The sequence below is a fragment of the Dryobates pubescens genome, chromosome 2, assembly GCF_014839835.1.
Source record: "Dryobates pubescens isolate bDryPub1 chromosome 2, bDryPub1.pri, whole genome shotgun sequence".
Classification (NCBI taxonomy): Eukaryota; Metazoa; Chordata; class Aves; order Piciformes; family Picidae; genus Dryobates; species Dryobates pubescens.
In genome coordinates, this window is record NC_071613.1 from 40,808,073 (window position 1) to 40,880,161 (window position 72,089).

The following is a 72,089-nucleotide window of genomic DNA, read 5'->3' on the forward strand; positions in this document are numbered from 1 at the left end:
TACAGTATTCAGTAACTCCCACCTCTTCCCATGTATGCATAATATGCATTCCAGTTCCTCAGTCCTTCTTAGCTTATTCTAATATAGGTCTGCATCAATGGTAAACATAGAAACAGCATTTGTCACCTCATTTCTGAGGGGTTATAAAACCCAGACATTTTGCACAGACAAAGAAGATTGGAAATACAATTTGTTTATGAAGGTTGTAAAGGACCTGGAGAGCTGGAAGACACTCAAAAGGCAGTTAGTCAGCCATCTAAGAAGTTAAGCTAAAACTAGTGACTAATACTAGTCACTAGTGACAGAGAAACCTCCCACTCTCTGAGAACATAATGATGAGTAGATTTCAAGTCACTCTGGGAAGCAGAGTCCTGTCATTATCTCTATTTTCAGAAATGAAAATTGAACCATGAAAAGGAAAGGTGCCTCCTCAAGGTCATGCAGGATGAAAATGGCTACAACACAAAAAGAATTTTGCTTAACTTCATCTCTGTGCTTGCTCTGACACTAATGGGTGTCAAAGCTTTGCCTGGAAATAGTGGTGGATGAATCAGGCTTTCCATTCCCTTCTAGTAAAGGTGCCTGAAATGTATGTGATGAGTGCTTGTTAATTGCATAGTCAATACAGACAGGTTTCAGACGAAGTAGAAGACAGGAAAAAGACTTTATTATTTCAATTAGAAAAGTAGGCCATCTATAATGAACTCAGGCACAAGGACTCCAGTCAGAGTCACCTTTGGTTCAGAAGAGGGTCAATTGGAAGTCTTCTTGAGGACTACTCTGGAGAAGAGATAAAAAAATAACACATCTTAGGTAAAACAACAGCGCAGATGGTGAAGGACTGTTACTTATTAGCTATTTCAGTTGCTTTAGTTAGAATCATAAAAATCAGAGAATAGTTTGAGTTGGAAGGGACCACCAAATATCATCTAGTCCAAACCCCCCACAGCAAGCCAAGATATCCTCCAGTAGGTCAGGTTGCTCAGAACTTTGTTGAGCCTAACTTTAGGGATGGAGCCTCAAATACCTCTATGGACAACCTGTTCCAGTGTTCCACTACCCTCATGGTAAAGAACCTCTTCCTAGCATCCAATCTAAATCTACACTTCTCTAATTTCAAACCATTCCTCCTTTTTCTGTCACTGCAGGCCTTTGTAAACAGTCCCTCTCTGGCCTCCTTGCAGGCCCTTTTCAGGTACTGGAAGGCCACTATTAGGTCTCCCCAGAGCCTTCTCTTCTCCAAGATGAACCCCAGCTCCCTCAGCCTGTCCTTGTAGGAGAGGTGTTCCAGCCCTCTGATCATTTTCATGGCCCTCCTCTGGACCCACTCCTTCAGGTCCATGTCCTCCCTGTCTTGAGGGCTCCAGAGCTAGATGCACCAGGTGAGGTCTTACCAGAGTAAAGTGACAGAATCACCTCTATTGATCTGCTGGCCATGCTTCTTTCAGTGTAGCCCAGGATGTGAAGAATCCTCTGGCCAGAAAGTGCATACTGTTGGCTGATGTCCACCTTCTCATTCACCAGCACCCTCAAGTTTTTTTCTGCAGGACTGCTCTCAATTTCATTATCCCCTAGCCTGTATTAATATCTAAGATTGCCCTGACCCAGCTGCAAGACCTTACACTTTGTCTTATTGAATCTGATGAGATTCTCCTTAGCCCATCTCTCCAGCCTGTCCAGGTCCCTATGGATGGCATCCCATCCTTCAGGCTTATCAACTGCACCACTCATCTTGTATCATCTGCAAATTTGCTGAGGGTGCACTCAATCTCACTGTCAATATTATTGATGAAGATATTGAACAGTTCTGATCTCAATATAGACCCTTAAGGGACAGCACTTGTCACCTGTCTCCATCTAGACATCATGCTGTTGACCACTGTATTTTGAATGTGATCATCCAACCAATTCCTTATCCACTGGACAGTCCATCTATCAAATCCATATGTCTCCAGATTAGAGAGAAGGATGTTGTGGGGGACTTTACAAAAGCCCAGATAGAGAAATTGTTGGTCTTCCCTTGTCTATTGATGTAGTTACACCATCATAGAAAGGTTGGTCAGGCAGGACTTGCCATTGGTAAAGCCATGCTGTTTGTCTCAAATAACCTCCCTGTCCTCCATGTGTTCCAGTATACCTTCCAGGAGGATCTGTTCCATGACCTTCCCAAGGAAAGAGGTGAGGCTGATGGGTCAGTAGTTTCCAAGGTCCTCTTTTTTACCCTATTTATAGCTGGGTGCAGTGTTTCCCTTTTCCCAGTCTCCAGGGACTTCAGCTGACTGCCAGGACTTTTCAAATATTACAGAGAGTGGCCTTGCAACTACCTCAGCAAATTCCTTGAGAACTCTGGGATGCACCTCATTGAGTCCCACAGATTTATGTATGTTGAGGTTCCTCAGATGGTTCTGAACTTGATCCTCCCTTGTGGTGGTGGGCGACTTTATCCCGCTGGTCGACACCTAGTGGTCTATCAACTTGACAGAGAGAGATGGAGCAAGTAAAGACTGAGGCAAAAAAAGTTGAGTACTTTGTCCTTTGCCTTGTCTGTGGACACTGGCTCTCCGCTGTCACTCCTCAGAGGGGGTACACTTTCTTTACTCTTTCATTGCCAGTTAATGTACCTGACTAAGCCCTTTTTGTTATTCTTTGCATCCCTTGCCGGGTTCAATTCTAGCTGTGTCTTCACCTTCCTGATCTCACCTCTACATAACCAGGCAGTGTTCCTACAGTCCTTCAAGGTTACCTGTCCCTGCTTTCACTGTCTGTGAAGTTACCTCTTGCCCTTTCTTTTGACTAGATGCTCTGTTTTCAGCTATGCCGGGCTCTCCCCATCCTTGCTTGATTTTTTACACATGGAGATCATGATTTCTTGTGCTCTAAGGATACTGTCCTTAAAGATCTGCCAGCTCTGCTCTGGTCTGTCCTCCCTGAGGATCCTTTCCCATGGCTAACTCCCTAAAGAGTTTTTTTGATGGCGTGAGTCATGAGCTAACATTTATCCCAAGACAGTTAAACTGAAGTAGAACTAAAGGATACTGAGGAGTATACTAGATGTCCATCTTCTATGAGCTTTATTCCTAACTGAGGGAAATCTGTTCTGGCACTAGAGCATATTTTGATCTAGCAGGTCATGTTAAAGTAACTGAAAGCTGGAGATTAAAAAAAAAGAAAAAGAAAAAAAAAGAAAATTGAAAATCAAATAATATGAAATGAAGTGGATCACTTCTTTTTTTACTCATGACAGTCCAAGTAAGGTAACAGTAGAGTAGAGGTAAGTCTCAGAGGGATATCGAGGGGTGCAAGTTATCAGAAGCCTTTCTAAAAACTACAACTGGGGAGCTTTATATAGGTTTTTTGACAAAGCAGGATAAGTTGCAACTGTGACTTGAGTTCATGTTGCTGAGGTCATGCACAGATTTATGACTCTATGGAGCAAATGCATTTTTCTGAGTTTATAATAGATTTAGAAGGCAGAACTGATGAAAATAAGCATTAGTTGATTAGATGGTGTTGGGTGATAGGTTGGACTCAGTAATCTAAAAGGTCTTTTACAACCTGGTTAATTCTGTATTCTGTATTCTGTGTACTGACAACCCATTTTCTGTGCTATTTTGCCCCTGTATTTATTGTGTGTGTGTGCATTTAGGCACGTTTTTGTGCAACATTTTCCTTCCCACATCTTTTACTGAGGTGGTCTGCTTGGATTACAAGCATCTCTGAAGTCTTGTTTGATCATGTTCTTACTGGCAGGTGTTGAATAACTTGAGCTGTTTTGGCTTCTCTTGGGTGTAGCCAAACAGATCTCTTAGGGACAACTGATCCATTCTCCACACTGGAGCCGGATCATGTCTGAGCAGGAGGAGAATATGTAGAGTGGCCAGATGTGTCTGTCCTGTCAGAGCAGTCTGTCCTCTTGTTATGTAGGTGTTGATACAGTGTTTTGCATAAATATGTTTTTCTTTATTTTATTTTAAAATAATGCTAAACTGATGACAGTCCTTGTGGGGACAGCTGCTTTACTCTAGCACACATCAGTCACCACTGTACTGTATAAGTATTTCCCTTAAAATATGTGAAAATATTCCAGAAGAAGTTTCTCAACATCATGCCAGTTTTATCTTGCCCTATTTTCTTTTCCCTGTTTGGTAGTTTTTAAACCATACAACAATTACATAACAAACATGAGGTTCTGAAAGCTGCAAATCAGACCCGTATTTCCAAAGAGAGATCCAATGTTTAAGTTGTCTTTTCATTCTGACACCTCTTTAGTTAAAACCTCTACCTTTCAACACCTTAATGCCTAGATACTCACAAAGACATTCGAAGCTGGCAAGTCTACATGCATAAAAAATATTTAAACTATCTTAAAGTATAAAAACACTAGAGGTTTCCAAGCATCTATCTGTATTCCTTTACAAGTGAATCAAGAAGATGAATGAAATTCAGACTTATCACAGCATTCCAGAATATGCAGTTTTAAAGCAAGTGAACTTTGAGAGTCATAGTGGAAACCTGGACTGGCATAATTTATTATTTTCAGACTAGCTAAGGGGTTGGTTTGCAGACTGCATTCAGGGGATTATTTTGAGTGTTGTCCTCTCTTGTGTGCTCTTTCCTTCTGAGGGAGGCATATAATTAAATCTATGTTTAACAAGCAGATATTTTGTTCCTCATCTAGGCATCAGGTAATTTTACCATTAACGGAATAAAAAATGTTGAATGTAATATCTTTTCTACCCACTCCATTGTTACTCACCCATTATGGCTATGGGTTCTCAGTTCTTCAGCCTCTCATGCTTTGCTCAGCCCTGGGGCTGAGGTTTGGATGTTCCCTGCTAACCCAGCCTGTTTTCCCTGACTCTGCCAGGCAACCAGAACAAGAGTTTGTCGTGCTCCATCCCTCATTAGCAAACAGCAATTTAGCTGCTTCAAGCCTTCACACTAATCACTGTGGTTGTCCTTTAAAGCTTCCTGTAATGTTGTTTCAGTTTGTCAGCTTTCAGCCGGTCACACATTAAGGACAGCTGGCTGGCAATCCATCAAGTTGCTTTCCGTGCCGCAACACAGTTTGATTGACACAAACTGACATGATCCTACTCTTGGTAGCACAACATGACAGCTTAAAATATGGGTGTGGGTCATATCAGCCCTCTTAGTACTCGTTACTTACTTTAGACCCAAATCTGCCTCTTTTCCTCTATAAAACAAAATCACCCCCACTAAAAAAAAAAAAAAAGGTAAAGAAAACAAAAAAGAAAATAAGAAGGTAGCAAAACCAACAACTGAACCCTTGAAGCAATGTAATTCTGAATTTGGCTATTTACATGAAAACTTGGTGTTACTACTCCTTTAAAAAAAATTACTTTGTTCAATATTGGAGCTTTCAAAGGCTGAAAGCTTACAGGGATAAGGCAGGTGGGAAATGCTCTGACAACAAAACAGATGACTGAATCCTGGCTGAAGATTCTGTCCTGCTACAGTTGCTGTATGACCCAAGGCTAATCACTTAAGTAAGATTTTTAAAGGCACCTGGATTTCGAGCCTCATTTGAATAAATAAATGCTTAGTCCTTAATACCTTTTAATTTTGACCTACAAGTAAGCCAGTTTTTGTCTGAATTTTCTATTTGGAAAAATGACTCTATTCTCCTCACAGTCTAGAAAAATAAATAGGAAGTTTGGAAATATTACAGACACAGCTGAGGAAGATGGATGGAAAGTACAAGTTTTCTCTATTCCAGTAAATATTTCAGACTTACAGTGTAATGGGAACATTGGTTAAAAAAACCTTCAAAGCTTCCATATTTGTCTTTGTGAATCATTTAGCATTCTGATACCACTGTTTTGGTGTCTAGCATTTACTCTGTGGAGATGCCGTTATTCATAGTGTATCATACAGCTACAAGCCATCTGTGTTTTAACTTAATTTCAGGCATGGTCTATTTGTTAAAACTTGAATTGTTTCACAGTCTCATTCTATTATGGATAGTCATTCCATTTCTCTTCTTGAGTTTTAGCCACAATAAAGTTATTTTTTTTTAAGTATCATCTTCTCTTTCAAAGCTAAGAAAGGTTGTTCTATTTCTCTGCACAGTTTTCCCTCATTCTTGGTATTCCCTATAGGTATAGCTGTGGATATTTAAGATAAGAGAAAAATAGCTCTGTTGACAGTTGTTACAAATCCTCATCCTTTTCTTTCATGCACAATCAAATTATTTTTCTTAATTTTTAAAGTCTTTTAAATTCAAATTAAGACACTTGCAATAAGAGTAGTCTTTCAGAACCATGAAAGAACGAAAACACATTTCTCATGTTTCTTATTGAAACTTACAGGTAAAGTTCAGAAGGATATAGAATCATAGAATCAGTCAGGGTTGGAAGGGACCACAAGGATCATCTAGTTCCAACCCCCCTGCCATGGGCAGGGACACCTCACACTAGATCAGGCTGGCCAGAGCCACAGGCTGGCCAGAGCCAGCCTGTAAAGCAACGGTAAAACCATAAGGAAAAAGGTAAAACCATAAGGAAAATATTCTTTGGTATTCAAAGCTCACTTACAGCCTAACTCCTACCACTTTTAAAATGTATGTATAAATAGAGAGCTCAGTTACTGAGTAGTATAAATCATATTTAAAATGTGAATACCTCTTTCATGTGTCTAAAATTTGGGTTCACATCTGCCTGCCTTACCACATCTGGCAGAGTGTAATAATTAGGCTCTCCCCTAACAATGAGATTCACAAAACCAGGTCTTTGCAAAGATTATTATCTCGTCAAGAAATTTCAGATCCACTTTTCAATTGATATAAACAAAGTCAGCTCTGTTGAACCCTGATACATGCCTGCAGAGAATCTGTCCTTCCATTCCCAAGTCAAGTCTAACAAAAGTTGTGCAACTCACTGTTTGCTCTATGTCCAAAACATTTGGTATAATTTTGTCTTGCTGGGAAGGTTTCTTGAGTCTATTTTGATTTCAATAGCTTTAAAATAAATAATAATTTTTAAAGATAATATTTGAAGCAGAAAGAAAATCTAAACCACATTTTATTATGTAGACAATGAAATGTCTTACCTGAAAACATCAAACTGATTTAGTTTTGATATGAAGCACTTCCCTACAATTAACACTGTCTAGTTCTGTTCAAAAGCAGAGGAGTCCTGTCTACACCTGATACATTTATGCAGGAGGAAAATGAGTGCTTTCACCTCGGAGGAAGTAGAATTTCTTCACTTTGGGTAAGTCAAATATAAACAGAAGAACTGTTTAATATATCTTATTATGGCCTTTTGGGTAGAGTTGTATTTCATCTTGAAAAGTTAAATGCAGCATAGCTGCTGTTTGTCCCTTACCCTTCTGCACCCTGTGAGACTTTGTCAGGTGACTTGATGATATGTGCAGGAGCCAGCACAGATTGAATTAGAGAAAGATTTGGCCCTCATTCATCTTTTTTAATGGTGTCCAGGATGGAGATTAAGTGTATACTAATACAGGGGAGAAGATCAAGAAAAGGTTCCTGTTTGTTTTAGGCCAGAGATGTTTTAGCACAAATCTCTTGCACCAAATCTAGTCCTGTAATGCTAGGACTGATCGGGGAAAAGAAAAAATCCTGATGGAAACCAACTTTGCAATGAGAAGAAAAATGCCTTCTTGACCCCAAGTTCCTGTCCTGAAGAATAAAACCTGATAGAAGCTGCCAGTTTTATCTTAAGCTGCAGAGCTATAAGGATTATTTCAGCTGAGGATCTTAATATCGGTCTCTGCCTTCACACAAGAAATGACACTTATGTAAGGAGACAGCGAGAGCTTTAAGAATTAAAATGAGCTAAAACTGCAGGCTTTTAGGGTACAGATGCACTTTCTGCATTCATACAGACATGGCTAAATTTTCCATTGCTTCTTTAACTTTTGGCAAAAAATAAGCAAAAGGTCAAAGGCCTGATTGGAATGCAGCCATTAGATTGTCTGCTGCAGTCCCTGGTGGGAGAGAGTCGTGGATGTGGCACAATTGTGACTTTTAAATAAAACTCCCTGTGCCCCTTAGGAGGAACGCCTCTGCTGACTCTGAGGTGGCTGTGCTTTTCCAAGGCTCTGGAGCAGATAAAGAATGTGACAGGGCTGTGAAAATTTCCATTCCAGAAGTCTCCCTCCTGTGCACAGCCATAGGCTAATCTCCAGGGTTCTACATCAGATCCGTGTGCTCTTTCATTTGGTGGAAGGGGACCAGGGGGTAGACCAGGATTAGTGTGAGTGGAGCTGTAATTTGAGTCAACTTTCTTCACTGCAGAACTCAAACTGACCAGTGGGTTTGTGAATTATTGGTGAGATAGCTGTATAGGAGTGGCAAGTATGCAGTTTTTTTTCTGGTGGTGATGATGGCTAAAACAAAATCCAAAGCCAATGAAGACAGAAAACTATGACTTCCCATTTCTTTCCAGGTAATAAAATGTCTTTGTGCCATTTTATGTAAATGGGATGTGGATATGAATATGGATATGAGACTGATAGAGACTAGATGAAGGAAGCCCGACTGCCACTCATGTCAGATTGCAGCTAATGTCATCCACATACTTTCTCCCCACAGTGAATGAGACAAATAAGGATGGGGGAAGAGGGGTGTCATTTAGCTAAGAATTATATTGTTTAATGTTAGTAGTCCACTCTGATCTTTCAAGTCACCTGGGAGCAATTCTCCCACTTTCCATCCAGGCAGAGTGCACCATTATTTGCTAGGTACTTGTGGGACTGAGGGTGTCTCAGTTGTGAGGAAATGTTCTGCTATCTTTTGTGCCAAATGATTTGGATAGCAAGATGGAGACAGAAGGAAGACAAAGCTTTCATGACTCCAAAAGACTTGGGGAATAGAAGGTGGTGGTGTGGTCCAATACAAGGAATCAAGATTGTTTTGTCCAGAAGGATTGTAGGAAAATCCATTTTTTTAATTGAAACTTGGGTGTTAGGTAGGGATATGCACATAGTGTGCAGACAGAGATGCTAGAAAACTTCCCAAAATCTGGGTGGCCAGGGGAGGCACAGGAAAAATGTCAGATGAGAGGGTGAATCCTTCAGATCAGTTGCATATGCAGCTGATATGGCCTGTACTTTTTTCTCTTTGACTGATTCTTGAAAGGGCATTGGTGGAAGAGTGTTGAAGATATCTCTTGGAAGACAAAACCACGTATCATGTTTCCTCAGCTTCAAAACCCAGGAATGCATGAGACTTTTTTTCACAGGAAAAGCTGCACAGCAAGAGGCTTGAAGAATTTCTTGCTATTTCCCTGTCTTTACCAAAGGTAAATATGGGCTGCCACAGAGAAGAGAGGTAAAAGGTGTAGAGAAACTAGTTGTAAAAAGGTATAGAGAAACTACTTGTAAAAGAATGCCTATGCAGCTAACGTTTGAGCCACTGAGGAACATAAAACAATCAGTAAGTGGATCAGGCTGCTGAAGTGTTGCAAAGAGACATAGACTGGAAATGTAAAGATGAACTATTTTTACCTTGGTGGGCCCACTCTTCAGGACATCAGAGAAGAGATGCAACGTATAAATGGGTGGATTTAACTATGGACACTACTGTACAGGTTATCCACAATTGTGAAATGTGCATTGCAATCAAGCAAACTAAATTGTTAGAACTTTTGTGGTGTGATAGATAATGGTCAAAATGTAGGTATGGGGAGGCCTGGCAGATTGGTTATATTGCACTCTCTCAAACTCACCAGGATAAGTGTTACGTGCTTTCAGTGGTGGAATAAACCACCATACGGCTGGAAACATATCTTGTACCTCATGCCGCTGTCTGCAATAGTATCTTGGGCCTTGGAAAGCAGGTCTTGTGATGATGTGGTATTCCAGAAAGAAAGGAATCAGATAATGCAACAATTATATCCCCTGATCTGTACTCATTCAGTGTCCAGCCAAGCCCTGACCCTTGACATGTCCTTTCAGAGAAAACAAAACCAATATTTTGCCTTCCACAGCTTGCCAAGTATGAAAAGTAGGGGCTGCAATCTGCAGCACAGTGCAGATCAGATTTATTGATGCAGAATGTTGTTACCTTGGGAAACAGGTCAGAGCCTGAGGAGTGGCAGTACGTCTCTATCTCATCATGACTCAGAAAGAATCATCCAGGAGAGGGCAAACTGCAACAAACTGCAGATAGAGATTAACGGGGCAAAGCAAACCTAGGAGGACATTTCACTGTAGCTCACTGTTGAAGACCCAGGCAATGGCTCTTAGTTTACAGAAGAGATTTTGAGGGATGTTGAAAATTGTCCTGGATAGGAGGTAAACAGGAGAAAATCATGGACTGATTAAAGAGCTCTCAGTCTTTCACATGTTCTTGTATATTTTACAGGGAAATGGGGGGGAGTTGTGGGGGAAAGGTTGAAAGACCTAAAAACCAGGGGGGGGTGGGAGGGGAAGAAAAAAGCAGGGGGAAAATGTTGGCATCATAGATTACTCTAGGCATTTCTGGGTACCTGCAATGAAATACTTCATTACAGTCACAGCTACTTCCTTGACCAGATGGAACTTTTTTATCAGTCTAGAAAAACAGCATTTTTGACATATTTTTAGCAGCCTTAGAAATTCCTCTCTGTCCAAAACTAGGCTTTTCAAATGAAATAAGTGATCTCTCTTGAGTTCTGAGGAGCCATCCATAAGATATCCAGTGTAAAATTTTCTACAGTGGTCTGTTGTTCACTAATTCTGTCCCTTTAAAACTTCCTAATGAAGGGTCTCAGCAGGCCCTCAATAGTTAACCTGTGATCCCCTCATGGTAACATAAAGTACATGTGCAGGTCAAACAGCAGCGCTCACAGTTCCTTAATTCTACTATCAAGATCTGTAAACCTCAGTCCAAGAGATTCTAGGTAGCTCAGAATGTTGCCTTTGCAATCAGTAGAAGCTCAGCATTTAATACCGGCCTAAATTACTTAACCTTTCCATTTAATTACAAATTAGTGGGATTCACCCTTACAATGATTTAAACTGTATCTACTGAGAAATGTATTTTGTGATACTAAAATGCCAGCTAAATAAGTAGAATTACATTTTGGGGGGATTGTCTTGTGATAATGTAGGAATCACTTAATAGTAGTTGTAGTATAATTAATTTAAAATTATGTAAGCAGTTCATGCTTAATTATGTTTTTCTTTTAAATAAATTAATTTTCTATGGAATATTAAAGTACTGAGCTGTCATTCACTGTAAGAAAATAACATGGCTAGACACACAGTGAAGCAGAGTTCTTAGTAAGCATTCATTAGAATGTGTTTTAACGATCCAATATTTAAAAAGCTTAGTTACAGGAATACTCACAAGTCATGAATTATAAACAAACATATTTATTAAGCTGTTGACACCTTAGATACAAAAATTCCCATTGACTGCTGTTCTTGTAATAATGGCAGAATTTTACACAGGCTGTAGTATCTAAATAGAATCTTAGAAAGGGAAGACTATAAAAACACTCCAGTGTTTTTATAAGAGAATTCAAAGAGAAATACATATTGTAAAATTAAAATAAATAAAATAAATAAATATATGCTTTTTGTACATTTTAAGGAAGCATGTCAATTTGTCATTTATGGATCACAGAGAAGCCACAAAAAATAGCTTTCATCTTTAAATAATATTTCTCCTCTACCAAAAAAATCCTCCAGAGCAAACTCCACAAAAAGGCACCCCAGTAGAAAGAAAGAAAATTATGTATGTAAGGAGTTTTGGGTTTTTATCCAGGTTGAACTTTGCTTATTGAGCCAAGTTTAAATAATAAACTCTTTGGAATTACAAATAAATGAAGAAGTGTTTTGAAATATGTCTTATCTCTAAATAGTCATGTAATACTTAGAACAAAGTCCAAATTTCTTCAAAGTTCCTATCTTTCCCTTTCATGCAAAACAAAACATTTTCTGGGTACACTGGTTCAAATATTATTGGATTTATAATTGGATATTTTTTTTCCTTCCCATACCCCTATGTCAAATCATAAATAAACCATGGAGATATTTCTGGGTTTTACCAGCTGTGTAGCAAAATTGTTGCATTAATCTAGATTTCCTATTTTGAGGTCATAGTCACCCCAAGTGCCATATTTTATTTAAAGGAAATGGAACTGCTGGTGGGCAGCTATATGAAAGCAGTTTTGGTGTCCGTGTGCATCCAAATAGACATATAATAAGAGTTCTGCCTGCTTCTGAACTTGCATCTATGAAAAGGAGACTATGGGAGCTAACAGAAATTCTCCTGTTGTCAGGGGTGAAGGAGGAATGTTCCCATCTTACTTCTCTGCTGCCATCTTGTCTGTCCATGGAATTGTTTTTTCCCAGACTTCATTTAACATAGTATGCAGTCTCTTTGTTCCCAATAGAAGTGGCTGATTTTCAGTCTGAATGGTAGCTGAGGAGCTCCATCAGGTTATTGTGGGTAGTCAGCTCAGCAACTGAGTTGCAATGGCCATTCTTTAAAGTGTTGTTACATGTGCCAAATAAAATTTAAGAAAACTTTCAAACTTCAGTGAGGGTAAATTAAAGTGAATGAATTTTTTTCTAGACTAAGCATACAGTCAGCCTTGGGTTATCAAATTATCTCATGTAGCTTCATTACAATTCTAACATCACAGGTCTTGGTTAAAAGACAACAATCCCTCCATCTTTTATAACGTGAGAGTATATTTATCAAAGAGTTTGTGACGCTTCAGGCATATGAATGCAAGATTGCAAACGGAGCAGGTTATGCTTTATTACTACAACAACATGTGCAGAAATAATTTTTTAAGAATATTCCAAGACAATAGAATTGAGCTAGAAATTAGGACCTACGTAGCAGTCTTAGCTGAACAGAGAATGCCTTATATTTTGTATTATTTGCCCATATTTTATCAGCATGTAATGTGCTGTCTGGTGTACAATATCAGAGAGCTTCCTCAGATGATGCAAAATGCTACTATGAGCTTTTTTTAATGTAAATCTCTCCTCCAGTGTCTGCTCTGCTATAAAATCAGGAAACAAATGAGACCTTGATTAATAGCAGATTACATTTATTGGCAGTTACATTTATTTTTCTATCATTTATATAAAACATGAAGTATCAATATATCAGCCTTTATGTATATGACTGTAACCATATTTTTCCATCCTGTGCACAGTGCTCATAATCTGTGTGGGAAAAGGCCCTCTGAGTGTTTGAATAACTCTTAGCACAGCACAGCCTGAAGGATGATTTGTGCCTTTGGGCACTACAATCATGTAAATATGGAACATCTGAAATACATTCTGGAATATGAAATTGAAAATTAGATGGCAAATACTTGTTATATTGTGCATGTAATTTGTAAGTACTAAAGTAGTTTGTCTTCAGAGGGACATTGGGAAATTTCTGCCCAAACTCACAATAGCTTTGGCTCAGTGTTATTGAAACACCTACCTTCCACTGATTTCCAAAGGCAAGTGGGGACAGACTGACAAGACTGTAGGGGGCTGCTTTGGAGGAGATAGCTCTCAAAATATCTGCCTGCTCAAATGACAACCAATTGTAAAAGTGTTCCACTTCGTGACAATGTGCCTAGGGAAACAATTATTTCTTATCATGAACAAACACCAAACTAAAAGAGGTTTGAACAGTTGAAATGGGTACCTGGCCACTGGTTGCAGATTTGAGCATGGAGTAACTGTTGACATTCTTCCTAACTCAACTGAAATCTTTAGATTTAGGTATTAATACAAGGGAAATTGTTCTTGAGTGGATGGAGCAGCATATGGAGGTTATGTGTGGATTAAGAACTGTGAGTTTGAACCTAGCAGCTAGGGATGCAGCTAATTTAGGTGAATACCCCAAGTAGAGGGAGACATGGACATAGGCAGCAGTAGTACTTTATGGAGCTTATTTGAGACATTTTCAATAGCCTAGTTTAAAAATGTAATTGAACTGCCAGAATATACCTAAGTATATAATTCATTATGTGGATCTTCTGCATATCTTTTGAACACTAAAAATGTCTTTGCATGCTATAAATAATTATTGATATTTCATATAAGACACACTAAACACACTCCAGGACTAAGGAGTTATTGATTTAGCAATTACTTTTCACAGTTCTTCATTACCATTAGAAGATTTGCTGCTCACTTCATTTTATAATTATTGCATTCTTGAATTTTAAATACTCCCAGAATCACCCCTGCTTTTCAGCTAATAAAACAAGAAAGACTCCTACTTTGGTTTTGGCTTTTATTCTCAGGATTATGTTTTACATTATAATATCTGGATAGATAACAAGATTAATTGTGAGATGTAAATAGTCTCCCTGGCCATATATCTATGAGGAGGAAGACCCTAGCATGATCAGTACCTTATGCTAAGTTCTATTTTACAATAATAACCTGAGAAGTTTTATATAAGTTGGGCAGCATCAGATGTGATAAGTGAAATCACCGCCTTTACCCTGTCATGCTCCAACACAGATTGAATGTCAGTATTATCTCTTTACCAGGGTACACATCCTGTCTGCAGCTGCACGCAACACACTGAATGTCCAAAAAAGTGTAACAGCAATCACTTAATACAAACAGTACCTTTGACCATTGAAAAATAATTAAGTAGGGTTTGTGAAGAATGTGTAGTGGCTCTTTGCTTCTTTAGGAAATAAATATTTACATTTTTTCATGTGTGCAAATGCAATAATATATAGTTTGCTCCATATACAAGTACTACATATGTTTACTCTGAAGATGGAGAAAGAGTGAACATTAGATTGATACTTTCTTACTTTGGCTGACAGATCTACATTATTTTCCTTCCTAAACAATTTCTTTTCACTTTGACCCCATTTTTACACCTATAAACTGGGAATACTAATATCTACCAGTCTGGTGTTTATTTGGAGATATGTGTAGTCAGTAGAAAATCATCTGGAAACTACATAACTAGGACATTGTATGGGAAATGTGAATGCTGATTTTTGCTTGTTGATTGTCCATGTCTATGAACAGTGCTCACTGTTTTGAACAATTGCCCTCCTGAATGGCAAAGCTGTAGAGAGAAAACACAAATGTCAAGTCAAGAGTGTTGTGTGACCTTGGTCTCATCTGTACCTCAATATCTTTGCTTTTCAAAACAAGGTACTGACATTTCTCCCAAATTTTAACCAAGTTTTCAGATTCTAGAAGAGAGACACAGTATCACACAAACAAACAAAACCACACACACAAAAGAATCCAACCAAGAAAACCTACCAATCAAAAAAATAAAAAAACCCCAAAACCTCCACCAAAAAAAACCCTGAAAAATAAAAATAAAACAAAATAAATAAACCAAAAAACCCCACAACTTGGTTAAAATATATACCCTGAAGTTCATTTTGAGGACAGTTAAAGTCAGCGTCCATTGTGTTCTTTTATTGAATAAAACCCCTGGAGCTATAAATTGTCATAGACCTCATGGCTTTTTACAAGTTCATATTTGTGACTTGAGAAAATGCTGTATCTAAGAGCAGCACAGGACAACAATGTGTCCTGGCCAGAAAAGAATGTATCTACCATGTGTAACAATGAATAGTTGATAGGCAGACAATAGTATTGCTCCTATGCTTTATTTTCTCCCAGTTTGGTCTTTTTTTTTCTTTCCTTTTGTGTTCAATCTTGAGCAACTTGTGTGACCTCTGATTTGATGCAGGCACAAACAAACAAACAAAACAAAAAAATTGGAGGCTTTTTTCCCCACTAGTCACCAAGATAGGGGTTCAGGTGCTGCAAAGAAACATAAAAATATCAATCTCATTTAAAAACAAGCATTGTTATCTCCTCCCTACCTGCATGGTGGCACTTCAGAGCAAGTCTGCTTCTGAAGAATGCACAGTGCTGGTTTAACTGGCTCACAATATGACATGTCCTGTACAGATGTTACCTGTTAGTGGCTTGCAGGGCTCCAGACATTAACTACCATAACTGGGAGGAGGACAGTAGGAAGCGTGTAAGAAGTAACTTCTAGATTATTTGTATGAATAGGGTCTTTTAAACAAAATTTGATGTTATTCCTTTAACTAAATATTAACAAAGTACTTGCAAGTCAAAATTCAAATTTCTTTCAGTTCCCATACTAGAAAGCAGAACCTTTTTTACCCAGGTTTCTGGAGAAACATTAGAAATTTCTGGAAGAATATGACTACTAATAGTTTTTTATCATTAATATGAAATTAATTTATCAAGAAGATCTAACTATTACTCCTGAGCAGGGTGAATTGACATGTCAGCAGTGAGATCAGGGGAACTGCGACAGTTGTCAGCAGCTGAAAACTTGCCATGGAAAAAATGGACATGAGATACTTAAGCAAGTTAATTGTTTGGCTTCTTTTTCTGCTTCACAGATACAGTCTCCTCTCTGAATCCATTTATTTAAGGTGGGTTCAGCAGATAATTCTGAGCAGCTAAAGATATTTTTTCCTGTTGTACAGCTTATATTAGTGGTAGTATTTTGATAAACTAATGGGTAATTCACTCCAGCCCTTAATCTATTCAATATGCAACAGGTTGGCTTTAAGCAACATAATTTGTATCCAATTTGATTCTAAATATGAGTTTCAGTTATACCTTATCTATATCAGTTTTAATCTTGTTGGCTAACAAAGAGTATCACAGTGATGTTTTCTGTCTGGATTTGATGTCTGTGACTAACAGGTACATTTTCTGTGTTTATAACTACATAAACAAATGCACTTAGATTTTGCACACAGTAAAGTATAGGAATCCTCAAATTGGCCTGTTTGAATTGATACTTACCTATGTTTCCAAAATGGAAACATTCAGCTACTCTTTAATTTGTAACATAGTTAGTCATTGAAGATCTGAGACATACACCTACACTTTAATTTGTAACATAGGCAGTTGTTGAAGATCTGAGGTATGAACCCACATTTTTCAGTTAGACCCTTAAGTATCAAAGCATCTTTTACAAAGGATATTGTAGAAAACATACCTGGTAATCTAAAAATATCTCCATAAAGCTGAGAAAAAAAATGCTTTTTCACCTTCCAGGAAAAACAGGTCAAAAGAGCTTTCTCAGTGTCCCCTAACCATCACAAATGTATTTTGCTGTTTTGAGAGCAAGAAGCATGAGATAAGGCAAATGTGTAATTACTTCTTGACCCACTCTTCTGGGTTATACATTTTCATGAGGAGCCACAATTCATTATTTGCATTGATATGTACAGAAGGATGGGACTGCTTAGTTGATATTCATTTATTCAACAGTCTGTAATCTATATTTAATGGAGTACCAGACTGTGGCATAATAAACCGTTTAAAAAGATAGCTGCTGCTTACACAGGGGTTATTGCTTGCATAACCTGTACTTATTTTTCATTACAAAACTAAAAGAGCAAAGCATAATTCATTCAAGAAAATGAAGTTAACATTTAATGGCTTGAAAAATGATAGTGTACCATAATGCTGTGCAGTACTCTGAACACCTATAAAACAAAACAAGAGAGAGAGGGGGAACAAAAAAATAAAACAAACAAAAAAAAAAACCCCAACAAATAAAGGCATTAACAGCTCAGTATGAAATACAGGCACCAAAGCAAATCAATGCATTCCAGGTTTCCACCTGCTTATCAGGACCACTCAAAGATTACTAATTAGTCTCAAATAAGTAGATTTGTGAGTTACTGAGCATGTACAAACACCTACTCTTAACAATGTCTGTCATACATGCTGAAACCTTCTTTGTTGCTTTTCCCTTCCTTAAGTTTTCCTCCACACAAATAGAGGTTTTCAGTCATCTATAGATGCACTGTGTGGACATCTTTGCATATAAGTGTGGAAACTGTTGACAAACATAATGATTACATCTACAAAGACATCTTGCTGTATGTCAGATACCATCTAGGATTTAACAGAATAATTTTATCAAGCTGAAATGTCTCATTCTCAATCTGATAGCAGAATGAGAGAGGACTGCCTTCATAATCAGGATCACTGAGGAAAACTCCAAGAGAAATGGTAGGGTAATGGTGGGAAGCTCTAAATTTTGGAGTGCTTACAATTCTGACACCTTTGGCTATGCTTACAATAGCAGGGTTTTCCAAGTCATCTCTCATAGAAATACTGAACTTGTCCAGAGCGGCTTAGTTTCTAAAACCAAATGTTGCTTTAGTCAACATCCCTTAGATCTGCAGAACTTTAAAACGACTCAAGTCAGGAAATACAAGCTTTGCTCTTCATGGAAGCTTGACAGGAACCTGTCCTTGCATATACTGGAGGCTAATCAGTGACAGCAGCCCTGCAGTGTGTGTCTAGGACATTCAGCTATTTATCCTTCAGGGAGATACAGAGTCCCCAGCACAACCCTCCACTTGGATACAACTTGAGGGTCCTGAAAACCAAACCAGCAGGTAGAAATGTCAGTTAAGAACCAGATCTGTGGCTGTATTTCTTTCTGGTATATATAGGTGAGTTTACCTACAGTGACTTGACAGGAACCTTTAGCCTTGAAACAAAACTTTTGCCTTCCTATAAAGTGTGCTGACCTCTGTTTCAGACAAAAAAACCTCAACTACAAAGGCTTCTTACATGAATGTTAAGAGAGGGGAAAAACATTTAAAGGTAAAACAGTAAAACAAAACACTCTCAAGGGCTTTTAAATACAATTTAATTGGTGGCTAAAGGATTTCAAGTGCCAATTGGGGGTCATTGTGGAGTTGAAGAAATTGGATGGGTTTTTTTAAAATCCTCATATTTAAGAAACTTTTTCTGCTTGTAATGCTATCACACTGCATAATTCAGTGAGAAAATGTGATATACATAGAAAATTAATGATCATCATGCCTTGTTGGCTTTTTAAGCATCCATTTTACATATATGTCTGCTGCAGAGCTTTTCTATTTTAATGTCTTTACTTGCTCTCTTCTGGGAGTTGCATAAACACCACAGAAAGCTGACACCTGGGAATCCTTGCAGCTGCCTTAAGGGCAATTAGCTATAAAAGATAGGGCTAAAAGCTAATTACTCTGGTTTAGTTCTCAAAGAGCAGGTGAAGCCTGCTGAGAAATGAAAGTCAAGCAGGAGAAAGGCCAGTTAAAAATTTCTTTTGCATTTAACTTCAGCTATTTAGGACTAAATACTCCTGCTACTTTGGCATTAAATTTTATATTCTGGGTGCTGCTGGGAAGACATCCAGAATATTTACTTTGTGGTTTAAATATTTGGGATTTTTCTGTGGTTTTCTTTCCCTTGTTGGGGGCAGGGGAGAAATCACCATCAAAACCACAATGGGACTGGGAAGAAGAAAAGATCTAGGCTGTCAATAATATAATCCTTCTAAAATAGAATAGAATAGAATAAACCAGGTTGGAAGAGACCTTCAAGATCATTGTGTCCAACTCATCATCCAACACCATCTAATCAACTAAACCATGGCACCAAGCACCCCATCAAATCTCCTCCTAAACACCTCCAGTGATGGCAACTCCACCACCTCCCCAGGCAGCCCATTCCAATGGACAATCACTCTCTCTATGAAGAATTTCTTCCTAACATCCAGACTAAACCTCCCCTGGGGCAGCTTGAGACTGTGTCCTCTTGTTCTAGAGTCTGTGTGGCTGCAAAGTGTACTGTGATTCAGAGCTGGGTGTGTGATGACAACCAGAGGACCTCTGCAAAAGGTATTTGTGTTTTTCTTCATTTGGCTTGAAAAGCAAAATCAATACACTGTCTTCCAGGACACTTTTTGCACTAGATATGTAGTAAATAAAATAGATGTTTAGGAAAGATTTGAAGTTCATTCTGTTTATTTCAGTTAGACTGTGGGAGGAATATAGCAGAAAAGTATAAAACAGCTGCTTTATTGTGAATAGTTGACTTGGGAACTAGGAGGGAAAATTGTTTTCCTGTCTTGAAATCTTGGAGTCCTCAAGTAATTTCCCTGTCATGACTTAAGATTTTTTTTTTAATGTTCAGTTTGAAACCAACACACAAAATGCTTGTTCCAATGTCTCTAAAACATCCTGTTTCTACCTTTTCATGTTTGTCTTTTGACTCTGTTTGAAACCAAAATTGAGATAAAAAATTTCCCCCCCACTCATTTTGAAATGTCAAGAAATGTATGAATAATGAGTGGGGAACAGAAATCAGAGTTTTTGGATTCAGAAATCTGCCTGAATAACCCATTTCTACAAATAGCAGTGAAAATGCAACAAGTCTTGAAAAAGCTCCCAGCTGGCTCTATTTCCATGAAGTATTTTAGACCTAAATCTAATGATAACATTAAAAAACTGTAATCTTCTCCCTTATACTTCAAAATATGTCTTGGTGTAACTTATGTATCCTAGAAATGGAAGGATGCTTATGTTTGCCATATTCTTTCCTGCCCCCAGGGTAGCTATATTTTGTTCCCTGTTTTCAGCTGTGGAGGGCTTGCTCAGAAGAGCTCATTCCATGTATCTTTCTGTGTCATTTAGTTTTGTACTTTCTAACTGAGAGAAGTTCTTGGACTTTCTTGTCGCCATGTCCTTAGAGGTGATGCGAAATTGTGCTTAGCAGTTTGGAGGGGAGCAGAATAGTAAGAAGGAGAGTCCAGTCATGCTCTTATAACCTAATCTGATCTATTACATTTAATTTTCTCAGAATGAGGCAATCTAGATGTCAGAGACCCTATAACTTTTATGTTTGCTGAATTTCTGTCCTTGCTGTAGTGAAAGATAAGATGGAGTTTAGTGGTAAGGTTACCTAAGAACAGTTAATAATACTGGGGGTTTGAATCCAGGCACTGCAAATTGGTTTGATGAGCATCTGCAAACTACCTCTTACTTTAAGAGGTGAGAGAGGTCATATATTGATATGCCTTAGGGAAGTATGCTCTGAGACATATATATGTATATATGACTGGCTAGAAAAAGAAGACACTTGGTGGGTTTGTGATATGTGGTGCAGAGGGATGTGGAATATATTTTGTGAATAACTGAGTGAAGGTTGCCACACTGCATGAATGGAAATCTAGAAATAGTTTGCTCAGATTTCAGAACTCACTGTTGAAACTGGTAAAGTACTGGTGCCCACCTTTCCAAAACAGTCAAATGGAAGTCAGTGCAGGTCTACTGTATAATCTCCAGCTTAATGCAAAATGCTCCCCTCTTCTACTCGTTAACATCTGTGTAGTTCTAAGCAAATCAACACTACTTTGATGACCACAGGCAAGAAGACTGTCAAATGAAACCTGTTTTAGGCTAGTAGTTAGAGCAGGCATGCAGAGGGTGTGGGCTCAAACTCATAGAGGTGAAAAATGAGTCAGTGCTTGGGGCTTCCCTACTCTGCACAGCAGCTCTAGCTACCAAGCTAATGGCTGGAGAGGCACCACTGCTGTCTTCTCTCTGTTCAATGCCAGACCAAAGTAACTGATTTTAATCTGAGAATTTAAACTGCAGTGGTTCCCAAAGTGAAGATGTTAGCTTATGTTTTAGGCAGAGGGTTAATTTTGTGGTCCTGGCAATGCTACAAATGGGCACAGAACCATTTACCAGGATAGGTGCTTCAAGGACTAAAAGTGGTAGAGATTTGATATATTTCCCTTTCAGATTGGGTTGTTTTGCTAGTGTTTCCTGCCTCTGAGTCTGTTTTCTTGTAAGTGCACCTTCCTAAGATGAATTTGGATAAGGCTGGCAACATCTGCTCTTTGTGATCAGCACTGGAGAAGACCAGTTGCCTAAAGAGGTAGGTGGCAGCAGAAGACATAGAACCCACATTTTCTGGCTTGCCAGTCTGATCCTGAAGTCTTCATTGATTAGATCTATCAACTGCTTCAGTGGCAGGTGGGGACTGAAAATGAACCAAAGAAACAAGTATCAGGGGAAAGTCATTGGAGCATAAGAAGGAAATGCTTGCTATTGAAAATGCTATTTCAGTAAATAATTGAGTTCCTCCTCCGCATGCATGCTCATTCCATATGCTCAAAGTTTAAGTTAAGTGTTTCTTTCTTTTTATTACTTCTCTGTTATCAGTGCAAACACGCAATCTTGGTCTTACTGCGAAGCGTGTATCTGTCTTCAGGTTTTATGCTCTGTAATTCCCAAGGAAATCTGTTTCAGATATCTTGCACTGAAAAACTGTGCTCAGTCAGCAGCCTAGAGGAGCTTTAAAACTGTAGGCAATGATGGTAATCCTTTGCTTAGTTACCTTGGTGTAAAGCCTGAGTAATTTTATAGGAAAGAGGAGTATCAGGGCTACTATTCCCAGAAGGACGTTTGCTAATTATTTCTAGATAAGTGGTGGGAGTAATTAGTGCTAGATATTGGAATTATCACTCAATGTAATTTGTGTCCACATCATAATGCCAACATCTACCTCTGTTCAGCTTCTGTAGAACTTTTTTAATTTTTTTTTTTCTTAATTAAGACTAGGGGGAAAAAAAGTCCTCCTGAAAATACGTGCAGTGAATTGTACATGTGTCTTTTTGAACTCTGCAGATTTGCATCAGCCAATGACTTTTATAATACGAAGGGATTTGTGTGGCGGACAGCAGTGATAATTGGATCACTGGGTAGTTAACACAGCAGAGTGGATGTGGGCTTTGTCTGAGCTGAAATCGGCAGTGGCACTCAGCAGCTCAGGTAGAGACCATTCAGAGCAGACTGACCCACTTTCTGCCATTTGTGTGGAACAGCTTGGGCTTGTGGAGGGGTGCAGGGTTTCCCATACGGGTCCAAAGCACATTCTAGTTCAGATTGGGTAAGAATTAATCTTAGAGCTGTTTAAAAGTCTAATTTCTGTTCCAAATGTAACTGCTTTGTTTCCAAACTGGTTTCCTTCCCACAAGGAGCCCAGTGGCACCCAGGATATTTTGCGCTTTCTTAGAGAAAAGGTTTCTCAGACAATTAAGGCCATGAGATCTCAGGGACGTGTTTCCCACAACATCTGCACATGCTTTAAGCATAACCATTTCATTCTGAGTATTCTTTTGAAATTAGATATTTTTGTTTTAATATCTTACTTTGAAGAAATTCCTGAAAACCTCTTCTCTTTGTCCAGAAACTTCTGATTTCCAACATCACCTTGCACACTAATGCTACTTTATTTCTGTGAGAATTGTTTTGCCCGACCAGTTGTCTGCTGTAGGAAGTAGCCATGACAGTGTGACTATATTGTTCTTTTTCCTCTGCAAGCCAGGATTTTAGTACAGATTTGGGGGTTGTCAACCTGCCTTCCTGATATACTGGTGCAGTATACACTTTCGAAGACAGCTGGATGTTGACAATGAGGAACAGGCTAATATTATAGCATATTAGGATCCAGTTTTGTTGTTATACCAGTAGTGGCCTCATAATATTTCACCTGTAATTTCTTTTACTAAATCCCTGATCTCTTTGAATATAAGCAATGTACAATTTTATCAGGCTTTCAGCTCATGCTTATATTCAGAAATCAACTGGAGGCTATCCTTTTCATTTTGTGCAATCACCATGAGATGGCAGTTGTCAATTGCTGGACTTTCTTCACCTTGTTCAAGCCAAAATGACTCAAAGCTTATTGATCCTTGGAGGCACCAAGCTTTCCAGCTTTTCTGTTCACAGCATGCAAGTGTGAAACTTTACAAGTGACTTTTAAAGGCAGCCAAGGAATGTGTGAGACATATTCTTAGGGAAAAAAGGTCCCAACAACCCAACATTATTTAATTTGATAGTGCAGAGCTTTATGCCAAGGTAAGGCATGTGTTTGCTGTTAGCAATCAAAGTGTCCTAGAGAATGAGAAGTGACATTTTGTTTATGGGATTTTATAAGCAGAGGATCCCTAGGGAAATTAATTTGGCCCTCTGGAAAGCTGCCCTCCTCCATGTCACTTTCCCTGCAATCCCAGTATTTTTTTACCACAGAACTTGGTATTAGTTTTTGGGTATATGGAACCCGGAGGGAGAGATGTGGGTGCAGCAGGTAGCTCCGTGTCATATTGCAGACCCTTAGCAGGTCTCCAGCATTTTCATAGTGATCCCTAATAAATCATCAGGTCACAGGTAATGGCCCAAATTCTGAATTGTAGCTAATGAGCTACCAAACAGAAGACAGGGCTTTATTTTGTCCTTTCTGTGAAATTCCAGAACATAAACCCAGGCTTTTTAAAATAGTGCTCCCCATACATAGCCTGGAGGCAGTCTAAATTATTTAGACTCCTCTTCATCTCTAGTATTCTGTGGCAAAATAAAAGAAGCCTGAAAATTCTCAACTTATTTCTTAAAAACAGATTGCTACAATTTGTGTCTCCATTCTCTTTAGCTATATTCCCACTCCATTTTCAGCTGGACATGCTGTTCTTATTTTTTCATGAACTGAGCATTTTGTAATTTTTCCTTACTGTCTGTTGTTAAACAGTTGCTCCTTTCTACCACATAGGTTCCATATGAGAATCATTCAGAAGTGCATCATTGATATATTTTTTTTTTTAAACAGTTTAAATTTTTAAAAAGTTTTTGTTCTTTTTGGGGAAAATCAGTAGTACTTTTTATTTATAGATTTCAAATGTTACCATCTAGGTTCTGATGTGGTTTTATCTCTAAAACCATGAGACAGTACTCTAGTTGTATCACTTTATCGCCATGAATAGTTAAAAAAATTCTGTGAGTGGTATCTTGGCTGATTATAGCCTGTGAGTTCAAGAAGTTGAAAGTTACATAAGCTTGCTGTGTTTTCTGTCATGGTCTTGCAATGCAAAGGCGTCGAGCCATAGAACTGATCTTCACAGTGTCAGCTATCCCAATCTACAGGATTGATCATGCAGGGTGAATCTGTATTTTCTAATACTTAGTTTACTCCTCTTTGATATGTATCCTAGATTTGCCTAGGTTAGGAGAGACTGAGATGTATACACCTTGGCTCTTGTATCACAGGATATTAAATTCTGCCCTGCTCTCCTTGTAACAGAAAATTTCAGAGCATAAGGATTTGATTAAGGAAAGATAATCAGATCATCACAGTATAACTAAGGTTGGAAGAGACCCCAAGGATCATCAAGTCCAACCTGTCCCAACAGACCTCATGACTAGACCATGGCACCAAGTGCCACATCCAATCTCCTCTTGAACACCTCCAGGGACAGTGACTCCACCACCTCCCTGGGCAGCACATTCCAATGACAAATGACTCACTCAGTGAAGAACTTTCTCCTCACTTTGAGTCTAAACCTCCCCTGGTGCAGCTTGAGACTGTGTCCCCTTGTTCATGGCTTTAAAGAGGTGATGAAATCTTTATGCTTTTCCTCAAGAGTTTTTTAATCTGTCAAGCATGCATGTAGCAAATTTCTCACTGTTATTTATCTGATTTCAGTTTCTAGTCTGTTCTCATGCCTTTCACCAAAAGATGCAATGTCCTTTATGCACCTTACTTCCTGAATGTGAGGATACTTTCATATTTGAATCATGTGACCTCTTACTCTTCTTCTCAGATTGGTCAAGCAGAATGACCTCTCTGAATGCCACAATCACACCTTGTTGTCCCAGACTTCGAGTAATTTCCTACCTTTCTAGTGCTATGCTACTCCTCTAGACTTTTCCTTTATTTTCGCATCTCCACCCCCTACCCCCCCCCCCCCCCAAAACAAGCAAACAAACAAATAACCCCAACACAACTCATAAATGGTTAGAGTTTAAAATAAATGTAAAAGATCCTTTTCAGTGATCAAACTTTTTCAAACACAGTCATTTATGGGAGAAAAGTAATCTCTTTCTCCCTTGGAGTTCATGAAGGAAAACTATAATAACTGAACTTCTTGAAGCAACAAAATCACTCATCTTAGGGAAAGAAAGTTTTTCCTCCCCCATTCAAATTACAACTGTGGGTTGTTCTTATATAAAGGAGAATAATTTAATGGGAATAGAGAGGTCCATTCCAGTATGGTCTATAACCTGCTGTTTTTCAGCAGCCTCATGTTTGTCTGCCTGCCTCAAGCGAGTGCCATAGTAAAATATGTTCTGTTAATGGCTTCTCATGACTGTGATGCTGCCATCCTAATAATGTTATTACCTCTCTCTTCCTCTCTTTCTGGGGGGAAATCTGCCCTTCTCAAGACTGTAAGGCTTCATGAGCTCCCTTGGTACCCAGTCAGCTGGCATTTCCTTCCGAATCCAGAGAAAAGAAGGGTGCAAAGAGCAGTACAGCGGGCAAGACTGGTAGATCCACAGCTTTACTGCAGCATGGGCTAATTGCCAAAATGCACGTTAGGGAAGCACTGCTCACAGCTTCAAGAATTTTTAAGAATCTGGCATGTTTGTAAGAAAATATATCAAAGGAGAAAAAGAAATTGGGGGGGGGGGGAAGAAGTAAATAAAGTTGTGGCTGGGAAGTGTACTATCCAGTCTTTCATGAACAATTTCTTTACACAAGTTTGTGCCTTGATTGGGAATTAGAAATCGGAATCCTGGGAGGAACATAAGGAAGTATGGAGGAAAACCAAAGGCTCAGCAAATCAAAAAGATCTTAAAATTCTGCATTTAATTCCCTAGAAGGTGTCTGTGACACCTTGATGAAATAACAGCAGCATAGAGTGGAATATCAGAATTTGGTATCTACTAACAGGGGAAAGTCAAATTTTTTTACTGAAATATACCTTTAGCAACACAAAACTTGGTACTGCCAAAAGCACTACGTATCTATATGTACAGACTGTTTATATAGCTTTGACAACATTTAAAGACGCTTTATTGTTTTTCTCCCTCACTTTCTCTCTTTCTAGCTCTTTCCCACCTGTTCAATTTAGTATTTCTGCTTTACTTACAGCAACTTTATATTATACATGCTCACTTCAGTAAAGCTAAGAAGAGTCCTGCAGCACACTAACTTTGTGCATAACTCCTCTTGAAAGCATAAAATTAAGTTGCAATTGTTTAATAACTACTTTTGTCATAACAAAAGTAATTGGACACTCTGAAACATATTTTTAATGGGGATAAAATGCCTGTAGACACTCTGCTATTTTGTTAATCTGATGATTCCTTAGATATGCAGAGAAACATATTGAAAGAAATTATTTGTTTTGACCAGAAAATGTCCTTTCTTGTGTGTTCAGTGAAATACTGGGGAGTATAACTTCCCATTTTTGTTAATGCTACACTTCCTTGATTTATACTACTTGGGTTATTTATATATGTACACGTATTTCCTAACAACCTACAAACCAAAGTCTTAAAGTACTAGAGCTTTGCTAACATTTTTAATGCAATGAAAATGTCTGGGTTTTAGAGAGGATATTTTTCAGGAATTACACTCTTTGGATTTTGTTTGTAACCCCTGAATCTTCTACTTTAGTATTTTCGTAGCACTAGAAATGTAATTGTTCCCTTACATTAAGATTATCTGGAGGTGTAACTGCTAAATATAAAATAGGATTGGTATGAAAGTTATAAAAACAAAAATCTCAATTATGAAGAGCATTTATGCCCCAAATAAAATATTTACAGGAACGTGACAGTGGCTATTTCTTTGGTGGATGGAAAAGAGGATACACTTTCTGTCTGCCTCCCAGATAGCTGAACTTACACCTGCCTTCCAGGAGGCATTTCTGACTTAAAGGACAATTCTTGGGTTTTTAAGGAAAAAAAGAACAAACCAACCACCAAAAAAACCCCCCAAAACTCCAAATGAGAGCAACAACAAAACAACCACCACCACCCCCCAAAAAAAATCACCAAAAAGCAACCAACCAACAACAAAAAGAAACCAAAACCAAATTAGCAAAACAAAAATAATAATTAAAAAAAAAAAAAGAAAGAAAAAGGCCACAAAAAACCAGCCACCAAACAAAACAAAACCAACAAACCTCTAATAATCACTCTTATTTTCTGCTGAGATCATTGTTTGAGCTTTAAAGGTGGAAGGGGAGAAGTGCACATCTAGACAGGCAATAACAATAAAGTCATAAAACTTGGACCACATCCCTGCATGGAATAGAAGGCAGTCAGTGAAATGTGAGAATACTATTTAGAGTGTAAATATAATTCTGTATCTGTTAGCAGCCACTTAGTGTAGCAATACAGATAAAGCATAAAGATATTTACAAGATCTTACAGTTTTCCAATTCTACAGACTTTTTTTCCCCCTTCTTTCCTTTTCAAACCTGAGCAACTTAGTAAAAATAAACTAATTCACTTAATATCTCCAAGTTGCAGAATCTGCACTTTAAGTTGATTTTTTTAGTGTTTTATTTCCTCCCCCTCCATTCTCTCAACTAAAAATGTTTTTCATCTGGAAATGTTTGCCCTATTCTTACTGCATCAGCAAAGCAAGGGAAAAAGACCAGAATACTGCTTTGACAGAATGTCTGTTTCTTCATACTTGTATTTGAAAAAGCTCTGATCTACGAATAGGCTTTGACTTTCTGAGGAATGAAGATGGGACCTGGGATAAAACACACACACTATTTCTGTGCTGGCTGATGACAGGATGGCTTGGTGAATGACAGAAATGGAGCCAGGAGGGTATCAAACACATGGCAGCAGCTGTCACGGACTGCTTGCTGTGAGTGCATACAAGGAACTTCAAAAGCTGGAGTTCTTCAGGGATTCCTTGAGCCCATCTTTGGCTTTATTTTTATTATTGTTGTTGCTTTTTTTTTTCCCTCAATCATGGTTCTTTGCCTGGCTTTTCAGTATTGCTTCATCATCTTCGTGTCCTTTCTGAGTCAAATTGGGAAGCTGTGAATATCTCCTGATCTCATGTCTTGGGGGGTAGGAGGGGGGCATGAATTTTTAATTATTACTATCATTCATTACCATCATTATTTTATCATATTTATGTAGTGCTGCTGGTCTGGCTGATGCTTTTGTGAAGTGATGGAAAGGAAGGTCCTCACCTAAAGGATTTTACGGCTTATTTGTTAGACAAGAGACATCACAGTTACAGGGAGTTGATGAGTAGTACTAGGATAATGAAGCCAGAGGAAAAGGAGATGTTATTTAGGGCATATTTTCCTCTTGTCTGTTTATTGACTTGTTTTACCTTGCAACAAAAAAAAAAAAGTCTGCTAGTTTGTCTGGTCAGGTGTGAAATTGCCAGCAGAAATGTAGAAAGACAAACAAACACAAAGGCCAAAAGAATCCTAGACAGAGTTCACGCACTTAAATTCAACTCAGTCTGACAGAGTCATGCCCACCGACCTTTTGTTGGAGCTATTCTCTTCTGCCTTTGTAAATTTAGGAAAGCAGAAATTACCAGACAGGTTTAGCCATGAATCTGCCTTAGCCAGTATAGTGTCTCTGACCACTTGGTTTAGAGATAAGAATCTTTCTTGTTGACAGTTTAGGGGTTATCTGTCCCAAGAAAAAACTCTTGTCTCATACAGCTTCAGACATGCAAGCCACTGCAAATTTTAAGTTGCATCACACATTTCTCTACAGTATCCATCTGTACCTTCCTTCCTGTGACACAAGTGGATGTAGTTAGGCTAGCTCTCTAGGAAATTATTTTAAACCATTTAGGCTATCATTACCACATCTGACAGCCTGAGGCTAGTGTTAGCAGACATTCTGCTGGCATGCATAGGTCAGTTAACAACACTGAAAAAAAAATTGCATAGAAAAGTGGAGTCATTGCAATCATCCAAGGACTGCTGTGAGATATCTGGGATGGAGACAATCAGTATATTTTCACAGCACCTTGCATGGAGACGCTGGTTTTGACAAAGGTACAACCAGATCTGCTGTAATGTATGTAACAGCAGATACATAACACTACTCAAAAGCAAGATCAAGTGTCTCCTTTCCTATTTTGTTTGTCAGCAAATTGAAGAGAGATGATCCTGTCTGAAGACCGCTTGCAAAGCTCAGCTGAGGAAAATGGTCATGGCTTTGCTTAATGAAGCTGGGTGCAATTAACAGATTAAATGTACTTTCACTTGCTTCTGAGTACGATTCAGCACAATTTAAGGCTTAGTTTATCCTGGTAAGATATGAAAATACTTCTCTCCTTTTGTCTTGTTTTGACACTTTCTGCTGTCATTGGTCCTGAAATTGGAGGACCAGAGGCAAGGAGTCAGAGCTGTGTGATAGGGCAGACAGGTAGAAGTGGACTGGAGCGCTTAAGGTGCTACTTTGGGCATATAAATGCGTTCAGATCATGATCTGTTTTCTCCTTTCCCCTTTCCCACCACACACATGTACGCTAAGACCAATGGAGATTTTCAAAGGTTTTGATTTGCTAGAATTTGTGATGGATCTTACACATTTTTCCAAATAATAAATTATTTTGCCCACACTTCAGGCTTGGAACAGGTTAAAATGATTAAATACTGAGTCTCTTCAGATGGGATTATTCTGATGAGCCTATTTTCTTTCTACAAAAGGAAAAGCCCACGTGTGGCAAGGCAAAACAAACATTCATGTAAAAATTATTCTGATTTTTTTTTCCACAAAAGCTTTCTAAAATGCTGCTTTTTAAAACAAGGCTAGGAGAAAAAGGTTTATCGCTGAGTTAAAAAAAAAAAAAATAGAGTATTTTCTGAGTTATCGAGATGCCCTCTGTTTGTGTTCTCATTCTTTATATTTCTCCTGACAAACTCATTTTCAGTCACAGTAATGAGCAGATAAACAAGGGGTAGCAGTGGATAGCTGCAGAGTGAATAGAATAATTCAGAGGGGGAACTTCTTTTTCCCTGAAGAGCATGTCAGCTCTTAAAAATTTATGCATCTAGCCTTGAGATATGTAAGCCATATGCATAAATAAATAAGCTTCTGAATTCGTACTATAGGTTGTGGCAGTGCTGAAGATATCATAAGGGGAGGAGAAAAAAAAAAAGGGAAAAAAGAAAAAAATCAATTGTTCCTGATTATTGAAGCTGTACAATTATTTGGTGTAGTAATGAGAAACTAATAAATCTATCTTACGGCTTTTGGAACCTTGTGTAGCCACAAACATGAAGTTTTTACTGAATGTAAATCTGGGTATCACAATCTTTTGCTGAGAATGCTATCAGCTTATGAAATTTTGAAGTTTTGAAAGAGAAGGATGTACCACTCCCCCATACACCCCCCACCATAATTTCATCATAAACTGAGAAGCCACAGGATAATAAGAAATTTATTAGATATATTTCCTATCATGGACTGAATTGAATCTGCTGCTGTTATTCATATCATGCTGTAGTCATGGCAGCTTCAAAAGTGAAAGTGCTAACCAGAGCAAAGTATTATGGGGCTTGCAGTTCAGATTGCAATATGGGAAGCTTCATGTTCCAGTTACTGCTTCTGGGTTCTAGGTTCTTGGGTGCTGGTCTTTTCTGCTGGGATAACAGTGGGACAAAGAAGGACGGGTGAGTAGTTTTCTGGCATGGGCTTCTGCTTGCTTCTGTTTTGCACTGTGCTTTTTCTGCAAATAGGCTAAGGTATTCACATATTTTGTACTATGTATATACTCCCCTCCTTCTCCCCCACTGCTTTTCATACCATTAGCAGGTTTTTTTTCCATGGTGACAAATCCAGTAGGATTTGCTGGCTGCATATCAAGTGAGGCATTGACTGAGGAAAGCAGTAATCACTCCAGCTTGTTTACTCTCCTTGATGTTCAAACCTTACAAAGTAATATTCTTAGGGCTATTTTGGGTTGCAGGATGTCATGGGCTTGAAGGCAGCTGTGGTGGGAACTCAGAGAATCCTTATTAACAACAGTGATCCGTGTGGCCTCTTGAAGCTGATTTTTTTGAGAAATCTATACAAGCTTCTATCTATCTGAAATACTGTTTTATTAACTGGAACGCTACATTGTTCACTAAAATCAGCGTAAGTAGAACAAAACTCGACAACAAAAAACACCCAGCATTTCAGAGGTGGCCTAATCCTTATCTGGGAACTACTGTCTACCCACGTACTTAAAAACTGTTCACAGTAATACTCGAAGAAAGTTTTGCAGTGGGCTATTTTGTTTTGTTTTGTTTCTTGCCTTGAAGATGCAGTCTGGAAGAACAAGATTTTTAACTGATTTTTTTTTTCAGTCATTGATGTGACATGTAACACTATGTTAATTTCATAGTTCCTTTAATAGTGAAATGCTTTTGAGAGTTGAAAGAAAAATGCTTCTTTTCCTGGGAGAATCACATAACTTCTGGAATTTGCGTTCCATTTTCTGAGTTTTCACTCCAATCTTTGTAAATGTATGACACTGGTCATTTGCACTAGCAAGGAACTATATAAATAACGGGGGGGGAAGCAGAACACCCACCCACCCTTGCTAAAACCTTTCAGGTAGTGGTAGAGTGCAATAAGTTCCAGGTCCTTCAGCTGCCTTCAGGGTCTGTTCTTCAGACCCTTCACCAGCTTTGCTACTCTTCTCTGGACCCAGTCCAGGGCTACACTGTCTCTCTTGCAGTGAGGGAACCAAAACTGAATATGGTACTCAAGGTGTGGTCTCACTAGTGTTGAGTACAGGGCAGAAAGATACTAAACAGAACTGGTGCCAATACTGAGCCCTAGGAAACAACTCTCGTGACTGCCTGCTAACTAGGTTTAACTTCATTCACCACTCTTTGGACCTGGCTCTTCAGCTTTTTTTATCCAGCTAAGTGTCTATCCATCTACCACATAAGAAGTCAGTTTCTCCCGGAGAGGGTACTGTAGAGATAGCACCAAATGTCTTAAGTCCAAGTAAACAACATCCACAACATCTCCCTCATCCCCTAAGTGGGTCATCTGCTGCAGAATGAGATCAGGTTCATTAACCAGGACTTGCCCTTCATGAACCTGTACTGTGTAGGCCTAATCACCTGGTTGCCCTGCATGTACTGGATAATGGCACTCAAGATGATCTAATCCATGACCTTCCTTGACACCAATGGGAGACTGGCAGGTCTTTATTTCCTTAGATTTCATCTTCTTTGGACACATCACCAGTGAAAACCTTAGGCACTATCCCAACAAACAGAGAGCACATGCTGAATAAATGCAGAATAAAGTCTAAATTTCTTCTCTACCAATATGTGGAACTGCAAACATTAAAGGGGGGGGGGGAATGAGAAATTGGCAGGTAATGTAATGTTCATAAAGATAGAAAGGTGAACACCATTTATAGCTTGACTGAGGAGAGTGCTGCATTAAAAAGTTCTTCAGAGCAGGGACTCTTGCTGCCAATACAAACATTCCATGTGTTCTGCATGTTTGAAACCTGAGATCTTGCAGAGGGGCTGGGTGTGTTTTTTGTCACAAAATGTGATATTCTGTGTTTGTACACAATGCTTTTTGAAAATACTGCAAATGAAGCTGGCTGTCAGTTTGGTGATCTACTACCAAAGCAGCTCGGTGATTCATTAAACATGGTGAACTATTACTATTGAAATCTGGTTCAGCAGCACTGAAGTTTCCACTTTAGAGTGGTGCAAATAACTGAACATCTATTTTGGCAGAAAACTGAACCATCTCATTGGGACAGCTTCCATTCCTACAAGCATGGTGTATGGGAACTTGTATTTTAGAAGAAAACTAATGTTACTCTTAATCTGGACTTGATGCCCTCAGCAGTTTTTGAGGATGTTTTCTGAAGAATAGGTATTAAAAAAAAATAAAAAAATAAAGGGATTTAAACCTGACAATAAGAGACTGGATTAAAATTAAGACAGGGAAAAATAAATAATAATAATAAATATAAATTCCTGATTCTATAATTCTGCTGAATCTCAGCAAGCAAGAACACACAAACCTTTAAATGCTAAAGTAAAGATTTTTAAAATCAATGAAATGTTTAATAGAATTCTGTATAATACATGCAAAATGGAGAAAAGGTGAAAACAGACAAATTTGGAATGAGTGAAAGCTTGAGTGTGACTTGGTTGCATAATTTAAAAGCAAAGCAAAGGAAAAGCAAAGGAAAATATCAATAATTCAACTCAGAAGTCACACAAATATAGACTACTGTCTCACTATCAAGCAAAAAAAAATCATTAAAAAACCAAAGCAAACCCACAATTCGGAAGGCAGATGATATTCCAGGAACCAGTAAGAAAATGGATTTTAAAATAAGTTTAATACATGAGTTGCTCAGATTATGTGCTGAACTTCAGTTAAGGAGCCTGGGATGACTGCCTCAGGTGCAGGTATTGTACACACACCCAGGGGTGTCTATTATTAAATGTGGTGCTATCCCTGCTAAGACACCTGGAGCAAGGTATAAAAACAAGCAGAGGTGTTCTCTAGGCAGGCAGTTATGGCAGAGGAATAATATTTTTTTGGATGACCTTCTCCAAGACAAAGTCTGGAGGCCTGAGGTTGAGAGATTGGCAAAGTCTTAATGTAAGATATCAGCAACAGACATGTTGATTACAGACAAAGCCTCCTTCTTGTGAAACTGGTCTTCCACGCAGAAAGAAATAGTCGTCAACCTTTTCCTGTAGATGATACCCTTTTGTGCCTTACTTATATGCTCAAACAGGTTGTTTTTCCTTTATGCTCTGCATGGTCCCTTCAACATCAGCAACCATGAAACTGCATTTTATCATGGGCTATTAAGCCCAGCTGAGGGACCTCCTTGTTGCTTCTCTGTTCCTAACTCAGCTACTCTTGCTTTAGAATTATGGCTGATGATCCCCCTGCCCCTTGTTTGTGATCTGTCAGAGATTCATTCTCACTATTATTCAGCAGCACCCTCATTCTGCCCTAGGCATCTCAGCACAATAGCAGTTATACTGCAAGCTTTCTCTATAGTTACAAAGCAAGAAATATGGATAATCTTTAGACTTTTAGGAATTAAAATGTACTCTGCAGATAAGGTTTGAAGAATAGCTATTTTTACAGATAGTGGAATACTTAAAGAAGTACTTGGATTAAAGCAGTCTTGGTTTTATTTTAGAAGACAATTTGTGTCTTTACTTTTTAGCAAAACATGATTAATTACAAATCTTACAGTAATTTGTGAGTATTGATATGATGGGAGGAAAAAAACAGTCAGAAGTGGATAAAGACCCAGTCATCTCTTCACCCAGTAAATCCTCAGTAAATCAGAGGCATCATACAATTTTAATGTGACATCACATGATCTAACCCTTAATAGTTCACCTCTCTGGCTAAACAGCAACAGATCTGCTAAAATTTAGTCCAACTAATTTATCTCACCAGAAGAGGCTTGACTTTAGCAACTGACACTAGGAACCGGATCAGCAAAAGGAGGTTGGTTTTATGTGAATTAGGATCTCAAAGCTTGGTTTCAGTGTGACGTATTTGTTGCCTGATGAAAGCTGATCATTCATGGTGGCATTTCCCTCTGCAAGGCCATATAGCCCTAACCTTTTTATAACAGCCCTTTCAGAAAGGTGTTAGTGTGAGATCTTTTACTTCTGCCATAATTGTGCAAAACTGTCCAGCAGATCCCAAAGAAGAGATGGTAAAGGGCTAGTACTCTGTTGCTGCCCCCAGCTCACCCACAAATACATGTCCACTTCATGCTAAAATGTCTGTGTACTGTACACACTCATAAACTCATTTCATATAAGCAGCTTAAACTCCTAAAGCAAACCAATTTTCTCTCCTTTCCAAAAATTACACTGTTATACATTATGGCCAGCATATTTTTTTTCATCAACCTGAAAAAGAATGCCATGCTTCATCCTTTTCTTCCCCCTTCTTGCCCAGCTCTACAGCATCTTCATCCATTTTTACGTTGCTATTAGCTATTTTAATACATCCATATTAATCCTGTGGTGACCTTCAATGATTTCAGTGCAGTAAGTCCATGAGATGAAACTGTAACTCTAGGATGATTTATCTTTATTTTTTTTCATCCTGATGTTCTTAAAGAAGAATAATATTTTGCCCCTAGAAGAATGAAAATACATTTTTCCAGCAGGCAGAGAGGGAAGAGTTTTGTTATGACTGAAATAAAAACCAAAACACTCAAAAGTTGTGAGGATAAAAAATGATGAAACTGAGATGCAAAAATATTGAAAAGGGGCACATGCATATATTCCATGCCTGTCCTGCCAGCATGGATATTTAAGAGGAATTTTACATGGTACATGTTTCTGACTTCACTTGCATACGTATTATAGCATTAACACATCAAAGCTTATCCTTTAAGACCCACAAGTTGCTCTGGCATGATTACTCTGCACACAAGGACAGAGATGAATTTTGATATAGGGGACTTTGTATAGCTTAGGGAGTCTACTGCTGGTAGCTGTGGATAAGGCTGCATGAGTGGGAATCCATAGGATAAACTAATATGGATTTGGGATGAAGAGGGCCAAGATGCAGTGCAGTTAACGAGGGGCAAAATATTATGGGGTGTATGGCTGTACAACAGGCATTTAGAACATGACACTAGAAATGAGTCTCTCGAGCTCAAAATTTTAAAAGTGTTTTCCCTATGTACAAGCATAAACAATATTACAACTTAATTTGGTTTATCTCCTAATATAGGAATTAACTAGGAACCTCCAAAACCAAAATACCAGCGTAGATATAATTCTACTTGGAAACACATCCTCACACTGTTTTCTCTGGATGAAGAGCCAAGGACACAGCAGAGTACCCAGTGTTGCCAGTAATGCAACATTGAGCTTGTTTGAGGCCTGTTCTATTTGACTGACAGATCTGTGCTGTCTTTTCAGAGATGGGGGTGGTGGAAGGGTCAAAACAGAACTGGGGAGAAGAGATCTTCATTCTCCTTGAATTGCCCTGTTGTAGCTCCTTTGCCAGGATGCTCCAGTGAAGGGATTACAGTGGCACACAGTGTTGCATGTCCTTAAGGATGAAGTCCTTTAATATTAATCATATATATACTATATGTGTAGTGGCATTGACTGCAGTGAGTTACTCTCATGTCCAAGTGCTATTTAACTAGCAGGGATGCCAAAATCTGTCTCTGTGTTGCTGAATTCCAATTCATGTTTGATCAAACCCCCACTGATATATCTTTCAAACTTGCTGCTAACTTAATCCCTACTGCTCTCATTTTAAGTGACTAATGTTTTTTCCCTGGTTATGTTCTGTCTGTTGTACATACCAGCCCTTTCTGTAAATCTTTTATTTTTCTTTCTTTTCTTTTTTTTTTTTTTTACCCTGTAATAATCTCCCCAGTCTTTTTCCATGACAAATACATTCATATGTCTGGAAAGCTTCATGGTTATTGCTTTTTGCCATTTAAGCCCTCCTATCACTCTTGCCCTCTGTTGTCATCTCTGCTGCTCAGTTGTACCACAATGTGATTTCCGTGCTTCCTTTTCTAGTTATATTCCACGATTTTCAAACTGTCATAATTAGCAGATTATTGAATATGAAAAGTATCTGTGATGATTTGGCCACTTCTCAGGTTAAAATACGGAATTAACCAGGTTGGAAAAGACCTCTGAGATCACTGAGTCCAACCTATCACCCAACACTATCTAATCAGCTAAACCATGGCACCAAGTGCTTCACCCAGACTCTTTATAAAATGCTTCCAGTGATGGTGGCTCCACCACCCCCCTGGGCAGCCCATTCTAATGGGCAATCACTCTCTCTATGAAAAATATCTTCCTAACACCCAGCCTAAACCTCCCCTGGTGCACCTTGAGAGTATGTCCTCTTGCTCTGGTGCTGGTTGCCTGGGAGAAGAGACCAACCTCCACCTGGCTACAACCTCCCTTCAGGTAGTTGTAGAGAGCAATAAGGTCTCCCCTGAGCCTTCTCTTCTCCAGGCTAAGCAACCCCAGCTCCCTCAGGCTCTCCTCATAGAGCTTGTGCTCCAAACCTCTCCCCAGTTTTGTTGCCCTTCTCTGGACGCGTTCCAGCAAGTCAACATCTTTCCTAAACTGAGGGGCCCAGAACTGGACACAGTATTCAAGGTGTGGCCTAACCAGTGCTGAGTACAGGGGCAGAATGACTTCCCTGCTCCTTCTGGGAAGTCCTGCTATTCCTAATACAGGCCAGGATGCCATTGACCTTCTTGGCCACCTGGGCACACTGCTGGCTCATGTTCAGCCTACTATCAACCAGTACCCCCAGGTCCACTCTCCAGCCACTCTGACCCCAGCCTGTAGCACTGCATGGGGTTGTTATGGCCAATGTGTAGAACCCGGCACTTAGATGTGTTAAATCTCATGCCGTTGGACTCTGCCCATCTGTCCAGCCTGTCAAGGTCCCTCTGCAGAATCCTCCTACCCTCTAACAGTTCAACACCTGCCCCCAACTTGGTGTCATCTCTTCATTGCAGGAACATTTGTTCTCTTCTATTGCCTGTCTAATAGATAATCTGAATGCATGATGGTTTAATGTATGGATTCAGTGAAGCTGTTATGTCCATAGGCAACTTATGAGGTGGAACTTAACAAAAGCTTTCCAGAAATGGAACAGATTCTCAAGCAAAACTTCTGCTTGAATTTTTCCACTCTGAAGCCTTCCTGCAAAATATGAATATAGTCTCTCTTAATCCTCCTAATTTTAGGCCTTATTTTTTATTGTGTTGAATGGCTGTTATGTCATAAGACTGACTAGACCAAAGCATAAGTATTTTGCAGAACAGCTAAATTCTAGGATTGTTTCAACGACAACAAAGCATCCATAAATCAGGGATTCAGTTGTGGAGATGCTTTTATACATATATATATACACACACACACAACATAAAAAATATATTTAATGATACAATATTGTATTATTATTTAAGGGAAGCACATAATCAACATATACTGTATTTGGAATATATATATAAGGTCTCTAAAAAATAATGACTGGGATGAAAAAGAAAAAGCCAGGAAATAAAAATACATGTTATCACAACTGGATTTGAAGAGAAATCATGTGGTTCAATTTTTGGTTTTTATATTTACAATGGCCAGAAAGTCAGTCCTGATGATTGATGTTAGCTTTCAATTGTATGACTTGTTCCAGTTTGTGTCACAATATTGACTGATGTGAGGGTGTATTGGCTTTGTTTGAATTATTCTTTTATTCAATGATGTGTGACAGCATCACTTTGAAATCAGTACAGAAGCAGAGCGACATGTCATCTTGATTCATTTAGTTGTTTTAATGTTAACACTTCTTGCCATGTTGGGAGAATGATCAGGTAGCTGGCACTAACATCATTAGGCAAGGGGCGTTTTAAACATTCAAGAAATCTATACAATTTTGCAAAGAAAAATAGTTTCTCCATATTTGGGAAAGTATGCTTGCATACCCAAGGCATACAATGAAGGTTTCTGGCTTAACCTTTTCTCTTTTCTGTATGTAACTGGACAGGATGAGCTAGTCTGTCTGATTCAATATTGACCACATATTTTGCAAGCTGCTGAGTCACAAGAAATGATTACTTCAATAACAGCTTTTTGCAAGAGATGAGTTTTCATTAGTCTTCTTCAGTAGACAGACCCCCACCGCATGTAGACTACTAATTTGCACTACATTTATTGCAGTTGTATTTCCCAAGTCATCGTGGTATCTGGATTAGAAATTAGTCATTAATATTACACAGTAATTTAAGTTGTGAAAATGAAACAACACCTACACCTCTTGTCCCCAGTTTAAAGTTTTGTTGTCAGATGTTGTGCCTGTGTCTGGTCTGTATTGCTAGTTTCGCTTGCCACTGGTGGGCTTATCCTTGAGTCCTCTGCACCACAAATCACAGTATTCATTTTAATGATTTTGAACACCAGTTGATATCTCGGCATTTTAAAATCAATGAAACTAAAATGTCTCCAGTCCTACAGAAGAATTTGTCAACCATACTGTAACCAAAGAACTGCAGAGAGGATGATCTGCAGTTTTAGACTGATAGCATTGGGAGTATCTCACAAGAGTCAGCTGAATCTTTAGAGTGTACATTAAACATCAGGCTTTGTGATTAATTTACATAGGTGTCACCAGCCTGTTCTGGTTTGATTTCAATTAGTTCTTTACCACCACTACCATCCCAGTTCTACTTGACTACAATTAGAAATCAGACATTCATTCACAACTGCAAGCATACAGACCATTGCTTGCAATGCCAGGGAGGATGGGTAGAGATGTCCATTATACGTATGCACATAAACACCTTGGTTCACTGACAGAAGTGATCTGCAGTCCCAAGAATAAATGCAGACAATTTTTGTAATTTTATTTCCCAAATTCTTAAGTGTAGCAGAAATTGAATGGAGAATTGTGTTAGCTGTGTTACTTTTTCCATTATGCTTGTCTGTCTTTGATGCTCCTTAAATGTTTATTGTTTTTATACTGGGGTAACACAAAGGAAAAATCTTTTTCTATGTTTATATGGAGACATCGTCTACTGGTAAAGCCCATCACCATCAAGGTAATGAGCAAGAATTTGAAAAGAAAAAAAACAAAGATTCTTCCTACATCTTCCAGTGGTGTGGTGGTGTTTTTTATTTTGTTAAATATCCCTGAAGGTTAAGGGGCTTTTTCTGTGGGATATGAGAGTAATTTTGAGAAAAACATGAGAAAGATCTGACCTAACCTGTTTATTTTGATCATTTCAGCAATCCTGTAATGGCCTTGTGTAAACATTTTCCTTTAAAGTGTTTCATTGCTACTGTTCTTCATGTTCTCTGCAATATGAGAGTTTTTCAGCTCTGTCATGTAACCTCTATATATATTCATCTGAAAGAAACCCACATTGCACCACTGATCCTTGCATTGCTCTCACCTGTTATTCTTTCAAGCTAAATAGATTTCATCCATGAACAAGTATCATTTTAGGCTTTCTGCCAGTGTTTAGTCTTATGTGACAATTTTCTACACAATGCAGTTACAGCAGCTCTCTGTGAAGAATGCTCTGGCCTTCACTTGTGTTGAGAGATCTAAACTAGTGAACTACTGAACTTGCTGCGCAAAAGAGAGACAAATCATTCTTGGGCAGAGATCACAACCGGATCATTTTAACCCTTGCAAAATATTCTCCAAAGCTAGAAACAACTGGGGTTTTATTTTCCTTTATCTTATAACTTTGAGAATGAGGGAGTTAGTGTTTCTTGGAGTACATCTCTCTGGTTGGTGCAGCATGGACCTGGGCATTTCTGTGCTATATCTCCCTGTTAGTTCCTTGTTACAAGAATGAGATAGGGATCTGGCTCTTATCTACAACTCAATTAACTATGTGGACGAGGGGATGCTGGGAACTGCACCTTCTGAAAACCTATGAGAACTTAGATTTCCTTGGGTTTTCATATATTTATTGTGTGGAAAGGTAGAGGTTGGTTTGTTTGTGACTTGGTTTTGGGTTGTATTTTGTTTTTGTTTTTGTTTTGGTTTTTTTAATTTATTTTGTTTGATTGGGGTTTTTGCTTGTTTGTTGGGGTTTTATTGTTTCATTTTGCTGGTCATTTTCTAAATTGTAGCCACAACCACAGAAATTGGTATTTACATCAGCTGCCATTCCTGCCAATTAGGAAACAGTCAAAGGAGCTCAAATTTTCTGATAGTAAAGTCCAAGGACATGCCGAATTGGGCAAAGTTATCTGAACCTAGGTCAGAAATTCCAAATAATTTCAGGAAAGTCATTCTTCACTTGGAAGTCCCTCCCAAGTCAACCATATGTCTTTGGTGGGTGGGAACTGATTGTGTTGAATATGAAACCAATTAGCAAATATAATTTGTTTGGATTTGTGGTTTTGGTGTTTGGTTTTTTGTTGTTGGTTCGATTTGGTTCTTGTTTTGGTTTTTTCTAATTCCTAAGATAATCTTAAGAACATTTTAATAGACAGCATAATTAGCAAAGTTCTTAACAGATTTGAAAGAACAAAGCTACAAGGCAAAAGAATATTCATTTCAGAAACAGACGTGAACAGAGAACAATGTTCATTGTTGTGTGGAGGGTAATCAAATCAATCCTTGCTGTTGTTACTTCAGTTCTGGTTATCACCTTGTGAAAAGACAAAAGACTATGACAAGACAGTGGGGGAAAGGCAACTTTTTAGTCACTGATCAGAATATAAAAGATCTCTTATTCATACAGATGATATTCTCTGTGGCCTACTGTGAGAAAGCAGAGGTGTCTGCAAAACCTCTAGACTAAAGTACATGAAGAAATAATGGTCAGTTTTCTGATTTCTAAAAATGGTTAGCAATTCTTTTTTACAATAAGTACTTTGACAAAGTATGTGCAAATGATTCATAAGTGAGCTTCATCAATGTCAGGCAGCTAGTTTCATATGAAGTGTTTAAACCCCCCAGGAAACTCTGAGAATTGGTGAGGTCATAGAAAAACCTGATCGAAGCAGAGGAGCTCTGCTCAGTCTGTGCTGCTTTAAGGAGTGAGACAATGCCAGACAATGTTGATGTCCCCTTCTTGCTCTTGCTCACCCTGAAACATATTTTTGGATTACATGGTCGTTGTTTCCAGTCCTCTAAGTCTGTAGAGTTATTAGACGAAAGTCCACAGAAGCTTCTCCAATTCCTTGTACAGCTTTCAACATACCACTTCTGTTCTTTAAAGACAGACTAAGTGTTAGTCTATCTTAAAAAAAAAAAAGTACCTTAAGGAGATTACTAATATTTCTGTGAGCACACTGAGACTTCTAGCAAAGGTATCAAAACCTGTGTTTCCTCATGGTAAAAGAGAAGGAACAAAAGCCTGAATTTCATGCACTCTTTGCTCATTAAATTCTTGTATGAGTTGTTACATCTCCAAATCTGTTTCTTCAACAGTAAAATGTCACAGATGTCCTCTATTTGTAAAATACTTTGGGAGGAAATGCCTCAACAATTGCAAGCTATTAAAACTCTTTTTTTTTTCTTTTTCTTGTTAAGCTTTACAAATGTTACACAGTCGTCTTTTCATCTGTTTCCAGGCTGGGTCTATGGAGTCTCAGTAACTGGAGAGAGAAGGTTAAAAACATAGTGTTTGAATGGCAGATGTTGAAAGAACCAGAAGCAGTTTCTCTGAAGTTTTACTCTTTCAGCTCTGAAGTGGTACAGACAGTAGTACTGTCTATTTGTTTATGTTTGTGCACAAGAATGCTTTTGAATCATATCAATTACAAGGAATATATCAAATGTACTGGGGCTGAATTGATTTATGGCAAGTGTTATTGATTTAGTGAAGTCACAGCTAAAGGTATTTGTGCAGTTTGTTTCTTCATTTTTTTATTATTTTTTTTGACATTTTAAAAATTTCACAGGAAAAAAGAATGAGTCTTATTATCAAACAAAATACATAGAATAGAATACATAGAATAAACCAGGTTATTTTCATTGTAAACAATTTTGACTAAAGAAAACAAGTGGAAGCCAGTAATCATGGATTAAAAATCTGCAAATTATTTTTTCAGGACTTTGCATTTCAAAAAAAATGAAATTAAGTGCTTCTTTGGGTACAAAAATGTGTTGAAAACAGCATGACATTGCAAAATATCCTTCTATTTTCTCTTTTCAGCAAAAGTGTAAAATGTGCAGAAAATATTGTTTCCCACTACCTTTCAAGAAATATTGTTTTCTAGTGTAGTCATGCTGTTTGAATTCCAAGAATCATAATGAATAGCAGCTAACTTTCACTCTAGATAAACTAGGATATTCATTCCACAAGACCCTTTAAATTTCAGAACCTGCATTAAAGCCCTAGCCAAAGTCACAATACAACTGGTAAGCGATTTTCTGTCCTTTTGACTGGAGGTGCTAATTGGTAACTGGAGGGGGAAGATTGGCTGTTATTAATAAAAAAGAAACAGCAGGAAGTTAAAGAAGTCAGTAATTGCATTTTTTTCAAAGAAAATGCCTTTACTTGGTGTAGGTGGAGTGCTTTTAGATAAAGCACTATGGGAGAGTAACAAGTGTTTTGGAGATAAGCAGTAGAGTCAAATTCATTTGTGCTTCCAAGATTCTTCATCTGCAACAACTATAGGATGGTTTTGGATCCTGAATGTTTACTGTTAAGGAATTCTTGAGATGATTAGGTGAGCATTAGAGAACTATCAGAGTCTTGAGTACATCAGGAAAAGTGCATAGGGTAGATTGAAGGGACTGACCAGCATCTTTGATATTCAAACTAGAAATGATAGGCTGTGTGGTTGTGAATTCACACTGCTGATAGAGGTGGCAAGCAGACTAAAATATGATATGCATGAGGGGTAGAAGAGTTTTAAAAGTTCAGTCTAGTGTATTTTTATTGTTCTCTGTCCTGCAGTCCCACCTTGTTGACAGGGATTAGTTTTGCTTCAGTTACTGGCCAAAATGAAGCATTGTATCTCCAGCAAGATGGTAGGATTTGAGTAAAACTCCTGAGAACTAGAGTTGGCTTGTTTTTTATTTTTTTTTTTCTTTGTGTTCCCCACCCCATTATTATGTAGTAAGTAGAGAAAGAAATGGAGCAAACATTTTGTTGCTTGGTTCCAACCAGCTGGATTATTTCTAGTTGGCTGATCACGTCTCCTACACCTAGCAATATAAATGATGGGCTTAGTTAAAATGGCATGTGCTTTTTAATTTATTTTCCTTTTCTATTAAGACAATCCACCAGATTGCTTTATTTTTCTTCACTGCTGCAAAAAGAGCATGAGTGAACGCTCCAGGTCCCTAGAAAGCAATCATGCATTTACACAGATATGATTCTTAACCCTTCCTGCCCTTCTTTTTCGAAGCAGTGTTTACCAGGAGGTACATTGTCATCTGTGGTTGCTGTACAAGTGATGTTAATGTTGTGAGATCATGAGATCTATGGGAAAAGTGGGGACACTGAGGGAGATTTGGTTGCAGATGAGTGGGACCACTGCTATACCAGAAATTGTGGCATTGTAGAGGAAAAAAATAGCTACTTTCAGTAGGTCCTGTAGGGACCTGGCTGGATTTGCATATATGCTAAAAGCCTAATCCTAGAAAGGCAGGGCAATGAGGTCTTTTATTTGCCTGTGTGTTGCCTGTATTTTCTATAGCATGAAATTCTTTACCAGGCTTGCAGTGTGGCATTTCTGTGTACTTTTCTGTTCAGTCAAGTTGCTTCCTTATGAATCTAAATATTTAGATTATATCCATATTTTTTTATGTATAGATGTATTTTAGCTCCCTGACTATGTAACTATATTATACAAGTATTTTAAATGAACAGCTCCCTAAAGCCTTTTACCCACCTCCTTGCAAATCTGGAGGGGGAAATGAACCCTGAATAAATATTGTGAATTTTCTACTTCTTTTGCTGGAACAAGTCCTGTTGCAGAGGGGTTGGGTTTCTGTTATATTTTATGTGGCCAGGCCCTCCACAGTCTGGGTTTTGGATCCTGTGCACCAGCTGAAATTTGTCCTGTGTTCAACCTTTCCAATGGATTTTAGAATCATAGAATAGAATCATAGAATCAATAAGGTTGGAAAAGACCTCAGAGATCATCAAGTCCAACCTATCATCCAACACCTCATGACTAACTAAACTATGGCTTCAAGTGCCATGTCCAATACCTTTTTGAACACCTATAGAATCAATAAGGTTGGAAAAGACCTCATTATTTGGTGAATAATTTCCCTTCCCCCCCTACTTCCTTCACTTCTAGTCCATTGAATCTTTTCTCTCCTACTTGAAATTATCTCCCAAAACTTGGGGAAAACCAGAAACAAAACTAATACTGGCAAAGCAGGAGGAGAGCTCCTAAATAGTATGTCAGCTAAAAGTCATCAAGGTGAACAAAAATTTCTGTGATGGTGTAATCTAGTGAAAAGGGTTGTTGCTGGTTTTGTTGTTTTGTTTTGTTTTGTCTGGGAGAAGGAAAGCTTAATTCTAGTGCTTACTAATCATGCTTTTTTCTCTGTCATTTTTGTTACCCAGTGTAATGAAGAAATGAGAATTGCTAAGTTCATGTGTATGCCTGTCAGTTCTGCCTAATAACTTGTGAACTTGTTGCCTAATTCACTTGAATTTGACAAAGGTAAAAATATCAGGGCTGGTGAGGTTATGTTTGTGTGGCAATTTTTATCTGTTAGGATTTGGGGGGGGTGGGGGGTGGTTGTTTGTTTTGCTAGGTGTTGGGGTTTTTGGTTGTGGAGGTTTTTGTTTTTGTTTTTTTTTTTTAATGGAACTAATTACTGAATAAAGCAGTAGAGGAAAGAACTGAATGTTTCTCTGGAGAAAAAAAGATGGGAAGTGAACTCTGAAGTTACAAACATTTCTCATATTCTGACTCTTCTGTGTCCCATGGCCAGCTGCTGTGGAAGTGAGAGAGGTGGATTAGAGTAAAGATTTGGGCTAGGCATGCTATTAAATGTACTTATGGTTTAAAGATTGTATGTTGTAGCCACCCATTGATTTATTCTTTTAATTGAAGTTCTTATAATCTTTGCATGTTCAATCTCCTCATTGTACTTTTCCATCTGGTGTCTGCTGTAGCTGCACCACATTTCAGGTCTCTTAATTTTTTTTCTCTAATATCTTTGTCAAGAGCCACATTATTTGGCTATTTACTGTTGTAATAAAAATCCACTCTTAACTGCTCTTCATTTGGGCAGGTCACTTCACAGTCCTTGAAACTGCAGAATAAACTTCTTTCTTTTTTTTTCTTCCTTTTTTTTTTTTTTTCCCCCCTGGAGGGAGAGGGTGCTCTAATACTCCTTTCTTTGTTGTATCTCATAAAACACTTTCTGAAATTCATTTCAATGCATTCAAATGAGGTGCAATAACAGTTAATTCACATTTTCTCCCGCTTGTAATGTAGTCAGTAATCAGGGGCATTTGTGATGACTCCTGTGTAAGACAGAAAGTGCTTACCCAGAAGATTTGCAGAGAAGAACCTGACTTTGTTAATTACAGCACTAATGCAGTCAAATTATTTCAATGACAAAAGAGGACAGAGGCAGAAGAGAGACTTATACCATAGCAGCTCATGAGGTTAGGAGATTCTTATGGTCTGTGTGATAAGTGTCATCTTGGCTTATAGACTTGGACTGAAATGTCCAGAACTGGACATTTGAACTGATGGAATTTGAACAGGGCTGTAACTCATTAGCACTGCAGAGAAAGGATTCGCATACACCTCTGCCAGGAGGTCAGACTCCTTCCAGTGGTCTACATTAGCCTCCTGTTTTTCCACCCTGCATTCAAGGATGTGGGGCTTGAATGAAATCAGGTACCAGGATTGTTCAGCTGGTAGAATGTTTTTTAACCTCAGCTGAGCTGCCTTGTTGTCCTCAGGTGGTTGTGGTACTCATCTGTGCAAACGGTTGATTACTTTGTTTAGGTGGCAATTTAAGAACACAATGTCTGAACTCTACAATTTTCTGCAGATTTTTAAAAATACATTCATTCTTTAAGATATCTCTTACCAATTACTGAAGGGTAATCTTTCAAATCCAAGTGTACTGAAGTAGAATTTTCTGAGATAATTCTAAAAGCATTGAAACTATTAATGTCTTCAGGTAAATATATGGCAATATGAAATGTATTAGTCGTCTCTTCCTGATGGGGAGTAGTGGTAATGTTTTCTGAAGTCAGTTTAAGAAAAGTAGAACAGCTTCTCTTTATTTTTATTTCTGTTTTTCCCCTCATTGTTTTGTTTTTGGAAACCAGTAAGGAAAGCTTCAGCCTTGTCCCTCAACAGACGTCTAGTCTTGCATCTGGGATTAACTCAATTTCTTAGTCAAAGTTCACTTGCCATTATTACACTGCCCTAAAAGAGCTGAAGGTTACTTGAAACGTTAGAAGAAAGATCAGTATGCAGAGACATTGAGGACTTAGGAGTGTTTGAGGCACTGGGCTTTGTGCAGTGAACTTACTGATCTCTATGGAAGAAAGAGATGGGTGGCCTTTCTCCACTGAATCCAGATATTTAGATAGATGGAGAAGTAAACATTCCAGGCTAGTGTAATTGTTTATACTTGAGGTGTGTGAACACTGACCTCAGCAAATCGAGTGTGACAGGCTGATTCTTGATGTAAGGACTTTCATCCCATAGCTTTACACCCTGTACTCCGTCACACAGCAGGACCCAAAAAAGACCCTTAATAGGACTCTGGCTGACTTACACCTCCCAGTTTAGCTCTTCTCTTGGACATGTTGAGGTGTTACTGCTGGCATGGATTATGGAGGATGCAGCAAGATTTGGTGCTTGAAATGAAAGGGTTTTTTTGCATACTCACACTCTCTTCTTGGCATGCTGCCTTCTTTTAACAACCAGCAAAGCAGAGGTATCCTCCCTAGCAGCTCAGATCTAAATCCCAGATATGGAGACTGATTTCCACAGTCTGTCCTGTGTATAAATCCTGGATCAAACAGGCTAATCACTGCTAATCATCATGATGGGTCCTGTAGACCTTTGCAGCCCTGGATATAGGCTAGGGGGGACAAACTGCCAGTAGGTGCTAAATCATTAACAGCTGCTGGTGAATTCAAGTAGTTGATGGTGCTGAATTTAAGCAACTAGTGCTGCAGCTGTATGCTGCCAAGGAATTAAATTTTCCAGAGCTACAGCACCACTGTGCATTTTTCCCAGCATGACCGTGATTCAGGCTGAAGAAGTGTTAATTTGCCTTAGCACATGAGAAAACTTAGCTGAAAAACTCCTCCTGAGTAACCTGCTGAGTAATATTCTTATGGGGGTTTTTATTTTTATTTTTTTTAAACCTTTTTTTTTTTTTTTTCAGAACTCCATCATAGGTTATGCTGCAGTACTCTGCTACTTGCAGTCTAGAATTTATACCCTGCATTTGAGTAAAAGGAAAGAGAACACTGGATATCAAAGCTCATTATTTGCCTGTAGTGGATATCATATGTTTTATTCCTGGATTGGTGTGCAATCTGGGAAACTATCTGGTAGGCTATTGTGATTTTCCATGCTCATATACACAATACACAGGTTTGATTGTCTTGATTATTTTCTTTTTTCTTTCATTTAAATTTGCAAATTGCATTTCAGAATAGGAAGGAAATATGGCAGGTTGCATAGTTGGAGAGAATTATGTCCCCTTTCGGGTAGTTAATGTACCCTAAGCTTTTTGGCTTTGGTGCCTCATAATGCCACATGAGGCATGAAGTAAGTGCCCGGAAACACATTTGTTAGCTGTCATGTTGCTGCTTAATTATATCTTACTTCTGTTTCAGTGCATCATGCATAAGTCTGCTAAATGTTCTATGTAAATCCAGTCCTGATTTATTGTCTCAAAAGTACCTTAGAGAATACCAGTGGAATAAAAGAGGTCCCTTTATTGTGCTTCCCTATCTGTAGAGCTCTGACTTAGTGTAACTTTGTTGATCTTTGAATCAGTAAACAATATTGTATGCAGTGTATAGCTGTAATTTAAGTAGATTGCTTGTTCTCAGGTGTGCTGTGAAAATTAAGTTTTCCTTCTTTACTGGGTCATACCAAGAGTTGAGAATAGAGTGTGTGTGTTGCTAGATCCTCCACCACTTTAATTCAGGGAATTTTCAAAGCCATGATGACATTGCTGCTGATTTATATCAGCTAGTGTTGAGACCTTGATGCTATTGGTGATGGGAAACTAGTAAAAATCCGTTTTGAGGATGCACCTTTCTCCGTGGAATTCCCCATTCTAAGGGAATAGGGAGGGCAGAAGGGAAGAGATGCTGCTTAAGTAAGGAAGTGAGGTCTTGCTGTGTGTGCTGCAAGTGTTGTTTGCTGCATTCTTCTCAATAAAGTATTTTATTTTTTCTCAGTCGATGGCAGCAGCTTCTAGATGCCATTAGTGGTTTTGCTATAAAATCAGATTTACTGAGTGTGTGTAAGGCTGAAGTCTGTGAGCATTTGACACTTGCTGATCTGTTCTCTCCATGAATGGACTAAGAGCAAGGTAGTATCATAACATTTGGTATATGGCTTTCTCATCTATCCAGTGGTTAAAAAAAAAAAAAAAAATAAAAAAAGCCAGCATCTTTTTGCCACTGAAGATCATGCAATTTCCCAGTGTCTGTCCAAATATCTGTAGGAACACTGAATAAAGGCATCAAATTTTTTCTGTGAATGGGGCTACAAGCCTCACGAAAGATTATGGAATTGTGTCTATTTTATAACCTGATAGTATAGAGGGTTTTCTTGTGTTGTTGATTCCTGAAGCCTGTCTCTTTCTTTCTTCCCTGTTTGTCTGATCCAATGCAGTAACTAACCACCTCATAAATTTCTTGGTAAAGGAAGGCCATATGTTTAATAGATCTGGAGTAAAACTGTGGAAGCAAATTGGTGATGCTGGTGAAATTTATGACATATCAAGTTCCTGGTTAGTGTTTTGATAAGACAATATTTAGGAAGTAGTTGGTGGGAGGGACACGGCAGAAGTGAAAAATAGCTTCTTGAATTAGATGCTGCCTAAATAAACATGAGAAAAGTTGTGGAAATTCTGTGCCATTCTCATGGGGGCTTTAGTATCTTAGTCCGAGTACAGACCATTGTTAAGTCCTAAGGTTAGAGAGTAGCAAAAGTAGGAAGAGAAGTAGTCTCACCTGTTTATACTAGATTTGTTACAAACCGTCTGTATAAGTTTTTTTTTAAATCAGACTACAAAATAGCAAGCACTGAAGAGAAAAATCCACATGACTTTTAGTTTGTTTTCAAGCACAGGCTTTCTGGTAACTGTAACTACTCCATGAAACCGAAAGCATGTGAGGGTGTTTGTAATCAAGTCATCCAGAAATTGAGTTGTATATCCTGTGAAACTGTTTAGCCATGAAAATCTGTTTAGATTAGTGTTGTAGAAATCAGAAGTTGTTGCATCTCACTAGAGTGACATTGGTGAATGAGGAAATAAAGCTAGGTTCAGCATGGAAATTAGACTGTGGGAATACACATTGTTAAAGATGAGAATGAGATCCCTTTCACGGCATAAAAGTGAGGTTCAGTAATGGCAAGGACACAGGACCCCACCAAGAACTTAAATCCTTTGACCATGAATAAAACCTGGCTCCATTGAGGCAGAAAATTGGCCTTTATTTCTTATGGCTATCAACAGATGTAATAGGAGCTAGTGGAAGTAACAATGGCTGGAAATGAGCCTTTGAAAATCTGCTTTGAATGGGAGAAAACTGGAGAAGTCAAATACTGCAGTTGCTTACAACTAAGTTTGAAGACTTAATCTGATTGCACAGGCTCTTGTTGGAAGACAGATCAAACATGTTTAAACCTCTTCTATGCACATAATGTTATATACATTATTTATTTATTTTTCCCTCCTTGTATGCTTTTGTTTCATGGTACAAAACTTGGTGCAGCTGCATTGTGGCTAACCAGAAGTATAAGATAAACTATAGTTGCTTATGTTTTTGCTGTTGTAGTATGATAGAATCATGGCATGGTTTGGTTTGGAAGGGAGCTTTAAGGGTCATACAGTCCAACATCCCTGCAGTGAGCAGGGACATCTTCAACTAGATCAGGTTCCATCAAGCCTGACCTTGGGTATCTTCAGGGATGGGGCTTCCACCACTTCCCTGGGCAATCTGTCTCAGTGTTCTACTACCCTTATAGTAAAGGACTTCTTCCTAATGTCCAATCTAAATCTTCCTTTGTCCGGTTTAAAATTGTTGCTCCTTGTCGTACTGCTGCGTGCCCTCATGAACAGGGCATGTAGAAATAAGACCTCACCATTCACAGCAGGCATGGGTGAAATTAATTGTTTACACTGATTTTATATAACTCATGAAACCCAGAAATTTCATTTGGGGAGGAAATGGCTAAGATCAGTTATTCCATACTATTTACAATTAAGTTTTCAAAGGTAATACTTGCAAGGCTATTAAACGTAGAAGCCTAGGTTTGTCAATATAGGTACACACATATGAAAAAATCCAAATGGTGTAATTTGTCTTGTTAGATTATCATAGTCGACTTCAATCTCTGCAGAAAGGCGAGAACTCCCATTTAATTATTGAAGGAGAGACTGTCTCTTCAAATTAGCTCCCTTTAAAATATAGGACCGTTGTGGATTTACAGAGGGCTCCTGGTGTCATCACCTTTGTGCCTTTAAAAGCTGTTATGAGTAGATACAGGTAATTAGGAAGAGAGAATCCCCAAAGATTGTTGCATTATGCCAGCTAATGAAGTCAGTTGTGTCTGTGGTAGACCTTTGCTGTTGAATCCTGTGTGTGTAAATTTTGTGCAGGCACCCAGAGGATCCAGCTGCTTGAGTGGAGCTTTAGAGAGCAAAGATTCCTTTCTGTACACTCACCTTCACAGAAGTCTTGTTCTGTATGACCTTTTTATAACAAATTTTGATGATCTACCATGAACACATAGAACATAAATAAATTAAGGTTATGAAGCTTTTGGTACTCTATATCCTAGTGCTGGAGCACCCTGAAATGAAGATCCTTGATTCCTGTGCTTCAGATAATGAGTTCTGCTAAATAATTTGCACAGTGTTGCCTAGGTATATTAACTTCTATGAAGTCAGTAGAGTTATTCTGCTAGAAAAACAAAGTTAACTAGATGCAAAATGACTGTTGCTGAGGGTAAATTGTTGCACATATAATTATGGAATTCCATTATTAAAATCAATCATGTCTTAAAATTTTTTATCTGAGATTAGCATTGAGAATGGAGGTTAGATTAGTCTTTAAACTTATAGTCAATTTTTGTAGTTTGAGGTAGCTAACAATCTGGAGCTAAGGTAAAATCCGAATTTGACCTTACCAAAAAAGATGATCCACCATCCTGCTTTTTATCAAAAATCATCTTTTGTATCAAGTCCGAGTCCAGAAAAAAACTTTAGATGATTTTAAGTTAGGGGAGTTTTAGATTTCTAATTCACTTGCATTTTTAGGCATTGAATAGAGGCAAAGAGTCTTTCATTTGCTATAGTTTCTATTTCTTGAGGGACTCTACTGGGATATCTTTTCTAGATGGTTTTGACATGGCCTGTTGGAGCATTCACCATTAGCTATATAAATCTGAAGCTGAAGCTCACATGAGGAAACATACAATGAATTCAGCCATCCAATGAAGGAGAACAAGATATCCTCCAGATGGTTTACTCTAATATCTGAGTTTTACTTGGAAGAGAGATAAATTGACCTTTATGGTATGGTCAGCCCTTGCTGCCTTGCAAAAAGAAGAGAATTTAAACCATATCAAACAAATATGTCTTGTTCCCCTCTTCCCTCATAGAAGGCAGGGGTGGTTTTGTGTTTGTTTTTGACATGTGGATGAGGAAAGAGAAAATAAATGGCCATAAACGGCAATAAAACATTACTTTGCAGATCTAAAATACACTTACGGGATACATACATCTAGTCTTGAATTAGGACATTAACAAAATATACTGGTACTCCACACAGGATGCACTGAACAGTTGCTGCTTGGAGCTTATATTATTTATTGACTCTCTTTAAGGATATGCTGGATTTTATTATTTTTTTTTTAAAATTGGGAAAAGTGACTGAATTTTGGTTTTTGGGTTGGGCTTTTTTTTTTTTTTTTTTAGATTTAAGAAGCTTTGCTAATCCCTTATCTTCTCAGCATGAGAAGAGAGCAAAAACTGCAACAGCTCAGCATTGTCTCCGAGTTTTGATGGAGTGCTTTGCGATGTTGGAATGTAATGAATTTTACCAGGGAAAAGCTGGATTAATCGTGTCCTAAGACAGACCTTTATAAAAATACATCTAGCTATGTGAGCAAATTTTAAATAAATGAGTACATTTGCTAGTGTCTGAACACAGTATTAATTTTTATGGCTGCATGATTCATGTGGGATCTAAAAAAAATGTGGTCATGTATAGGAAAATTGTCATTGGATCACAATTCACCTTGACATACGCAATGGGGAATTCATATGGATAAGCAAAGCCTGTGAGGGCATGGACTCTAGGTATTAAATTCAGCTTTTCTGTGAATACAAGATTTCTGGAAGTTGTGTTTGCAACACAAAATCTTTATATTCGACAAGTCTGTGGGAAAAGAGTACAAGGTAACATTTTTGTGAACATTCATTAGGGTTTGATGGTGCTAGTCCAGATTCATGGCTTCTCTCCTTCTCTGTACAGAGTATGCAGGAAAACTAAATTGCATTTGTCAGCGTTCATAAAGGGTCATTTCTCACTGCTTTCCTGAATGTTCCATAATCACAGATGAGCAGGTGTGCTAACATCAGACTAGAAACTGATGATAGCCTTTCTTTGTTGTTAAGTTGCTCTTCCACTGCAGTAATGAAAAAAACCTAAGCAGAAGGTGTGAGCTCCTGTATCTTTGACAGACAGCAGATCATTAGAATGAACCTGTCTACACAAACAAAGAGTGATTATTATTCATGTAGAGAAATGTTCTGCATAAAGAAGTTTGCAGAGATCAGAATGAGTCTGCAAAAGTTTGCATGAGAGACTTTGCTCCTTTTCTGAGTATAGCATATTGGCTGTGCAAGAAATTACTCTGTGATCCAATTATTGCTTATTCAATTATACCTTGGATAAATTTGGTTTATAGCTCATGACCAAAATCCTTAACTACTTTGTGATAGAAGGGGGATCAGCTATCTGCAGCTCAGGTTTCTGAGTGTTAGGTTTTTGGCATAACACTTGGTAATACAGGAAGGTTGTTCTATACAGGCTGCAGACTTCTAAAGTTGACTTCAATTCTTTCTTTCTTTCTGAAGTATTCAAGTTCCTATTACAACATACAATGTTTCTTCTTGTTTCCAATTCTAAACCATGTCCTAGGAATTAAACTTTCCGAAACTTATGTCCATAAACCAAATTTTCTTAATGTAAAATATGTAATTTATCTTGCATCCAGCATGTATTGTTATTACAATGGATATCATGGATAATATGGATGGGGTAATGAAAAGTAATCAAGCCAAATTACTTGCAAAAAATGAGAGGAAGCTTAACCCACTGAAAGTGAATCATCTGACTTAAATAAATGCATCTTTGGATAGCGAGTGGTCCACTTATAAGCTTATTTGTTGATGTGCTACCAGTCTCTGACAATAAAGGATAGTTTGAGTAGATGTTTACACTTTAGACCACTAAAGTGAAATAAGTTTTCAGAAGCATATTTCCTAAATAGACTTTAATCATAGTACCATTGAATGCTTTGACTAGGAAGGAACTTCTAAAGAGCATTTAGTCTAAGCCAAAGGTCAATGGATTTTTATATTCTGTGCTCAGTCAACTTTGGGGTTTTTTTATACTTTGTTGTACCTGATTCTTTTTCCCTTTGGGAAGAAAATTTGGTGATCAACTGGAGTGTTACTGGAGACTTTACTCACAATAGTTCACTATGACTGCTGCGAACAGTCTTGCGGTGCATTTGGAGCTCCAGTGGCTATGTGGATTTATATCAGCTGGTCTAGAGCTGTCACCCAACTATTGATAAAATCCAGAAGCTCAGCTAATGCAAAGAAATGAATTTTTAAATATACGTTTCTCTTTGAAGGGTGGTCTATAGAGTCAATCTTTGACTCTGAGTTGTAATCATATTCTTCTTTTTCAAATTATATACTATGCCTGGGGTTGCAATGCGTCATGAAAATCCCATTGGGTTGGATACAAATATAATATGCAATTGAATAGTACTCTTTTTCACTGTTGTCTATCAAAATTTCTGTGACTGGCTCAGTCATTCATTAACAAAAATACGATGCCCAAGTTCTGTGCAGGATTATCTATTATGTTAGTCTTGTAAAGAAGTACTGGTATTGACAGACTGAAGGAGTTGGGACTGTTCAGTCTGGAGAAGAGAAGGCTCCTAGCTGACGTAATTGTGGCCTTCCAGTATCTGAAGGGGGCCTACAAGAAGGCTGGGGAGGGACTTCTCAGGATATCAGGTAGTGACAGGACTAGGGGGAATGGAATGAAGCTGGAGGTGGGGAAATTCAGGCTGGATGTGAGGAGAAAGTTCTTCACCATTAGAGTGGTGAAGCCCTGGAATGGGTTGTCCAGGGAGGTGGTTGGGGCTCTGTCCCTGGAAGTATTTAAGATCAGGCTGGATGAGGCTCTGGCCAGCCTGATCGTGTGGGGTGTCCCTGCCCATGGCAGGGGGGTTGGAATTAGATGATCCTTGTGGTCCCTTCCAACCTTGACTAATACTATGATACTTTTAATGGGACAGTAGTTCAAACTACTTCTCCCCTGCCAAAGGCTATTTTTATTCTTTCTAAAGTGGAAACAAGCATCCTGGCTCATCTTCTTGCGGTATATCCTTGGCACAGAACATGGAATGACTCATTTATAAAAAGGCAAATCCGTGCTTGAATTCAGCATTTGCAAATTTTCTATCTTAAAGTCTGCTCCTTAAAGAAATGGTAAGACTTTTGGACTATTTCCAACGAGCAGAGAAATACAAATGAGTGAGTTTCTCAGTGCATCAGAACTTTAACTCCAGTTTTCTTGCCTAAAATGTCTCTTCTTCTCTCTCTCTCTTTTTGGCCAACAGGCATGTTTTAGGATATTCTAGATAAACGGGGTTTTTGGTATGGTTGGAACCTATTTGTAGAGATAGCTATTATTATTATAAATTATTTATTAGTATATTAAAAATTGCTCATAATGTTGTAGTAGATGAAGTGAATCATCATTTCAGGGAAATTCAAGACCTTTATCAACAAAGACTGGTTAGCACTTAAATTCTTAAATGGGTGGAAATATTGCTTCTTAAAGCATGAAGGGAAAATGAAACACAGCCACAGTGAAGAGAGATGAAAAACAAAGCATGTTACACTGCTCAGTGTCTTGCATAATTACTAAGTTTGTGATAGTCACGAGTCTGTACCAAGTTCCTGCAGGATTGTTAGGGATTCAGCATGACCATGGTATTACTCAGAACATCAACAAAGTTAGGTGGAGGGGACTGACTAGAGAAGCACCTGCTTACTTCCTTGAAGGTAATATACCTCAGAAATTTAGAAATGTTTTCATGATGAGGTGAAGATAAACTTACCTGATGTTTTTATTCATCAAAGCATTGGAGATTCTTTCTTCATTTGCAAAGGCTGCTTTTTGGAAAAGACTCCTTTTCATAGTATTTCTGGGAGATCTGGGAAACTCATTTTGATTTAGATCTGGAATTTGAAAATGGGTCCCTCCCATATAGATCATTCATGGATATGGCAGAGATGTCTCTGTCTCAAATGAAAATTGGAAGTTTGGGAATGTGGTAGGGAAGATATTTTTGCTTATTTAAGCATTAGGAATGTTAATTAATATCTTAAGAGCTATACTGTATATCTCTTATTTTTCTTCAAACAATTAACAAGGGACACTGAGAAAGGGTGTGGATTTAGCTTTTTTTTTTTTTTGGTAAAATTAACAGGTTTTAAATTGAAAACCCATAGTTGTAATAAAGTAACACATTTTGATGGATTGAGATTATTTCTTTAAAATTTATTTTTATTTTAAAGAAGCAAACATTCAGACCAACAATTTTGAAAATCAGGGGAGAATGGAATAGGAATAAAAAGAGAAAAACAGGGAGAAAACTGCAAGTTAACATGAAAATAAGTTTCTTAGGGTTTAGTTCTGTCCCTATTAAAAATGGCAATGTACCACTATGGAAAAAATGGTTTAGCACATTAATGATGTATTCCAGGTTCTGCTAGAAGCCTTTAATGCTGCATTAAAAAGAATGTGTGAGGATTCTAAATGAGCAATTCAATTGTTTCACATGCTTGACCCTAATGTCATGACACACAATAGGAGCACCAAATTTGTATGCTTACTAGCTGTTAGCAACACCGTTGCTTTGTATTTGTGTCTGTTTGTTTATGATCCCTGCTTGGCACTGTTGTCGTGTATTTCTTCCCATCAATATTAATCACAAATGTATTTACTTAAAAGAAGTATGGGGAATGAACATGCTTTCCTCTAATCTAAAGGAACCCTCGTAAATAAGCACCTGTGAAAGAAATAACAAACCTGACGATGACAGTATATATTTTTTGCTAACCACTATTAAACATTTTATGGTATGTCTTTTGAAACAGAGCAAGGAAATATTAGTTCATGGTAATTCTTATTTGACAGTGACTAGGGTAACACATGCCCTGCACTTTTTTCCTTTTTTTTTTTCCCTGTCTTAAATGCCTTCCTATAAATAATGAGCCCAAACTGAATTTAGTACAGTAAGTGTAGATTATTTTGTTTATTATTTAGCATAGCTTACACAGGGTTTGCAGTCAGCCAAGCACCTTACTCTCCTATTTTCTTGCTCTTGCAATGCAGCTGGGGAGAAACAATCTATTACACTTCATTAATCCTTTTAATAACTGTTGTCTGCATTATTTGCTCTTTACTTTGTGGTTACAATTAATATTTAACTTCCATTATGCAAAGTCCACTTATCTGTATTAAATTCCATTTGCTAGGCTTCAGTGTCACAGTGCTTCTGGGACAACATTTGGAACACAATATCTCCCCTTATGCTAATGTTTAGGTAAACTTGTGAATTGCAATTTCTTATTCCTTCATCTACGTAATTGATAGAGATGGAGAACAAGAAGCATCATTTCTACCCTGTTTGCTTCCTTCATAAACCATTACCCATTACAACTTGATTTCCAATTCCTATCTAATTTTCTACTCAGCTTGCTGGTTTTCTTTGCTGCTTAATTCTGTTGGTGCAATTGACTACAGTCAGTTTTGTTTTATTTCTTCTTGTACACACTTGTTTGTAACTATTTGAAGCACAGTAGTTCTAAACGCTAATGTAGTTTTGAAGATATGTATTAGCAAACTATTTGTATTTTGTCTTAATATATATTAATGACAATAATTAACCTGGAGTTCTTCATTTTGTTTCTGAGTGTACTGGAGAGGTGTCATACCATGACGGGAACTCTTCAGTTGCACACCGAGTACCCAATTCAAGTAAGGACAGTACTTCTTAGTCGTGGATCTCATCATGGTACCAATAACTCCACATGATACTAATATTCAAACAACACTTTCCTGTATAGTATATCAGGAGTGATAAAGATTTTCTATTTGATCTTAAGTTCAATGTTTTCAAATTACTCATCATTCTCATAAGTGTCTCACAGTTCAACTCTGGTCCTGTTCTGGTTTTGAAACCCTGGTTGCATGAAACACCACCTTAGAGTGGAAACAATTCTTTCAACTTTGCCAAAATGCTAGGGATATAAGAAAGGGGGCAATATATGCCTGTATGGCCTTCATTATTTGTTACTTTTAATATGCTTTTCTCCTGGAAGTGTATGATTTTTATGAAAGACAGGGTTGTTGGGTGTTTTTATTCTGCATCAGGAAAAATAGGATCTGAATGGATGCAGGAAACTACAGGACAGCCAGCCTCACCTTCATCACTGGAGAGGTGGTGGAACAGCTCATTCTGGAGGTTATCTCTAAGCATGGGAAGGAAAAGCAGATTATCAGGATAGTCAATGTGGATTCACAAAGGCCAAGTCATGCTTGACCAATCTGATAGACTTCTCTGATGGCATAACTGACTGGGTAGATGAGAGGGAGAGCAGTGTATATTGTCTACCTCGACTTCAGCAAGGCTTTTGACACTTTCTCCCCTAACATCCTCATAGGTAAGCTTAGGATGTGTGGGTTAGATGAGTGGACAATTAGGTGGATCGAGAACTGGTTGAATGATAGCACACAGAGGACTGTCATCAACAGTGCAGAGTCTAGCTGGAGGCTTGTGGCTAGTGATGTTTCCCAGGGGTCAGTAGTGGATCTAGTCTTGTTCATCCATCTTGTGGACGTAGATGTTGAAGGAACACAGTGTAGTCTCAGAAAGTTTGCTGATTGTATGAATCTGGGAGGAGTGGCTGACATGCTAGTAAGCTGTGCTGCAGTTCAGTGTGGTATGGACAGGCTGGAGAGTTGGTCAGAGGTTAGTCTCATAAAGTTTAACAAGGGCAAGTGTATTACTTCCCACTTGGGAAGCAATAACCCCATGCATCAGTGCTGACCTGCTGAAAAGCAGCTATGGGGAGAAGGACCTGGGAGTGCTGGTGGACAAGTTCACCATGAGCCAGCAATGTGCCCTTGTGGCCAAGAAGGCAGTGTTCTGGTGTGCTTTAAGACATTTGGCCAGCAGGTTGAGGGGTTTTCTGCTTTGCCTCTACTCTGCCCTGGTGAGGTTGTATATGGAGTATTGTGTCCAGTTCTGGATTCCTCAGTTCAAGAGAAATAGAAACTACTGGAAAGAGTCCAGCAGAGGGCTATGAGGATGATGAGGGGACTAGAGCATCTCTCTTACAAGGAGACTGGGAGACTTGGGTCTCTTTAACCTGGAAAAGAGAAGACAAGACATCTTATAAATATCAAAAAGGTGGAGGTCATGAGGATGGGGATAGCCTCTTTTCAGTGGTGGCTGGTGATAGAACAAGAGGCATTGATTACAAACTAATACACAGGACATTTCAACTGAGGTTAAGGAAAGCTTTACTTTGAGGGTGGTAGAGCACTCAGTCAAGGATGCCCAGAAATGATGAGGAGTCTCCTTCTCTGGAGACTTTCAAAACACACCCGGATGTGTTCCTGTGCAACTTGATCTAGCCATACTTGTGTTAGTAGGAGGACTGGACTAGATGGTTTCTGGGGATTCCTTCCAACCCCTACCATTCTCTGATTCTGATAACGTGGGAATGACTGAATGGGATGGCAGTATTCGTTCTGCCTCAGCATGGGAAAATATGGGGGGAAATGGAGAGATTATAAAAAATAAATAATTGTAAACAAATGCCTCATGATGAGAAATTGAAACACTTTGTAGAAAAAGTTGTAGAATCTGATTTTCATGAAGTCATTCACAGCTTTGATAATGTAGTGTGAATGTTAAAAAAGGTAAAGAAAAATGAGCAACAAATTTGAGAGTAAGCTTTAACTTTGGGGAAGATGTCAGGGAGCAGAAAGAAGAGGGGGTTTGCTGTACAGAATGGACAGAGAATAATTATTTATTTTTAGGTATTTGCAATGCTGTTGCCAAAACCAATACTGCTCAATGAATAGAGCGGTAAAAAAAATCACAATACTGAGCTAAGCAGATGCTGTTTGGAGGCAAAGCCCAGCGCTGCCATTCCACAAGGTTCTGGGATTGTCACAAAGTTGTTATTCTCCAGAGGAAACTCAATCCCATCTTTCAAATTAAAGAGAAGAGGAAATAGTTATAAAAACACCAAACTTTGCAAAGTCAGCTCCAACCTGCTGTCTTCAGTTTCCCTTTTGTCAGCAGAAGCTGTTGAGAGGCAGATTGGCAGCCCACCTGTGTTTGTTCTTCACATTATTAAATATCAACCCTGTGCTAAACAGATTTGAAGTTAGAAATTATATTAGAAATGATGAAAGAAATCTTAAAAGATCAATTCCCACAAGGGTCACAAGGCATAAACTGGGAACAGAATCATTTAAACAACCCTGTGGGATAAAGGCATCTCTCCTGTGGCTGGTCAGGGTGTGGTTATGCTTCAGGTTTTAAGTAATATTGTTTTGAAAGTACTCTAATTAGTGATCACACAGAAGAGTGTTACAGTAGGAGAAAGCTACTTTTACAAGAATCTTGGTGTTTGGGGATTTTTTTCTTTAAATACAAAATAATAAGCTGAAATGGAATTCTCTCCCTTCAGAACAATGCAAATATACATATTTGTGCTTTACGGTTTCTTTCTCAGCTTGTCAGTCTTTCATTCATGTGAATGTATTTTCAGGTGGTGTAAATTAGGGACAGATACTATTCTGCTCACTGACCAATTGCTTCTGGACATGGTCTCTCTGTTCTGAATATAGTCTGTATTGAGTACTTTCTGACTGAGAGCCCTAGGTCTGGGAAAGTGCCAACTCCTCAGTGTGAAATTTTGAGCTTTATTTCCACTATCAGAATTTGCTGCTTGAATTGTACTTGTATTGGTACCATATGAAAAGCACAGACTTAAAAGTTAAGTCATGTAAATAAAAGGAACATGAACTGTCCTGAATTTAATGTGATGTGGTGGAAGAAAGACAGGTGAGCTATGGAAGAAAGCCTTCATCAGTAGCTATAAACTAAGTCAGAAAATACCCAAGTTCTGAGTTTACCTGAGGAAATTCATGTCTGCCTTTACTGACTCAATAGCAGTGTAGCAATGGGCTTTGTTTATCTGTTGTTTGCTTAATTTGGTTTGGTTTGAGTTTGTTGGTTTTGTGTTTTGGTGTGGTTTTTTTCTTTGGTGGGGTGGAGGGGAGTGAGTTATTTTGTTGGCAACTTTTGGGTGGGTTTTTTTTCATTGTGGAATGCTTAAGTATCTTTAGTTAATGGCACAGACCACATATTGTGAACATCCTTTTTACAGACAGTACCTTTGGATTCTTTTCCTGCACTTCTTTCAAATGTATTGCAAGTAACTCTCTTACCTTATGAAAGCAAAGGCTTAATTCCATTGCTGCAAGGACATGTAAGGTTATATTCTTTCCTGGAACTCAAACATCTAGGTGAAGTCAAACTGGACGTGAGCTGTTTGTTTCTCAGCAGTAAAAATGGTCTTTCATAGTAAATTGTCAGGTGATACAGATTTCACAGTATGCTTTTGTGTGTTTCAGATACGGATATTTTAATCAGAGCTGTGGAACTGCTGTGCCTAGGAGAAGAAAAACAAAAAAGGCTGGCAGTTTCCAGCACACTCTATTCTTCCACCTCTGTGTTGTAATGCATCATTAGTGTAAATTGCTGCCTTGGAATAGGAGGATAGTTCGAGTTCTACAGCGTTAGGAATTTCTCCAGATCTGTGTTCAAGCTGACAAACAAGACAAGCTGGCTAAGTAGGCTTTCTTTAATAATTTGCATGATGTATTTTAAAGCCTTGGCACACTGACTTGCAAACTGCGTGCACCTCCTTTGCTTCTCTAACATGGAAATGTAACCTAAACTCCTGTCTCCATGCATTTGGGAGATGGCCTCAGAGTTGCAATTCAAGCTAATAAAGATGCAGATTGTGTCCCAGTAATACCTCATCATACTTCTACTTGAACAATGATTCTGTCAGAAATAATGATTTTAAACCAAAATCCTGCTCTCCTGTGTGTGAAAATCTAGGAGGCAACAGATTTATTCTGTCTCTCTAAGATTTGAGTTTGTCTTCATCTCATTACTGTATTTCTCTTTCTAATTAGTTTTAGGCAGTGATATCCAAATTGTACTGTTGCACTCAAAATAAACCTCATTCAGTTTGTCATATTTTCTGATGTGTTGACACTTCCAGTGGGTGTCTTTAACAGGAAGCTGTAAGAAATCCCCAAATGTGAGGTGAGGATCGCCCTTACACAGCTGAGCCATTTACATGGGTGAAGTACCAAGACTGCATAGTCAGATGAATAACACATATTGTGGGGAAGCTAGGTCATCTTGACTTCCTCAGTGCTGAAAACTTCTTACCAGGTGTGGTCGTTTGAGGCTGTGCCTTTAAGAACAAACACTGCTGGAACACACTGGCTAATGTTTTTGGTACTAGAACCAAAACATTCTGATATTCTAAACGAATTTCATTGGTTGATAAACAAAAATTCAGCTTTAGATTGTGAAGCGGTTGGAAAATTTTTTCCTCAGTTCAGTTCGGTTTGGGAGTTGGGGGAGTTGGGTGTTTCAGCCTGTTCTCCCTGCCTGCTTCTTCTGCGAGCTGCTGGACTTGGCCTTCAGATAAGCAAACACTAATCCTGCATGGGCTTTTGAAGCTTGCTAACAACTCTTTTCCTTAGTAACTTGCCTTTCTCTCTCTCTAACCCCTTTTTTGGGAAAAAGGGAGGTAAGGGGGGGAGAGAGGGGGTTCCAAAGAGGGGATCCCTCCCTGAGGGAGGGATTTTTGTTGTGTTATTTGCCTTTGCTGTGTATTTCTGTGTATATATTGTAAATACCTGTATATATTGTGTTATATATAACCTGCTTTCCATATATGCTTGTAAATATATAGCTTTTGCTCTTCGACTGAGTTAGCTGTGGTTTCTTACTCTGTGGAGGAGGGAGAGCTAAGCCCTCTCTCAACCTACCACATTTATTGGCTGCCCAACTCGGGGTTTGCTGACAAATTAGTTTGATTTATTGCTTGCTTAAGTCGAATGAGCAAGCATGAAGGTGTTTTGGCTTTTTGAGCGTCTGCTCTTCTCGGTCTTCAGTGTATTGATCTACAAGTATTGCCTGGGTATGATTATCGATAAGATAGGTAAATATATAATGCAAAAATTATATTTGTGGTTTAAGTACAAGATTCGGCTTCTGTATGATCAGTACCTGGAATTCTTTTATGTTAAAAGGTACAGGAATGTTACATCTAGCACACTCCCTATTGAGATAAAAGAGTTTAAGATTCCGCTCGGTGAAAGGGTAATTTTAAGTGATGGCTGGGATCCAAAGCTGATTTTCTCGATGTGTGTAGTCCTGCTATCGGTGATAATTAATGTGTATTTGTTGGTAGCACTGTACCGGGAGAAAAAAGTGTCCAAGGCATGTTTTGTTATAAAACGGAGGGTTAAGAGACGAAAACGCCACCCTAGCTCTGTTTCAGGAACATCCAGTGAGGATGATAATGGAGAATCTGTGTCAGTTAAAGATAAAGCTAAAAAGTCAATCGGCAAGGCAGCTCTGAATAGCAATGGTGATGATTCTGGCAAGCAGCCAGGGGCTACAGTAGCCCCAAACATGGCGGCTCCTGTGTCCCAGGCAGCCACCATTAACGAGGCAAAGTCATTTCCTCCTTCTTCCATGGCAGGAGCGGAAGCGTCCTCCAAAGCAACTAATCTGTCTCAAAGCTTATCAGCTTCTGATAATAAGGCAGCTGGAAACCCAAACACAGCTCCAGTAAAGCAAGTAGCAGTTTTAACAACAAGGAAGGGTAAGACTAAAGCTGATTCAGGAGCTGACGGGGATGCACAGCAAGGTTCTTCTGCTGGGGAGGAAGAAAAAATTTGTCTTAAAAATATAGCTGAGTTATTGAGATCATCAGAGGATCGAGATGCATCTCTTGGTAGGACAGCAGCTAGTGGTGGTGCCTCTCAGCTTAAAGGGATCCTTGAGAGAGTGACAGAAAGGTTGTTTGGACCACAAGTTGAGGAAGAGGAGGCAGAAGAGCAACAAGATGACATAACCGACTGCTCTTCACCCCGGGAGGAGCTTAGAAATGTAAGAAAAGACTATCTCAGAGCAGATAAGGAGCCAGTTCTCGCTTGGCTTGGTAGATGCTATGATACAGGTGCTCCAGCTCTAATGGTTGGAGACAAGTCAGCAGCCCAGCTAGGAACTCTCTCAAAGGATAATGGAATAGATAGACATCTAGGCAAGGCTCTCGGTAAGGTTAATCTGTGGATACGCCTTCTAATGGCGGTTCTCATGAGATACCCTTCCCGAGATGATCTTCCATGGAATCCTAAGCCCTGGACTACCATAGATGAGGGAATTAAGCGTCTGAGAGAATTTGCTGTTAGAGAGATACTCTATGGTGAACATGAATCTCTGAATCCTGATGATGTTCCTGTAGGAAATGGTCTTACTAAAAAGCTCATCAAGCTTGCTCCTTCTAATTATGCAAACATTCTGGCAAGCAGAATTGTAGCAAGAAATTATGGTGGAGCTCCTCTTACGGTTGGCCAATTCACTGATCAATTGAGACAATTGGATGATAGCATGACACGTGTTTCTTTGGTTTCAGCCATTGAAACTCTGTCTGGAAAACTGGAGAATTGCATGAAAGAGCTGAAGGATGAATTTAAAAACACCATCTCCCAATTGGCACAAAGAGATGATTCCAATTCTTCCTCCAGGTGGGTGCAGGTTTCATCTGTGAGGAATAGACATCCTCCAAGGAGGTCATTCCAAAACAGATCAAACCAAAACAGACCACCAAGGCAGTCACGTAGGACTATTTGGATTACCCTGCGTGATCAGTTTGGTGAGAACATGAACAGGTGGGATGGTCAACCAACTTCTAATCTTTTCAGGAGACTGAGAGAACTGCAAAGTGGCAGAACCCGAGGTAGCAATACCAGAAGGGTAGCTGTTACTTCTACAGTTCCCCAGGACAACTCTAGTAGCTCCAACAGTGGCTCCAGTTCTAACACTGCACAGTGTGCTCGTTGCACCTGTGGACATGTTCCCCATAACTAGGGGTGCCCTGCCTCCCGCCAGGGGGAGGAGAGGGGTAATACAGATAACAGAATCTATTGGGATGTGTACATCCAGTGGCCTGGCACTTCACACTTTCAGAAGTACAGGGCCTTGGTTGACACAGGAGCTCAGTGCACCATATTGCCATCAAATTATCAGGGATCAGAGTCCATAACTATTCTGGGAGTCACTGGTGGATCTCAAGAGTTAAGTAAAGTGGAGGTTAATATAAGCTTAACTGGTAAACAATGGAAAAAGCATACAGTTGTGACCGGACCTGATGCACCTTGTATTTTGGGAATTGATTTTCTGAGAGAAGGGCGTTTCAAAGACCCTAAAGGTTACAAATGGGCTTTTGGAGTAGCTTCTGTAGAAATTGATGGACAAAAACTGAAGCTGTCTGCTAGACCTGAGCTTTCTGATGAATCTGCAGTTGTGGGACAACACAAGATTCAGGACATTAAGTTGCCGGTTGCTTCTCGGACTGTGCATCACAGACAATACAGAACCAACCGTGACTCTTTGTTGCCCATTCAGAATCTGATTCGTCAGTTGGAGAGTCAGAAAGTCATCAGCAAAACTCATTCACCTTTCAACAGTCCAGTGTGGCCTGTGCGAAAGCCGAATGGAGACTGGCGTCTGACAGTGGACTACCGAGCCCTGAATGAAGTAACTCCGCCTATGAGTGCAGCAGTACCAGACATGATGGAACTCCAGTATGAGCTGGAATCCAAAGAGGCCAAATGGTATGCTACCATAGACATTGCTAATGCCTTCTTCTCTATTCCCATAGCAGAGGAATGCAGGCCTCAGTTTGCTTTCACCTGGAGAGGAATCCAGTACACTTTCAACAGACTGCCAATGGGCTGGATCCACAGCTCCAGCATCTGTCATGCAGTAATCCATGATGCTCTGGAGGAAGGTGGTGCTCCAGAACACATCCAGTTCATCGATGATATCGTCGTCTGGGGTAAAACTGCTGAGGAAGTCTTCGAGAAAGGTAACAAAATCATGGACATTCTCCTGAATGCAGGTTTTGCCATCAAGAGAGACAAAGTGAAAGGTCCTACCACAGAGATCCAGTTTCTGGGAGTGCAGTGGCAGGATGGACGCCGACACATTCCAGTGGATGTGGTAAATAGAGTCTCTACCATGGCAAATCCCACGAACAAGCAAGAAACTCTACGTTTCTTGGGGATAGTGGGATTTTGGAGACTACACATTCCTGGATACAGTCAGATTGTGAAACCTCTGTATGATGTGACTCGAAAGAGGAACAGTTTCCACTGGGGACCTGAACAACAAGCAGCCTTTGACCAGATAAAGCAAGAAGTAGTCCAAGCAGTGGGTCTGGGACCTGTGCGAGATGGTCCAGACATTAAGAACATTTTGTACACGGCTGCAGGTGACAATGGTCCAACCTGGTGCTTGTGGCAAAAAGCTCCAGGTGAGACACGTGGACGACCTCTTGGTTTCTGGAGTCGAGGTTACAGAGGTTCAGAGGCTAATTACACTCCAACAGAGAAAGAGATTCTAGCTGCCTATGAAGGAGTGAAAGCAGCTTCTGAAGTAATTGGAACTGAGTCACAACTTCTCTTAGCTCCCAGATTGCCAGTTTTGAATTGGATGTTCAAAGGCAAAGGTTCCACACCACATCATGCCACAGATTCCACCTGGTCTAAGTGGATGGCCCTGATAACACAGAGAGCTCGAATGGGAAATCTTGAAAGACCTGGTCTGGTGGAGGTGATCTCAAGTTGGCCTGAAGGTACCAACTGTACTAAACCTCCAGAGGAGAGAGTAACTCGTGCTGAGGAAGCTCCTCCTTACAATGACCTTTCAGATGATGAGAAGAAATATGCTTTGTTCACAGACGGTTCCTGTCGTCTCGTCGGGAACAAGCGAAGGTGGAAGTCTGCCGTGTGGAGTCCAACACGCCGAGTTGCAGAGGCGAAGGATGGAGAAGGAGAATCCAGTCAGTTTGCAGAGGTAAAAGCTGTCCAGCTAGCTCTCGACGTGGCTGAACGTGAGAGATGGCCAAAGCTTTATCTCTACACCGACTCATGGATGGTAGCCAATGCTCTATGGGGTTGGCTAAAGAACTGGAAAAAGAATGGCTGGCAGAGGAAAGGAAAACCCATCTGGGCAGCTGAACTGTGGCAAGACATTGCTGATCGAATCGAGAGAATTCCAGTGAAAGTGAGACACATTGATGCTCACATTCCCAAGAGCAAAGCTACTGAGGAACAGCAGCACAACCATCAGGCAGATCTAGCTGCAAGAGTTTCTCAAGTAGACAAGGACTCTGAACTTGATCTCGACTGGAAACACCGAGGTGAGATATTCTTAGCTCGGTGGGCTCACGATTCGTCAGGACATCAAGGCAGAGATGCAACATACCAATGGGCTCGTGACAGATCCATAGACATTTCCATGGATGCCATCACACAAGTCATCCATGACTGTGACATTTGTGCTGCTATTAAGCAGGCAAAGAGAATTAAGCCCTTGTGGTATGGTGACAGATGGTCCAAATACAGGTATGGTGAAGCTTGGCAGATTGACTACATCACTCTACCACGTTCTCGTTCTGGTAAGCAGTACGTGCTTACTATGGTAGAGGCAAACACTGGATGGCTGGAAACTTACGCAGTCCCACATGCAACTGCACGCAACACCATTCTCGGTCTGGAGAGACAGATCCTGTGGAGACACGGAACTCCAGAGAGGATTGAGTCAGACAACGGAACTCATTTCAAGAACAACCTTGTAAAGAGCTGGGCAAAAGAGCACGGTATTGAGTGGATTTTCCACATTCCTTACTATGCACCAGCTGCAGGGAAGATTGAACGCTACAACGGTTTGTTGAAGACCACTCTCAAAGCCATGGGAGGTGGATCTTTGAAAAACTGGGAGAAACATTTAGCACAAGCAACCTGGCTGGTGAACAGTAGAGGTTCAGTGAACCGAGCTGGACCTGCACATTCTGATCTGCTACAGAAAGTAGAAGGTGATAGAGTTCCTGTTGTTAGGGAAAAGAATCTGTTAGGTAAAACTGTTTGGGTATTTTCGCCCTCAGGAGAGGCTAAACCTGTCCGAGGGGTGGTTTCAGCAGAAGGTCCGGGTCACACTTATTGGGTAATGCAAGAGAATGGTGAAATTCAGTGTATTCCACAAAGAGATTTAACTTTAGCTGAGAGAGTTTAATTTCAGAATGTTGTACAGCTACAGCGCGTCCAAAGGAAAGAGTCCCTGAGGAATCTACGGTGCACGAACCCTGAGAACCCTGAGAGCCCTGAGTCAACTGAGAGTCCCTGAGTCCCTGTTTCCCTTTTTCTTCTCTTCGTCTGCGGAGAGACAAACTGTTTTCCATTTTCTTGATTTTGGATTTTCTTGGACTTCTGAATCATCTACATCTGAGTATAGCCGGAATGGACGATGAACTTACGAACTGTAAATATTGTTCTGGATTGGATGGACAGTACGAACAGCCAATGAAATTGTTTAGAAAGGGGTGGACTGTGGTCGTTTGAGGCTGTGCCTTTAAGAACAAACACTGCTGGAACACACTGGCTAATGTTTTTGGTACTAGAACCAAAACATTCTGATATTCTAAACGAATTTCATTGGTTGATAAACAAAAATTCAGCTTTAGATTGTGAAGCGGTTGGAAAATTTTTTCCTCAGTTCAGTTCGGTTTGGGAGTTGGGGGAGTTGGGTGTTTCAGCCTGTTCTCCCTGCCTGCTTCTTCTGCGAGCTGCTGGACTTGGCCTTCAGATAAGCAAACACTAATCCTGCATGGGCTTTTGAAGCTTGCTAACAACTCTTTTCCTTAGTAACTTGCCTTTCTCTCTCTCTAACCCCTTTTTTGGGAAAAAGGGAGGTAAGGGGGGGAGAGAGGGGGTTCCAAAGAGGGGATCCCTCCCTGAGGGAGGGATTTTTGTTGTGTTATTTGCCTTTGCTGTGTATTTCTGTGTATATATTGTAAATACCTGTATATATTGTGTTATATATAACCTGCTTTCCATATATGCTTGTAAATATATAGCTTTTGCTCTTCGACTGAGTTAGCTGTGGTTTCTTACTCTGTGGAGGAGGGAGAGCTAAGCCCTCTCTCAACCTACCACACCAGGCCAGGGCTTCAAACATTATGACTCCTAAAAGGGAAGAGATCAGATCATGAATATTTCAGATCTTGGCTTTTTTCTACAAGTCTTGCCCTTATGAAATTATATTTGCCAGATACTCAGCATTGTACCAGCACTATGAGGGAAGGGCCAGCCAGTCAGCCGCTCTTGAAGAATGTTGCTGCACAGCCCATGCTATTCATATTCACCTTAGAGACTGCAAATAATAGAGGTGTGCCTGGTGCATTAATTGCAGTCAGATAACATTGTCTGAAGAGTGCTCTGCTTAGCCTCATCTATGCCTGCTTGCTGCTCCCCAGGAGAGCACCAATGGTAGGCAGAAAGCACAGCTGTATGGATCTACTCATCTGATGCCTCCAGTCACTGAAAGTCAGATACACAACCACAGAAAACATTCAAAAATCATCCTAAAGTTTTCCTTGCAGTCTTACCTCAGCTGTCTCCTTCAGCTCACTATCTTTCCTTTTCTTCACCTTGCTGTGCAGGAGAATGTTCTCTTACGCTGCATTATTTAGTATTTCAGTAGTGGGCACTGCAAGTTCAAATATTCTGAAGCCTCCAAGAAAACTTGTCCTTAGATTATTTGAATGAAAAGGGAATTTCTCTATGGTTTTGAGCAACCAGGCTATAAGAAAAGGACAGATTTTTGTGCTGATTTAGGCATTTCTTGTGGGGTGTGGTTTGTGTGTTTTGGTTTGGGATTGTTTGTTTGGTTGGCTTTGGTGTGTGTGTTGAGTTTTTTTTGTTTGGTTGGTTTGTTTGGTTCGGGTTTTTGTTTTCTTGGGGGGTTTTGTTTGTTTTGGGATTTTGAAGAAAATTTTCTTCCTCTAAACTTGACTCAAATTGACAGTTACCCCATACTGGGTAGTTCCAGTAAAGCTGCTTACATTAACCCTCTTGGGCCATTCAGTTCTTGGCTGGAATATGTCCTAAATAATGCATTTATTTGGAGCAAGTGATATCACAGTATCACCAAGGTTGGAAGAGACATCAAAGATCATCAAGTCCAACCTGTCACCACAGACCTCATGACTAGACCATGGCACCAAGTGCCATGTCCAATCCCCTCTTGAACACCTTCAGGGATGGTGACTCCACCACCTCCCTGGGCAGCACATTCCAATGGTGAATGACTCTCTCAGTGAAGAACTTTCTCCTCACCTCCAGCCTAAACTTCCCCTGACACAGCTTGAGACTGTGTCTTCTTATAGTTTTCAAAACTAGTAATTCCTAAGACTGACTAAAAACTCCCCAAACCTCTCAGTTTCTGTTGGGGGGTGGTGGTGTTGTTTTTGTGTGTGTGTGTGTTTGTTTGTTTTAAGAAAATTAATGGGTTGATCTTTTCCTTTGTGTTAAATAGATGTGATTTCCAGGAACAAGGTTTTATTTGTCATCATGCATTTGTCGTCATACTGCATGCTAACAGTTCCTATGTCTTCATATATCACATGCCTAAGCAGTTTTTATAGTCACATATGAATGAAGGATGACCAGGATAATCCTGCAGGCAGGTCTTTTATACCTGGCACATTCTTACACTTTTACTGAGACAAAGGAGAGGACTGTGTCAGTTATGAGCTGGCATCAAGCTGACTTGTTTGGGTGCAGCATAAGGCTTTGCTGCTGGAAATTAGGTTCAAGATGTCTCCACACCCTCCAATCTCAGATGCTGAAAGTTTGAGTGGCAAACTCAAATGTTTGGGGAACATATGAGAAGCTATTAGTGTGACAGAGGTGGACAAAACTGTCTGTGGTGAGATTCACTGCACTTTACCTTGGTCATCCAAGGAGCTTGCCTCTCTGGCCTCTAAGAAGGGTAGAACAAAACTTCATGGTAAGGGAAGTGCACAAACGCTGTGGCCTTAGCACTGTGAACTGATCAGCTGCAAGATGTTCCTCTCTTGCCTTTTTAGTTCTCTGTTTTAAACATGGTGATACAGTGAGAGGAATTCACCATGGCCCAATTTAGAGCATAGGTCTAGGTGTATGTGCAAGAGTTCTCTAGACTGATAGAATTCTCACTGACTCAGGGAAGAGTTAGAAATATGTTGAGGTTTTAAGGGGCAAAAATGAAATTA